The sequence below is a fragment of the Solanum dulcamara genome, chromosome 1 (assembly GCF_947179165.1).
Source record: "Solanum dulcamara chromosome 1, daSolDulc1.2, whole genome shotgun sequence".
NCBI lineage: Eukaryota > Viridiplantae > Streptophyta > Magnoliopsida > Solanales > Solanaceae > Solanum > Solanum dulcamara.
In genome coordinates this window covers 65,393,490-65,465,578 of record NC_077237.1, presented here as the reverse complement: position 1 = coordinate 65,465,578, position 72,089 = coordinate 65,393,490, and the positions used below count along the sequence as shown (strand labels likewise).

Sequence of the window (72,089 nt, the reverse complement as noted above, 5' to 3'; positions counted from 1 at the left end):
TGGTAATGCATTAAAATACATATCTTAAACAATCCACCATATACACTTTAAAACCACTTTTAAGCCTTCATATAGTCACTTTGTCAAATCATTCATTACATGCAACTGAGAGTCAATATACATCAATATAGGTAAATAAACTTAAAATATATTATAATCTATGCATTTAGAGTCATCATTTAAAAACCCATGAGAATTTATCATTTGGAAGTTGAAATATCAAGTTGGAAAATCATTTGGGCTCCATGGTGGAAGAACCCATGGATAAAAACCTACATACCTTAGGGAAAAAAATCCCTAATGAAGACTTGAGGAGGAAAGGAGTCTTGGAATTCCTTGAGTAGAAACCCTAGCTTGCCTTGAAGGTCCTGGGAGAGTTTAAGAAGAGTGGATTTGAGACTCTGAAGTCTAAGTGTGAAGAATGAGGTCTTGCAAGAGTTTAGGATCTTTAGATGGAAGAACTCAGCCCTCAAGATAACCTCATTTTGATTTAAAATGCAGGAAAAGACCAAATTATCCCTTTAAAAATCTTATCAGAACTGGTTTCATGGGGACCCTTCATGATCTGTGATGCTCACCACAGCCAAGGTGGGGTCCCATGGTAAGGGACATAGAAAATATTTTGGAAAAGGCCTGCAGGGTAGGTCTCTGAAATTTTACCACAGATCCTCTTCATGGTTCGTGAAGGGCTTTATAGTTAGTAAAATATTGTTGTTGTGCAGGTCCTGCAAGTGGACTTGCAGAGTGTCCACCATGAGGACATACCACGGTATGTGGAGGGTTCCACAATCCATGGAGGTCATCCGTGGACCCTACCTTGGGAAATATTTGGAGGATCTTGGGGAGGGGTCACCATGGAAGGTTTCAAGGCTCGTGGTGCTCACCAAGATCTATTATCCTCCATCATGATTCGTTCCTTGTAAGACTAAGTCTCTGAATCTACCACGGTATTTCACCATGGTCCTTTATGCTTACCACGGCCTGTGATGGCTTCTGTGGTAAACTTCTGGTGCCAATTTCTACAATTTTTTGAGATTTTCTCATTTTTTTCCTTCATTTAGGATCTTCTATATTACTAGGGTCTTACAGGTCACTGCAGAAAAGCTCTAAATACTACAAAGATCGAAGAATAAAAAAAATGACTTGAAGGCTCATTATACGTTAGTATATAGAATGCACTAAGTATTTGAGAAGTATGCATGAATAATAAAAATTGGACATAATCAATATGAAATGGGATGCATGATCAATATCTAAAAATATGAGTAAAATCTTAAAAACCTTAAAACATCATATTCATATGGTTAATGCATGATCATAATGAGAAATTTATACCTTTTCATATTCGTTGAGGTGGGATAGGATCTTTAACCGACATATAAGACCATGCGAGCTATAACATGGAATCCGATGTAACTTCTACATCGAGAAGGAAGAGGCTACTTTGCCAATGTAGACTTTGTGAGAACATCATAATAGCATGATATATACGTGGATTCACTAGTTAGGATATATTGGCATCATAAACCTACCAGGCAACGTAGTTAGGGAGTAAAAGTTGCTACTAGGATTCTCTTGGGTCGCTACTTGGCTAACAGACCGAACCCCACCTTAAAGTATTCTCGGTGGTTAGTCATTATCCCAACAAATTTATAAATCATAATCATTAAAACTATTAGGAAATACAATAAAAGATATCAATCCTCACCATAAAATAATCATAAAAGTAGCTCATTAACATGATTGATTCGTAAGAATCCATGAGCTGGTGAGAATGTCTTTTCACCTCTTTAACATGAGTGCATGAGAATTATCTTTCACACTATATAAACATCATTGAAACATAATTCATAACCTTTCATGAGTCATTCATAATCCTTGAGAATCATTCATAAAACATTCCTTGAAATTCATGATCATAATTCATTGAAAATATACTTGAAAATATCATATGGCATGGGTCAATGAAATTCAACTTGAAATCATGAAATGTAATGTAATTTATGCATAATTTAATTAATAATCATAAGATAAATTATAATTAAGAAGAACCAATACAATTTCATGAAAAATAGGGCTTAAAAGATGAATTCACAAAAGAGACTTGAAGAAAACCTTGGGACTCTATGGATGAAAGAATTCATTGATGAATTATTACATACCTTGATCAATTTGAAACCCTAAATGCAATGAATTGGATACTTGACTTTGAATTCTCTTGGAATTTGCTTGAGGAAGAAAGAGACCCTTGAGAGAGCTTTAGAGAGAAGATTTTGGGATTTGGGTGTTAGGGTGAGAATGTGAGAGTTAGGAGGGATATGAATTAGTTATATACTAGGAATTAATTCCTCAAAATGTTCAAATACTTTAATGAGATAATAGAAAAATACCTAAACACCCCTAACTTAACAGTACAAAGTCACCTGGAAGGAAAGGCCACCATGGCCCGTGAAGCTCACCACGGGCCGTGGTGATGATAGTGATCCGGAGGGCTTGGACTAATTTGGAGAGGTGTCTTTAATGGAGGCTACCACGGCTCATGGTGCTCACCATGGGTCTTGGTCCCTATCGTGGTCCTCGCCCAACTTAGGGGTCTTGGGGTGTCGAGTTCACAGATGGCTTCATAGTCTATTATATGAACCATGTGTCGTAGAGCCCTCTGTAGACCCTTCCCCTTAGTTCCCCCTATTTCTTAACACCTACACAAACCCCTTTCCACGAGTTGTGAAGTTGAGAATGGCTCCTGAAGGGTCCCGTGATCAGCATCTAGTGCAATTTTTCTGTGAAACTTCCTTTAAACTTTATTTCCAACTTTTCAACTTTTAGGGTCTTACAAAATTAATTTTGTATGTGTTTAGGGCTATTTAGATAACTCTCCAAAAGTTTTTATGACAAAAATACCACCAGAAAAAATAAATAATTAGAGTTGGAAGACAGAACTTAATTCGAACGGACTGTGAAGTCTACTTTGTCTCTGTCGCAGAGACATCATGCACTTGTGGAGTGTCTCTGGTAAATCGACCATAACTTTGTACTCCAAACTCATATTGACGCAAATTTGGTTGCGTTGGACTGAATACTCATAGAGTTTTCATTTGATAGGTTATTTGTCACCACTCTTCATATTCTAAGAGATATCATCATTTGAAGTTAACCCAAGTACAATCTTATACGAAAACTCAATCGGCAAAGAAACTTTCAAGTTTACTTTGAGCTAGAAGTTCCTTATGATCTTAATTCATATTCAAAGCTCTTCCTACAGTAATGGATTGTTTTCAATACCTATGCAACATTATAAATCATCGGGTTTGAGATCTATACTCATTTAAAGAACGATTGGATTATAGTTTGAAATTCCAGGGTGTTACACCTCTGAATTTAGTTTTAGTTCGAACTTCATATATATGGGTCTAAAGATTGGCCTATCCAAACTTCAGAAAAAAAATATTTGGGTTAAGTTCATAAATGACCTGAATAAGGGTTGGTCTTGATATTTTATCCCTTATAAGAACAATCTTACAAAATAGTCTTTTTTTCAATAAATTTTAATATGATGAAAAATAAATTGCAATCACAAATAAAATATAAAAAAATATCATTTTATTGATAAAATATGTAGGGTACAAATTTATTTATTCCCTTGATTCTTCTCACTGGATTTTTCCTTCATTCGAGGGCCATTGGTGGAGTATTTCTCGAATTATGATGATTTGAAATTGATTTCCGTCGTGATTCAAGGGCCATTAGTGGAGTATTTCTTGAACTACTAGGATGATTAGAAATTGATCTCCATGAAAGGATTTGTGGGTCTTCTTGAAGTATTTGATTATTAAAAAGAGTTTGGTATATTTTTATTTCTTATGAATATTCCATTAATTTATGGAATTTTTGAGATCCCTTTTCAAGGGAATATAATATTGTTACACCCCGAGAGGGTACCCTAAGCGTGACCAACTCTCAGAGAATATTGGTGGCCCCAAGCGAACCACTTGGTCTGATCACTCATTCAATTATTCAACGGAAGGCTCAACTCAATATAAATTTAACTCAAATGGGAATTTAAAACATATAGCCTGTGACCACATCGGGAGTCTCATAAACATCTTGCCTAGCATAAAGAGCATAGAACCGGTTGTTGCGTTGACCACCTTTTGGTTGAGTTTGGTCACCTTGTTGCACTAGGCCTCCTTGAACTACTTGTCCTTGAGGACGAACTTCTCTACCTTTATTGTTAATATGAGGGCACTCAGATTGCCTATGGCCTATATTGACACATCCATAGCAAGCACCCGTTCCAATCAAACATCTTCCTTCATGATTCTTCCCACATTTTTCACACTTGGGAAATGAAGGGCTACTAGAATTCACACCTCCTCCTTGAGCCTAAGGGTATGGCACCCTATCCTTATCAAACTTCTTTTTCAAACCTTGACCTTCTTGGGTACGACCATTTTCACCACCGGTCCTAACATTGGAGAATCCATCTTCATACCGAGCTCTCTTAGAATCCCTCAATTTAATCTCCTTGAGTTTCTCGCCCTCAATTTGTTTGGCAAAAGTCATGAGTTGAGATATATCCACTTCCTTAATAAGTACGGTGGTATGACATTTCTTGGCAACCAAGTTGGATAACCCCAATATGAATTGACTCATTCGGGCACGTGGATCGGCAACCAATGAAGAAGAATACTTGGAGAGCTTGGTAAACTTGAGGGCATAATCCTCGTTGAAATTTAAACTTTTGCTTGCCCATCATCTGTGCCAAACTCTTTTTCTTCTTATTTTTTATCAATTTTAAATGGAGGAAATATTGGTATTTGGAATATCACTTTTAAGAATATGGGAGTCCTATTCTTTTGGCTTCTACGATTATAGATACCATGTGTAAACAATAAAATTCATGTTGAGAAAATAATAATCAAGATCGAAAAATATCACAACAATTATAGTATTTTTTTTTTACTTTAATGACCCTTGAGGGGGTCAGGGCTGAGCAATGCCCCTATACTTTAACATAAATATAAATATCAACAAAATAAAAGGTCAAGGGGGACATAGAACCTTACCTCCATCCTAAGGAGGATCATGAGTCGGTTTTTCTACTAGGATAACCAATACTCATATCCTATACTAGAAAAGAAAACCTAGAAACTAAGCACCTAAGGGAGAACTCCTCTCAAATACAAAGATTCAAGGAAATGCGTAAATAAGGGAGACTCTCCCCTTACAATAGTAAGAAAAGAAATCCAAAAAACTAAACTAACCTATTCAAGAAATCTATAACTCCAACAAGCATAGCTGAATTGACAATGATAAGAAAAAAACAAACTGATATAGAGGAAATATACACCAAAATAAATACACAAGGACAGAAGCAACAGGGGGGTTTCTTAATCCTTTTCAATTTCCTTCTTCTAAAATTAACCATTCCCATTTTTTCTAATAAAAAGCTCCCTCTTGTTGCTGCTGGCAGTTGTTGCTAAGTATAGTAAAGTTGGGGAATGTCAAACTTGTGGCTCTATTTTGATAAAAAATCGGTTATTTCATTTGCTTCCCTGTATGTATGTTTACACTAGAAATACTCTAACTGCGTGATGAGTTCCTAGAGATATCTAATGTAGTGTTGAATTTGCTGAGAAGGATGAGATCTACTAGTAAGCCAGTGAGTAAGCAATTCAGAATCCACCTCTAAAATAACTTGTTTGTATCTATGTTGAACACACCAATCTATGCCAAAAATAGCTGCTTGAACTTCTGCTTGATTATTGGTGCCAATTCCAAGAGGGATTGTACAAGCAAATATCATACCACCCTGCTCATCTCTCAATATCCCACCACCTTCAATCTTTCCTGAATTTTCCAGAGCACTTCCATCCGTGTTCATCTTGTACATATTGGTAGGGGGTTTAGACACAGAGACATTGATGATCTTCATTTCATTCCTGCACCCCTAAACCATAGTCATCAGATTCAAATAAGGAAACACAGTGTGTAAAAGAAGGGTAGTGTCTTTGAGCACTAAGTATTTGATCCGTACAATGCTAGATTGTTTACTCCCATATTTTGATGCACACCTATTCTTCCATAAGTTCCAACATATGAATATTGGGAGGGAGTGTAGGATAAGTCTGTATACCTCATTTTTGTACTCCACAGTCCACCATCTCATAAGGAGGTTCCTTAAAGGAGTTAGATGATGAGTCTTACCAAGGTGATCAGAATGGAACATGCATATGTGGTTTTCAAAGTGTCCAGTAACCAGGATGTGATCAATATTATCAAGGCCATATCTGATGCAGCATGAGCAAGTAGCAGGTTCAACTCAAAACAGACTAATATTTTCATTTGTAGGCAACTTACCTCTCAAGGCCATCCATGAAAAAAAAAAATTAAAAGGAATATGCCTATTCCAAGTAAAAGTATTTAGCTTGCTCTTAGTACTCTTTTTCCTGATAATACCCCATGTTGAGAAGCAAGTAAATATCCTACTAATATTGGGCTTCTAGACTGCATAATCCAACACCCCTTCTTTGTATTGAAATCTGAAAGATGAAATCAGAGGAACCATTAGAGGAGGAGCAAAGTGTATTACCCTGGTTTCATTTCAATTTCCATTCAACAATAACTAAGGTATATCTAGTCCTTGAATTATTTATCACATCATTTATTCCATAGTGATGGAATAACTTATTATGAGATAACTTATCCCAAAATAATTAATTTCGGGATAACTTGTTCCCAACTTAACCACCCCTAAGATTATAAAAAGCAAAGAGAGTGATATTTTTGTCCCATATCATTGGAAGTTGAATTGAACGAATTTACATGTTTTTAGTATTTTGTCTTAAGCTTTTAATTTGTCATGCAAGGAAAAGAACCAATTAATAAGAATTAAAAGGGTGAATTTACTTATACCATCCCTCTAATTCAATGAAATTTAATGAGTCTTCCATCTACTTTGACAAATTATATGAAGAAAAGAAAAACTAAATCTTAAAAGAGTACAACTAGATGTTCAATTTTTATCTTTTTTTAAAATATTCCCCCCCAAACCATCAGGTGCAGCAGCTGAATGAGGATTCATAGAGAATAATTCTTTCTTTAACTCTTCCATAGTAAGAATACTTTGAAGAATCTGGTGAGTAACCATCCTGGAATACAAAAAAGGATTTGTTCATTGATATTGTTTTCATGCCCAATAAAAATGTACTGGAAATGATCATAGGTTGCCTGAGCTTTTCATCCCCTTGAACAAATTCTTCATTTTCTTTACAGATCTTGTGAATGTGTAATCTTCTTCTTCTTTCTCCCATAAGGGCATGGAAATATTTGAAATTGGCATTCCCTTCTCTAAACCATTTCAACTAAGTTTTTTGTTTGAGAATAGACTCTTCCAATCTCAAATATCTGATGTACTCTGCATTGACACAGTGATGGTTGGATATACTATGTTCTGAGTTGATATTGATGACTTCCTCTTCAACATTTCTCACTCTTTCTTCATAATCTTTAATAGTAGCAAAGACATTACCATATTCTTTCTTAGACCAAGGACTAAGTGTAGTGGAAAGCCTTTTCATTTTCTGATATAGGATCCACATGGGATTGCCAGTAGCTTTTTTGTTCCAGCAGTCTTTGAGAATATCCATGAAATGTTGATGTTCAGTCCAACAGTGAATATATTTAAAATACCTTATAGTACCTTCTTGTATAACCATCATTTTAAGGAGTAAGGGACTGTGGTCAAAACCAACAGAGAAAAGGTGAGTTATAGTGGTTTAGGGCATGATTTCAAGCAACTTGTCATTCACCATAGCCCTACCTAGTCTCTTCCAAACCCTTTTTTCAGCAGCTCTTTGGTTACACCAAGTAAAATGCTTACCAAGGTAACCTAATTCTAGTAAACCACAAGCTTCAATTACACTAATAAACTCAAAACTTTTGTTCATGTTGTAGAAAACACCCCCTTTTGTCTCTTCAATGGAAGTAATGACATTGAAATCCCCAAAGATGCACCATGGACAGTACAGATTGGAGAAATGTAATAGTCTATGCCACAGAGATAACCTAAGGTGATCTCTATATTTGGCATGTATGAAAGAAGTGATGAACCTTTCTATATACTTCACATGCTTGAGCTCACATGTTATGTGTTGATCATCACCTTCCACCACTTTGCAATCATAATCAATGCTCCAAAAAAATCCAGATTTTTCCATTAGGATTACAGTAGGCATGCTCCATATATAGAAGTATTCTGTATGTATTAATGTGAGAGTTATCAGCAAAAGGCTCTAAAATAGCTATCAGAGATAGGTTATAGAGTTTCTTGAGGTTTTGAATACTTTCCAAAGAACCCATAGTATTGATGTTTATTGCTTTCCAGCATATGGTCTTGATCATTATAAACCCCTACCCTTGGACCTAGTTTGGGTCTTCTAGAGTTAGCAGATGTACTTGTATAACTTGGTTTGGTGGTTTTCTTCTCTTTTCCTCTTCCTCTTATGGACATTCCTTGTTTGTCAGAAACTTCATGAATTTCCTGGTGAAGATCCCTTTCTACTGCAGACCCAAGTCCTTAATCAGGTGCTCACTAGTCTAGGTCATCATCATTTTCATTATATTCAATAGGTTGAGTTTCTTGTTCATATTCATCTTCTGAATTTAGGACCTCATATTCATCATTGATGTAAGGAAATATGATCATAATGTAGGGCTCCTTAGGACTATCAGAACCATGTTGTTGATCTGATGCAATATCCATCTAGTTACCTTGTTGTTCAACTTCTCTTTGTTGTCTTCTTTTGATAGAATCTCTCTTCTTCTTACTCAATTTTTCCTGGGACTTGTTATTAGGATATTTTAACTCCTCTTTACCTCTACCTTTGCTGACAGTAGTTTCTTGAAGCTTCTGAGTATCATGCATGTGTTGACCAGTAGCAGGAGTATTGAATCGTTGAATTGTAGTGGCCAGATGTAATTTAGTGTTGCCTATCTGAACCTCTGTTTGTTGCTTGTTGATCAAATCCCCTTTCAAACCTTCCTTATCAATTCTTATATCACTATTCCATTGATTTTCATTTATTTGTTGGTTGTCATTTTTGAATTTGAGTGTGTTGATTGGAAGAGAATTGTTGAGTGGTTGCAGGGGCTCTATCTTTGGTTAGATCAATCTACACCTTCACTTTAGCCAAATTTCCCCTGGTTATTTGGATTGAAGTAGTGTCCAAATATCAGACCTTACCAATAGGGAAAAGTAAGGGACTCACAAATTCTCTATTATAGTAGGTCGGGGTAATTCTGGGAGAGAAATCCACATTGATACAATAGATGTTTTCTCTTCAGGCCTGAAAGTTAGGGTCCATGTTTGTATTCTCATCAATTGACTCTCAATAGTCATTTTTTGTCTGGACCATATAGTAATATAATTAGCTTCATCATCCAAATCAATGTAAACATGCCTGGCATTGAAATGGGCTATTTTAACACCACCAGTTAGTTGAGTTTGGAGAATGAAATTCTTCCTGATAAACTCTACTTTAGGCAAAGTATTATTGAATTTCCCTACCAAACTGTACTTGAACCTTTCGGCCAATTTAACCACAAAATTCTCCTTTTTGAATATTACAGTTGGGACACCCTACTTAGTGGTGATTTTGGGATTAGACAATTCAATAGGAATTTCATTTTTGGTTTAGTTTATCCTAAGTCTAGTGGCAAAGGTTTGGATGATAGTATATAGAGATGGTAGAGGGAGTTGGGATTAGGCTGTGGATTCTAATTTTAATTGGACTTTGGAACTTGTTGGTTGGTGATGGTCCTGTTATTTTGATTGGTAGGTCAATCCCCCCGATCATTCCCTTGAATAGTTCTTTGGATAGTTGAACTTGGACTAGTCCCTAACTTGGTGGAATCCTTATCTTTTGCCTGCAATGGATGGGTTAGGACAATACCAATATGCTCCTTTGCATTATATTGCAAAGGAACATCCTTTGTATTAATAGCATAATTAATAGATTAAACAAGGCTAGAATTAGCAAACTTACCTGGTCCTCGCCCTCCTTCTTGCTGATGTGCTGCAATCTCATATCTATTTGTTATTTTTTCTTTTTCTTTTGCCTTATTAGTGTTAGCAACATGACCATTGTTTGGGTGCTCCTTAATTCCTTTAACATTGTTTCCTTGATTGTCATCTAAAGAACTCATCTGATCTTGCTCTTTTTGATCACACAACTGATCATTACCTTTTGACTCAGGCAATGAAACAGTAGCCTTAGCCTTCAACAAAAGTTCTATGGAATTTAATCAATCAACTAAGGGATTTTGATCAATATTAGTCTTAATTCGAACCTCTTGTTTCATTTGATCATTCAATTTCCCCCCAGAAGGATCATTTCTATCCTTAGCCAATTTTTCAGTTTCTAAATTACCAAGTGCAATGGAATGAATATTACTGTAACACCCCTCAAAAATTTTCCCTAAAATTCGGACCTTTCTTGTACACATGTAGGGTCAATCGTATTTATTTTGAAGTATGTTCTTGAGTTAAGATGAGTCCCTGAGAAAATAAAGGGTGTTGGAGGCGATGTGGGGTCATGGAGGACCCCTAGGACCAAGCTAAGTCCAAAAAAATCCATCGTGGCCAAGTTTTAGGATGAGTTCGTATAAGGGATCGACTTTTAACGACCCTATCTTTTGAAATACGTCAATTTGGGTGGCCCACGACCTATCAAATTAAAAGTCATCGAGTCTTCTTTCCAACGCCACCAAGAACATAAATTTTGGGGTTCGGAGTCGAAAGATATGACGATCCGAAGATGAACTAGCGCAGCAGGGATTTCAAGCCTGGGGTTCAACTACTGGATATCTGGGCTTGGCGCCGCAGTGGCGCGATGCGCCACTATCGCGCCAGGAACATGCCTCAGTAGTTTGGTCCCTGGCGCGGCGCGCCACTAAAAGGTGTGCAGGGTTTTCAAGCCAAATTTCCAGAACCCAGAAAATATTGGCCTTGGCGCCGTAAGGGCGCGATGCGCCACTATCGCACCAAGAATGTGCCTCAGTAGTTTGGTCCTTGGCGTGACGCGCCATTAATCGATACGCAGGTTTTTTGGCGTAATTGGCCTGGCGCTACAATGGCGCGATGCGCCACTATCGCGCCAGGTGCATTTTTTGCCTATTTTCAGGACTTTTGAGGAGGGGTAATTTGGGAACTTACCCAAATTATATATGTATTACCCTTGGTCTTTTGGGAACATATTTTTACAGCCTCACTCTCTCTCTAAAAGCCCTAGAAACCTCTCTCTCTCTCTCTTCTTCTTCTTCTCCATTTCCAACAAGAAGAGTTCCAAGAACTTCAAGATTTGAGTCCTACATTGAAGACCCAACCATAAGGTTTCTTCAAGAGTCTATTCTAAGGTATGTAAGGCTATCTAAAACATGGGTTGAGTCCACCCATGTGCCCTACTCTTGCTTTGAGGTTAGATGTTTATGAAAATAGAGTTTCTTGGTATGGTTTATGTTTGTATGAACTTTGTCCCCTATTTATTTGACTCTATATGTGTTGATGTTGTTGAGCCAAGAAGTTCCTAAAATAAGCCTTTATGTGAGTATGAGTTGATGAAGATGAGTTGGTAAATACGTCTTATTGACCTTCTTAACTATGTGGATTATGATAAAAGATATTATTTTCTTAAGAAGTGTAGCCTATTTTAAAGTGTGAATTAAAGTCTTGAGTTGTGATGAGTCTCAAGGATTTCTCAAATGGATAGAGTAAATGATTGGTTATGTCTATATGTTGCTATAAATGTGCTTTTAAATTTCTTTTGAAAGATATGATTGAGATTGATCGAATAGTATGATTGAAAGAGATTTGATCATGATAGAGTTGATGAGTTGACAAGGTTGTAATTAGACTTGTCGATATGATTTGATTGAGTTGATTGGATGGAGTTTTATGAGCATTGAGTCTTGGGAGGAGTATCGAGCACCGAATCGGGCAAGAGTATAGTCCATACTCGAACCCAATAACTACATCGCCAAATGTAGGGGGGGATAGAACCGTTAAAGTCAGATGTTTCCCCGAGATGTTTGTCTTGACATTGTAGGACTTGGTTGGATTAGATCCATGATTGGTTGATTCGTTCATACCCTGGCAAAGTATGAACAGATGCGGCAACAACGTCGGTTTGTTGTACTTTCACTGGCTCATAAGTGATGGTTGTCGAATAAGAGAAACTCCCAAATAGGTCTTGATAGTACTCTGAGTCATAGTTGAGTTGAATTGTATATGATTTGGTCCCGTCTAAATTATATTCTTGTTTAGGCTTAGGACACCTGATTGAGCTGTTATTTCCCTTGAGTTGAGAGTCCGAGATAATTTGATTCTTCCTTGATATTCATTTCATTCGTCCATTTTACATACTCGTACATTCCATGTACTGACGCCATTTGACCTGCATCGTTTAATGATGCAGAGACAGGTACTAGAGATCATCAACCGGCGCTCCATTGAAGATCCACATACATTCCCAGCTAGTTGGTGAGTCCTCCTAGTTTCTGGAGGATGTTGAACCTTATTGTATAGTTTTTTTGTAGCTTCCTTTACCTTGATTTCTTGGTAGCCATGGGCTTTTTATTGGCACTTTTTAGACTTTGATAGAAGCTTCATAGACTGGAGTGTGGGGAGGTTGAACGGTTATTTTAAGGAGTTTTATTATATTTGTTTGTTGAGTTGATGAACGTTTGGCCTTTGGGCCCCATATTGTGAATAGTATTTCATTAATTGAGTTTTCGCTAAGAGAATGTGATTGAATGAATGTGTGACTGGACCAGGTGGTTCGCTCGGAGGTCAGAAATGGCCTTTAGGTACCTGTTACGTCTAGGGTACCCTCTCGGGGCATGACAAACATGGTATCAGAGCCCAGAGTTCAAGTTTCCTAGGGAGTCTATGAAGCCGTGTCTAGTAGAGTCTTGCTTATGGGTGTGTTGTGCACCACACTTATAAGCAGGAGGCTATAGGACATTAGGAATTGTTTCACTTCTTTCATACTCTGGCATCGTGCGATAGAGTTAAACTCTATAAAACTCCTTTCTAATTCGTGCATTTGTACATTACAGATAATGCCTCCTAAACGTACGGCTAGCCAGAGAAACGTTGATAACGCCGAGATGCCCCAATCAGAGATGAGCCCAGCAAGGGCTAGAGGCCGACCTGTGAGGTATGCAGAGGCAACCCAGGTGCCTGCTACTCCGCCTGCACCTATGTCAGAGGCAGAATTTAGAGGGGCGATTGCAATGCTCACTCAGTTAATGGCTTCCCGGAATGGTAACTAGAGTTCGCCAACTCTCATTTCTAGTTCCCAAGAGCCATCTGCTGCCACTAGAATTAGAGACTTTCTGAGGATGAATCCGCCTGCATTCACGGGTTCTAAGGTTGATGAAGACCCCCAAAACTTTATTGATGAGATATTGAAAATCTTGAAAGCTATGCATACTACGGAGGTTGAGGGGGTTGAGTTGGTGTCTTACCAGCTCAAGGATGTGGCAAACATTTGGTATAACCAATGGGAACAAGGTAGAGGTGAGGATGTTGAACCTGCTAGGTGGGATGAATTTGAAGGAGTCTTTCTTGACCACTTCTTTCCCCGAGAATTGAGGGAAGCGAAAGTGGAGGAATTTGTAAATCTGAAATAAGAAGGCATGACTGTTAAGGAGTACAGCCTGAAGTTCATCCAGTTATCCAAGTATGCTCCAGAAATGATCCCAGATGTGAGGTCAAAGATGAGGAAGTTCATCTCCGGATTAGGGAGGCATGTGAAGAAGGAGTGCAAAGCAGCATTATTGATCTCGGACATGGATATTTCCAGATTGATGGTGTATGCTCAACAGGTAGAGGATGAGAAGAGGAAAGACAGAGAGGAGCATCTGAGCAAAAGGGCAAGATCAGCTGGGCATGAGAATGAGCAGAGGTAAAACAAGGGCAACAGGTCCTTCTTCCAGAAGAGGCCTCCCAATTATGCCTCATCGACCGCCAGTGCACCTATGCCGCAGAATAGGTATGATCGGTAGGGACAAGGTCGCCAGAATCTCAGACCCCAGGGTTCTCAATCCCAAACTAGCATGGGTTAAAGTTCACAAGGAAAGCCACCATGCGTCAAGTGTGGTAAGCTTCACTTGGGAGAGTGCAGAGCGGGAAGGATGGGTTGTTATAAATGCAGCCAAATAGACCATTTTCAGAAGGAGTGTCCAGTATGGAGGAACAGAGCCCAGTTCTCTACCACCGCACCACCAGCTAGGGGTAATCAGAGGGGCACTACTTCAGGTACAAATGGAGGTACAAACCGCCTATATGCCATGGGTAGTCGCCAAGATCAGGAGAACTCTCCAAATGTCGTGACGGGTATAATTCGAGTCTCTTCTCTTGAATGTTATATTTTGATGGATCCGGGTGCCACATTATCTTTTGTGACTCCTTATGTGGCTAGTAAATTCAATAAAACTCCCAAATGTTTTCTTGAGCCTTTCAGTGTAGCTACTCTGGTCGGTGATTCTGTCCTAGCTGAGAGAGTCTATAGAGATTGCACTGTGTCAATCCATCACAGGGATACCTTGACCGACCTAGTTGAGTTGGACATGGTTGATTTTGATGTGATCATTGGCATGGACTGGCTTTATGTCTGTTATGCCTCCATTGATTGTAGGACTCAGGTTGTCAAGTTCAATTTCCCAAACGAAGCTGTCATAGAGTGGAGGGGTAGCCCTGTTATGCCTAAGGGTAAGTTTATTTCTTACCTTAGGTCCAGGAAGCTAATCTCGAAAGGGTGTATCTATCACATTGTTCAAGTGAAAGATAGCCATGTTGAGTCTCCACCTCTCGAGTCGGTCCTAATTGTCAATGAGTTTCCTGATGTTTTCCCCGAGGATCTGCCTGGAGTCCCTCCCGATAGGGAGATCGACTTCGGGATTGATGTTCTTCCTGATACCCAGCCTATCTCAATTCCTCCATATAGAATGGCTCCAGCTGAGTTTTTTTTTTTTTTTTGGGAACAGACCCTACACGAGGCTCCCACCTCTCGTGCACAGTCAGGGGTTGAGCATCACCCCCAAGCCTTAGCATAAATAAATAAAGTAAAAATACATGGAGGGGGACATAAAACCTTACCTCCGATCCTATGGTGGTTCCCAAGTCGGCTAACCTATTAAGGTCGGCTAACTCATCCCCGATACAAAAAAGAGACTAACTATAACTAGAAAGCAATAAACCTATGAGAGGACTCCTCCCGGTACAAATCGACCAAGAAAGCATAAATGAGAGAAACTCTCCCCTTCCATGAGAAAAAATAAAAGTAGCCTACACTAGTCCTATTCAACTACGCTACGTACCAGACATAGCTACATTGAAGAAGAACAAGTATATGAAACTTCTATCTCACATGGGATGGGAAAATTCTTTTCATCTTTGCCCTTTTTAGTCTTGTCATACCAAGTAAGTCCCAATGGAGGGTGCATCCACTTCAGGATCGAGTATATATCAGCTAAGGAGGATGAAATGAGATGAAGTATATTGAGTTGTAGCAACCAGCAGCCTTGTAGTTGTTGTTGTTGTTGAGGAAGGCCTTGAAGAGATTTGTTGCATGCTGCAACTTGAAAGTGCAGCAGTTTTGAGTGTGGCAACTGTTATGGAGTTGAACTAGTGCTACCTTGCACATAGGAGGGATCCTGTGATGCTGTGGTTGTTCAGCCCATCCAGTAGAGAAGCTTCTTTTGTGCCTATATTCAAGCAAATAAACCAACAAGGGTCTCCAAAGAGTTTGTCTGAAGTATGGCTGCTGCAGTATGTGAGGAGTGTTGGATGGTGTTGATGTGGTCCTAGCCTGCCATGCTTTAGTTTCTCTTCGTTTGCATCTATGGACAAGCTTTTTTTGGTGAGCCCTCTTTGTGGTGAGAGTTGTCTCCTTGGGACACCTGCACAGACACACCAAACTAGAACAACATACAAAACAAACTTGCCAGCTATTGTACCTAGTACTATTGGAGTTGCAGCTTGGGTGCAGCATTGTTGCTGCAGTAACTGGTGCAGGTGTTGAGTTGCACCTCTGTAAGCATCCTCTTGGTGCCTCCAAAGGAGACTTGATCAGCTCCTTTGAAGTTGCCTTATATGCCTGCACATAACAAATGCAAGGAGCTCCAGGAGCTGTGAGATTCAATGGATTTGCTGCAGGTGTTGCAGTGAATGGATTGGCTTGAGTGTAGAGTTGATGTTTTGATGAAGTCCTAGCTTGGAAGATTGTTGTCTCTATGTTAATGCCTTTTATTTGCCAAGATGCCCCATTAGATGAAGAGGTACTTTGCTTGTTGTTGCTTGTTAGGTACAGCAGTAGGGGATTCCTCATTTGGATGGTGGTCAAATCCTTGGGATACCTTCTCAGACAAACAAAACCAACAAACCACACAACCAAACACATTTGCAAGCTGCTGTAACTAGTACTAGTAACTTGTAGCTGTTCCTTGTGTGCTGCAGGATGGTGGAGATGTTGATGTATGTATCTCCTTGTTGCTTCCAAAGAAGAATTAATTAGCTCCTTTGAGTAAATATGTGCCTGCACATACCAAATAAAAGAGCAAAGAGCTGCAGGGGTCTTGTGGTGCATGTTTGTTGCTGCATGTATTTCAGAAGATAAATTGTCCTTGTTGTAGGGATGCTGTATTGTTGAAGTCCTATCTTGGAAGGCTGTATTCTCTATGTCGATTCCTTTCATTTGCCAAGGTTCACCATCAGTTGTTGTACCTACACAAAAAACATCACAAAAAAACAGATAGCCAACCAGACAGAAAAACCAGGCTGGGTCTTGTGCATGGGTCTTGGAGATTCTATTTGATTTGATGGTTGTATCTGTGATGTCTTCTATGTATTTGTTGTCAGTGCATGTTGATGAATCAATCCAGCAACCTACAACAATACAACAAACAACCAAAGGCAAGAAAGAACTTGCACCAGCTAGCAAAAAGGAAAGGACCTCCAAAAGTGCTTTGGGGTCTATTAGGATTTTCAACGTCGCTCGACTAACGTCTCCAATTATCCGATTGAGTTGAAACTTCTTGAGATATCCCCAAACAGCCCTTTCTTTAGTTCTGCAAGATTTGGAGGCTTTTTGGACAAGTTGGAAAAAAGGCACCCTCTTTAGGCTTAAGGTAGCTGACTTTTTCAACATCGCTCGCCTAACGTCTCCAATTGTCCGTTTGTGATGAAACTTCTTGGGCCTTATCCCTATAGTATTTGCTGCAATCCTGCAAAGTTTGGAGGCCTTTGGACAGGTCCACAAGGTGCAACTCACCCTGCACATGTTGCCCTGCTGAAGCTTAGATATAGATGTTGTAGTTGTAGTGTTATTGCTGTATCTTCTGAACTCCAAGATGCTGTTAGTGATTGCAACTCCTCTTGTGGATGATGTTTGTATCTACTGAATTCCCTGCTTTACTTCTAGCATTGTGTTATTATTTCTACTGAAGCAATAAACAAGGGAGACTCTCCCCTTACAATAGGAAATAACTAGGTGGAATAAGAAGAAGTAAAACAAATTACAGGTAAGTAGTCTATTATACATTGGGAATGAGATCAGTCAAGAGGGTAGTTTGATTCTTTTCAGAGTTTTCCTTCTGAAACTTGCCATTCCTAGCTTGTCCATCTTGATGTAACCTTTTGTTTCCTGTGGTAGCTGCTGGATGTTGTAGAAGTGTTGTGTATCATTGAACCTGTGGCTGCATTTTGATAAGGTATCTACAGGATGGTTTTGCTTCTCTGAATATATGTTTACACTGAAAGAATTCCAATTGTTGGACCAGGGATTGTAACTTTGTAACATATCTGTGAATGCTCCAAGGTGGCTTAAGGTCTTGTTTCATCCACTTAGTCAATAATTGAGAATCAACTTCCAATATCACTCTATTATGTCCATGTTGAATACACCAAGTGAGGCCAATAGTTGCTGCCTGTACCTCTGCTTGGTTATTAGTACCCATTCCCAATGGAGTTGCAAAGGCATATATTAAGTTACCATTGTGGTCTCTTAGTATTCCCCCTGCTCCAGCTGAGTTAAGAGAGTTGAAGGAGCAGTTGAAGGACTTGTTAGATAAGGGATTTATTAGGCCAAGCGTCTCACCATGGGGAGCTCCGGTCCTATTTGTGCAGAAGAAGGATGGGTCCCTTAGAATGTGTATTGACTACAAGCAGCTGAATAAGGTCACTGTAAAGAACAAATACCCTCTTCCCAGAATAGATGATTTATTTGATCAACTTCAGGGTGCCACGTGTTTCTCAAAGATAGACTTGAGATCCGGCTACCATCAGTTGAAGGTGAGGGAATGTGATATTTCGAAGACTGATTTTCGGACTCGTTATGGCCACTTTGAATTTTTGTTCATGTCCTTTGGGTTGACAAATGCCCCCGCAGCTTTTATGGATCTCATGAACCGAGTGTTTAAACCATATCTTGATATGTTTGTGATTGTATTCATAGATAATAACCTGGTCTACTCCAAGAATGAAGAGGAGCACGCCTATCACCTTAGAGTCGTTTTACAAACTTTGAGAGACCAGGTACTGTATGCAAAGTTCTCTAAATGTGAATTTTGGCTTGCATCAGTGGCCTTCCTAGGCCATATTGTATCTGGAGATGGTATTCGGGTTGACTCCCAGAAGATTGAAGCTTTGAAGAATTGGCCCAGACCTACATCCCCGACAGAGATAAGAAGCTTCTTGGGTTTGGCCGGCTATTATCGAAGGTTTGTAGAGGGATTCTCATCCATATCATCACCATTGACTAAGCTAACCCAAAAGAAGGCTAAGTTCCAATGGTCTGATGCTTGTGAGGAGAGTTTCTAGAAATTGAACACCAAGCTAACCAATGCTCCTATCCTAACTCTGCCCGATGGAACAGAGGGCTTTGTGATCTATTGTGATACATCTAGAATAGGGTTGGGCTGTGTACTGATGCATAGGGGAAAGGTGATAGCCTATGCTTCAAGATAGCTTAAAGTTCATGAGAGGAATTACCCAACTCATGACCTTGAGCTGGCAGCTGTGGTGTTTGCGCTTAAAATTTGGCGCCACTACTTGTATAGAGTGCATGTTGATGTATTCACTGATCACAAGAGCCTGCAATATGTCTTTAGCCAGAGGGAACTCAACCTGAGTCAAAGGAGATGGCTTGAGCTACTCAAAGACTACGACATGAGCATCCTCTACCATCCAAGTAAAGCTAATGTTGTTGTTGATGCTCTTAGCAGGTTGTCTATGGGTAGCACTGCCTATGTGGAGGAGGGAAGGAGGGAGTTGGCGAGGGAGGTACATCGATTAGCCCAATTTGGAGTTCGACTCGAAGAGAACAATGAAGGTGGAGTAAACGTTTGAGATGGGGCTATGTCCTCACTTGTAGCAGAGGTAAAGGAGAAACAAGATCAGGATCCCATTCTCTTCTGGTTGAAAGAAGTTGTTCACAAACAAGGGTGATGGTTTTCACCAAAGGGGGAGATGGTGTGTTGAGGTAGCAAAATAGATTATGTGTACCTGATGTCTATAAGGTTCGAGAGAGGATTATGGCCGAAGCGCATAGTTCCAGATACTCCATTCATCCAGGCTCCACAAAAATGTATCAAGACTTGAGGGAAATATATTAGTGGACTGGGATGAAGAGAGATATTGCGGAATTCGTTTCCAAGTGCCCGAATTGCCAATAGGTGAAGGTTGAGCATCAAAGGCCATGTGGTTTATCCCAAGACATAGAAATTCCAGAATGGAAGTGGGAGATGATCAACATGGACTTTATTACAGGTTTGCCGAGGTCCTGAAAGCAACACGATTCCATTTGGGTGATTGTGGATAAAATGACGAAATCAACTCACTTCTTGGCGGTTAAGACTACTGACACCGCAGAAGATTATGTAAAGTTTTACATACAGGAGATTATCAGGTTGCATAGGATCCCTTTGTCTATCATCTCAGACAGAGGAGCCCAATTCACTTCCCAATTTTGGAAATCCTTTCAGAAGGGATTAGGTTCGAAGGTGAACTTGAGTACAGCCTTTCATCCCCAGACAGATGGCCAAGCAGAGCGCACCATCCAGACATTGAAAGATATGTTGAGGGCATGTGTGCTTGACTTCAAGGGAAATTGGGATGATCACTTACCTCTCATAGAGTTTGCATATAACAATAGATATCATGCAAGCATTCAAATGGCTCCTTATGAAGCCTTGTATGGGAGGAGGTGTAGATCGCCCATTGGGTGGTTTGAAGTTGGCGAAGTTGAGTTGATTGGGCTCGATTTTGTTCATCAAGCCATAGAGAAGGTGTGAGTTATTCAAGAGAGGCTAAAGACAGCCCAAAGCCGCCAAAAATCTTACACTAATGTGAGGAGGAGGGACTTAGAGTTTGAGGTGGGTGATTAGGTGTATTTGAAAGTGTCACCCATGAAGGGTGTCATGAGGTTTGGAAGGAAAGAAAAGCTCAGTCCTCGATATATTGGTCCTTACCAGATTTCGAGGCGGATTGGGAGTGTTGCCTATGAATTAGAGTTACCCTCAGAGCTAGCCTCTATTCATCCGGTATTCCACATTTCAATGTTAAAGAAGTGCTTGGGCGATCCCTCATTGGTAGTCCCCATTGATGGTGTTGGAATTAAGGATAGCTTGTCTTATGAAGAGGTTCCGGTCCAAATTCTTGATCGCCAAGCTCGCAAGTTGAGGAACAAAGAGGTCGCCTCAGTCAAAGTCCTGTGGAGGAACCAATTTGTTGAGAAAGCCACATGGGAAGCGGAGGAAGACATGAAATCTAAATATCCACATTTATTCGTGCCTACCAAAGAGAATGTTGAAGGTAATGTCTATTTCCTTGACTAGAATTCATTTGTACATTTTGAGAATTTGATTGATTGAATGACTGAATGTTGATTGTGATCTGTACCCTGAGTCCATTCCTGATTTCTTGTCATTCGAGGACGAATGATCCCAAGGGGGAGATAATGTAACACCCCTCAAAAATTTTCCCTAAGATTCGGACCTTTCTTGTACACGTGTAGGGTCAATCGTATTTATTTCGTAGTATGTGTTTGAGTTAAGATGAGTCCCTGAGAAAATGAAGGGTGTTGGAGGCGATGTGGGGTCATAGAGGACCCCTAGGACTAAGCTAAGTCTAAAAAGATCCGTTGTGGCTAAGTTTTAGGATGCATTCGTATAAGGGATCGACTTTTAATGACCCTATCTTTTGAAAGACGTCAATCTGGGTGGCCCACAACCTATCAAATTAAAGGTCGTTGAGTCTTCTTTCCAATGCCACCAAGAACGTAAATTTTAGGGTTCGGAGTCGAAAGATATGACGATCCGAAGATGAACTAGCGCAGCGGGAATTTCAGGCCTGGGTTCAACTATTGGAAATCTGGACTTGGCGCCTCAGTGGCGCGAAGCGCCACTATCGCGCCAGGAACATGCCTCAGTAGTTTGGTCCCTGGCGTGGCGCGCCACTAAAAGGTGTGCAGGGTTTTTCAAGCCAAATTTCCAGAACCCAGAAAATATTGGCCTTGGCGTCGTAAGGGCGCGATGCGCCACTATCGCACCGAGAATGTGCCTCAGTAGTTTGGTCCTTGGCACGACGCGCCACTAACCGATGTGCAGGTTTTTAGGCGTAATTGGCCTGGCGCTGCAATGGCGCGACGCGCCACTATCGCGCCAGGTGCATTTTTTGCCTATTTTCAGGACTTTTGAGGAGGGGTAATTTGGGAACTTACCCAAATTATATATGTATTACCCTTGGTCTTTTGGGAACACATTTTTACAGCCTCACTCTCTCTCTAAAAGCCCTAGAAACCTCTCTCTCTCTCTCTCTTCTTCTTCTTCTCTATTTCCAACAAGAAGAGTTCCAAGAACTTCAAGATTTGAGTCCTCCATTGAAGACCCTACCACAAGGTTTCTTCAAGAGTCTATTCTAAGGTATGTAAGTCTATCTAAAACATGGGTTGAGTCCACCCATGTGCCCTACTCTTGCTTTGAGGTTAGATGTTTATGAAAATAGAGTTTCTTGGTATGGTTTATATTTGTATGAACTTTATCCCCTATTTATTTGACTCTATATGTGTTGATATTGTTGAGCCAAGAAGTTCCTAAAATGAGCCTTTATGTGAGTATGAGTTGATGAAGATGAGTTGTTAAATACATCTTATTGACCTTCTTAACTATGTGGATTATGATAAAAGATGCTATTTCCTTAAGAAGTGTTGCCTATTTTAAAGTGTGAATTAAAGTCTTGAGTTGTGATGAGTCTCAAGGATTTCTCAAATGGATAGAGTAAATGATTGGTTATATCTATATGTTGCTATAAATGTGCTTTTAAATTTCTTTTGAAAGATATGATTGAGATTGATCGGATAGTATGATTGAAAGAGATTTGATCATGATAGAGTTGATGAGTTGACAAGGTTGTAATGAGACTTGTCGATGTGATTTGATTGAGTTGATTGGATGGAGTTTTATGAGCATTGAGTCTTGGGAGGAGTATCAAGCACTGAATCGGGCAAGAGTATAGTCCATACTCGAACCCAATAACTACGTCACCAAACGTAGGGGGAATTGAACCGTTAAAGTCGGATGTTTCCCTGAGATGTTTGTCCTGACATTATAGGACTTGGTTGGATTGGATCCGTGATTGGTTGATTCGTTCATACCCTGGCAAAGTATGAACGGACGCGGCAATAACGTCGGTTTGTTGTACTTTCACTGGCTCATAAGTGATGGTTGTCGGATAAGAGAAACTCCCAAATAGGTCTTGATAGTACTCTGAGTCGTAGTTGAGTTGAATTGTATATGATTTGGTCCCGTCTAAATTATATTCTTGTTTAGGCTTAGGACACCTGATTGAGTTGTTATTTCCCTTGAGTTGAGAGTCCGAGATAATTTGATTCTTCCTTGATATTCATTTCATTCGGCCATTTTACATACTCGTACATTCCATGTACTGATGCCATTTGGCCTACATTGTTTAATGATGCAGAGACAGGTACTAGAGATCATCAACCGGCGCTCCGTTGAAGATCCACATACATTCCCAGCTAGTTGGTGAGTCCTCCTAGTTTCCGGAGGATATTGAACCTTATTGTATAGTTTTGTTGTAGCTTTCTTTACCTTGATTTCTTGGTAGCCATGGGCTTGTCATTGGCACCTTTTAGACTTTGATAGAGGCTTCATGGACTGGAGTGTGGGGAGGTTGAACGGTTATTTTGAGGAGTTTTATTATATTTGTTTGTTGAGTTGATGAACGTTTGGCCTTCGGCCCCCATATTGTGAATAGTATTTCATTAATTGAGTTTCCGCTAAGAGAATGTGATTGAATGAATGTGTCACTAGACCAGGTGGTTCGCTCGGAGGTCAAAAATGGCCTTCGGGTGCTGGTTACGTCTAGGGTACCCTCTCAGAGCATGACAATTACCCGAATGAATTTGATCATAGGAGTATCAGGTTCACTAAGGAGCTCTTTTTGACTATCTCCCTTGTCTGAGAAGATCGTTGGAGCTCCAACGCCGGAGCTGGAATTTGCCACATTAGAAATTCCTTCATTATTTCAAGAATTGAAGACATTGGCAGCTGGATTAAGGCATGGGGAGGATTCCCTAGTGGTGGAAACACTTCGAATCACCTTAGAAATAGTCCTAATTTGTAGACGATTAAAATGCGATTTTTCCACATATTCCTCTAAAAATTCGCCTAAGAAGAACTTGGAATTAGCTCAATGGAATGGTCTGAATTTTTCTTTGTAAGAGTCTCTTGTGATGAGGAATCATCTCCCATAATTATTTTGACCTGAATCAAACCACTTCAATCCAGGGAAATAATTTTGCGAGCATAGACGAGTTCTTCATATGAAACTGCTAGAGTGATCGCGATTTTCTTTTGCAAATTCGAAGAGCTATGCAATGACTCGAAGGATGATTCTTGTTGGATTTTGTTAACCTCTTCATTTTTTTTAGAATGGGACTGGTCCGGTGGTCATAGGAGTCCCACCGGTGGCGTAGCAGCCATTCCGGCAGAACTGCCTTAGTGTAGTCGCGCGTCCTTAGAGAGAAGTGAGAGGATTTTTTAGAGAGAAAAATTACCATTAGTCGTAGTATTTCTTTCTTTCAATTGTAGTACTCATTTTTAAATATGAGTGTTGCAATCTGTATGAATCCTTTAATTCGTCTTTTCAAATATAAATTCAAGTAGTTGTAATCTTGATTTTGAATTTAATTGAACTTAATGGATTTGATTTTGACTTATACTTGAATTCAAGGCTTTTTAGGGTTGATCTTGAATCTGGCGGTCTTGATCTTGATTTGTGGATTTGATGAACTTGATTGATGAAATTGATCTTAAGTTTTTCTTGAACTTGATCTTGATCTTGACTTGTAATTGAATTCAAAAACTTTTGAGTTTGTTCTTGAATCTGGTGGTCTTGATCTTGAGTAATTCTTGAACTTGAATGCTTGTGTGCTTGAATTCTTGAACTTGTAGCTTGTAGAAAAATCTGTGGCGTTTGATCCACAAGCTCTTTGTGGTTTCTTGTTAAAATTCTAGTGTAATTTCTGAATTATGAGGACTCCTATTTATAGTTATAGAATAGAAGAGTTATGACGTGAACAGGTTTTCTTCGGCCAATAGGATTTAAGTGACATGGTGATATTTGATTGGTTAGAACACGTCACTTGTACACGTGGCACACGACATGTCATTTTGACACACAACATGATTCTATTGGCTTCTTCATTTGACTTGGCATGCCATATCATTTACATGTGGCACCAAACTGGACCTCTAGGATGAGATGACACTGAGTTAGCGAAGTGGACTCATCATTTTAGCTTATATTACTGAAATTGGACTTTAATTAAATGCATATTTATTGGACTCAAATAATTAACCCATTTACATTAATTCATAGTATTTATTTTGGACTAATATATCTTGATTTTAATATAATTTGAATCATTTTATAAATTTACATTTAATAAATTTTAAAATGATTATACCATGATCTCTGACTGAATCAATTTTGAAAAGGATTAAAGTTGCAATCTCTTCTGATTTTAGGATTAGTTCAAACTTCATATATATGGGTCTAAAGTTTGGCCTATCCAAACTTCAGAAAGAAATATTTGGGTTAAGTTCATAAATGACCCTATAAGGCAAGTCTTGATATTTTATCCTTATAAAAAAAATCTTATAAAAATAATATTCATTCATTTAATAAAAAATTCTTTAGACAAAATTGTCCTTCAAATCTAACAACATAAATAAAACTTGTATTTTGATAATTAAATGAAACTAATAAAGTAATATTTCTTTCTTCTTCTTTTTTCCCTTTTCTCTCTTTCTTCTCTCGTTCTTGTTTTTTTTGTTTTCCTTACATTTTTTTCTTTTCCTTCTTTTTCTTTCTTTCTTATTTTTTTCTTTTCTTCCTATTTTTTATTTCTTTCTTTTTTGTCTTATTTTTTTGGCTTATCTTTATTTTTTCTTTCTTTCTGTTCTTTCTTCCAATTATGGAACTAAATTTTTTAGTCTATTTTATGCAACATTAAAAGATATATTATACATATTTTAAATTTAAAACCTTAAAAATCTTTTTTTTACATCCAGTCAATTAAAATACGGAAAGGGATAAATATACCTTCAAACTATCGTAAATGGTATGTGTATACTGTTCGTTATACTTTTAGAACATCATTTTCTTTATCGTTCAAATTTTAAAGCAAATATACCCGTTATACAAACGGTGAGACACGTGTTTTAATCCTATCCGTCGATCCGATATTTATTAAATTTTTATCAAAAATTATAAGTTCCAACTGGTTTAATTAAAAAGACGGCCTAAATAATACCTACACCAAATACATAATACCCAAAACCCTCAAATATCTTATGGACGACTACTGATCACTGGTAGGTTGCAGTTTCTCAACATCAATATCAGCATCATCTGAATTAATTATTGTTGATTTTAAAATTCAATTGGTCTTAAAACACAAATTGATATTCCTTGTGTTTTCTATCTTTTGATCCAAAATTAAATTTTGAATTGTGGATTTGATTTTCTTCCCATGCTTTTTGTGGATGAATCTCCTATTTTTCCTTCCTATACTCATCGGCATCGTCACACTACTTCTTCTTACTAAGTAATTCAATAATATTTTACATGTATAAATGTTCACGTTTCTCTTCTTGGATCAATTTTTTGACTTTTTCAAATAAAAATTGCTCATCTTCCCTATCATCTCTGAGTTGATTTAATTTCTTCATTTCCCTATTCTTCAAATACTCCTTCCTTGAAACTTTCCTCAATTTTTCAATCATAAACTTGTCTTCTTCAATACGTCTCCCTAAAAGTGCATTAATTACAAAATCCTAGAAGTGTAATTTTTGGGGGGGTAATTTAATTAAATTTTCTGTATGTTACGCCGGCAAAGATCAGTCGGAGAAGATTGGAGAAGAAACTAGGGTTTTGGGGGTGTAAGTCACAATTGAAACTAAGTGAATTAATTTGGGGGTTATGAATATTATGTATTTGGTGTATGGGTATTATTAGGGGGGTATTTTAATTAATTCGGGTGGGGCTTTTAATTTTTGGTAGAAATTTAATACACATCGGATCGACGGATAGGATTAAGACACGTGTCTCACTATTAGTATATAGGGTATATTTTCTCCAAAATTTGGACGATAAGAACATTGATGTTCTAAAAGCGTAACGAAGAGTATACACATACCATTTATGATAATTCGAGGGTATATTTGTCCTTTTTGCTGATTAAAATGAATAAATTGAAATTAAGGGAGTAATGGAAAAGCTAAGTTGCAAAATTTTAAATGAAACCAACAGGATCAAAACATATATGTCAATGGAAACATAAATTAAATTTTTTTTATCTATTTTATAGCTCTTTCCTTAGAGGCAATACTTATCCAAAGACTTTCAAAGAACAAGTTATGTCCCATGAGCAAGAGTAGACATTATCTTATTGTGTCTTGATTTATGAGATGCTCGATAATTCTTGTGTTAGAGGCAAAATATAGACCAAAAACTTCACAAGTTATGCCACATAGACAAGACTTGACACTATTACATTGTGTCTTGTTTTATCATATGTTCTATAACTCTTGCCTCTTAGCCTAAGGACTTCCAAACAAGAAGTTAAGCTCCATGGACAAGATTTGACAATACCTCATCGTGTCTTGATTTATGCGATACTAACTATTGCCCTAGAGATAATACTTGTTAACCCAAGGACTTCCAAACAACAAGTTAAGTCTCATTGACAAGACCTGACACTACCACATTATGTCTTGATTTATTAGATGTACTATAACTCTTGCCTTTGTAGCAAGACTTAGTCAGAGGATTTTAAAGAACACATTGTGCCTCATGGGAAATATTTTACACCATTGTTTTTTAAGTCTAACTTATACGGAATGAAATCACTTTTGCTTTAGAGGCAAAACATAGCTCAGAGGTTACAAAAATAAATAAAAAAGAAAAGAAAAATAAAGAAAGAGAAAAAAGAAAAGGTATAAGAATTTTCTTTTAAAAAAAAGAGAAAAGAAAAAATAATAAATAAAAGAAAAGGAAAGAAAACGAAAAATGATAAAAAATAAATAAATTGAAAGGCAATTGAACATACAGAATTGTTTAAGAACATATGAGGTGCAGGGCAATAATGTACATTTAGTCTAATTAAAGTGGAAGAAAGCTCATCATTTAAAATGATATATAATCAAGATCATTATATTTGAGGAATATTGTGTAATTTCCTAAAAAAAATTAATTGCTTGCTTTTAAAATGTTTGATCCTTATTTTCCACATACCTACCAAGTGCTTGTCACTCTCTTCTACATTTTACCTCTCTAGATTCCTACACAATAATCACAATCGCACCAAATTGTCTAGTTTCTATCTGTGACTGTCTTGACTATAAGGTATGGAAGGGAAATTTAGCTACCAAATTCAAAGTTTCGTACAAATTCCTCCATGTCAACCAAGTCAAATATAAGAAATATAATACATTATTTTGGTAGTACAAACTACATGTAAACCACAATCAATTTTCAATTCTTCAAACATCAACTCCTAACAATGTGTCCAAGTCAATTATTCTTCATTGTCTCTCTCCTTCTTCTTCTCTTCATCATCAACTCCAGTAGAGCTAATAATAATACGTCATCTGCGTATTGCCCTTCATCTGTCTGCAATAATGGACTTAATATTTCATATCCTTTTTGGAGACTTGACAGTTACTACAACTCCACCTCTCACCAATACTGTGGTTATCCAGGATTTGGGATCTATTGCTCTCAAACTGATTCTATTTTAAACATTTCTGATGAACTTTTCAACGTTACAAATATTAATTACAGTAGCTACTCCCTTACCCTGGTGGATATTGATGCTGTTGATAATAGAGGATGCCCGAGAGCACATCAAAATCTTAGTCTAGGACACTTGCCATTGAAATATTCGGAGGTTGATTTGTACCTTGGTTTCTATTATAACTGTACCCGTTCCCCTTCATATGTTGCCCGTCAATTTGATTGCATAAACCCAGGTGGAAACAAATCATATTATGTTGAGGATCATGAGACGGAAGATTTAGATTGGTTTGAGATTTGTGAGAAGAAAGTGGTGGTGCCAGTGACGGAGGGTTGGTTGACTAGAGGACTTGGTGCGGTGATGGGTGAGGGATTCATATTGCATTGGGAGAACGTATCAGATTGCGCTCAGTGTGAGGCCACAGACGGGCGTTGCGGTTACGACAATTCAATCCAGGAATACTTGTGCTTCTTCAAAGATGGCAACACCAAAGGTACGCCATTTTAATAAAAAAAAATTTAACTCATATACATCACTAAAACTAATTTAATTCTTTTTATACCATTAGTAGATTTAATTTATCAGAATATATACCTTATTTTCAGATATCTTTTTATATATTATAAACATTTAAGTAATGTAAATTATTTTAAGTTATTAGCGTATAAAAGTTAAAATATTATTTATGGTGAGAACTTTAGTGTGGCTATTGTCCTTCAGTGTCAAAGTTAAAGTTTTGGTTGGTGTATTAGTATTATTTACTTATGATCAAATGGTTGACGCAACCCGTAGACTTCTTCCTCTCATTCCCTTTCAGGCTTTAGGTGTTAACTAGGACAGTCATTAACTGAGATCTATTAGGTTCATTGACTAGCAGGCTTTAGAATTTTGACCTCGTCATAAAATATCAGCATTTGGAGAGAATTTTTATTTTGTACCTCAATAGACTACTTTTTATCTTATAAGTTGGTTTTACACTTTTGAGTCCACATAATTTTGGTCTCATCTATTTGTGAGATAAAAAAAAGTCGTGTACAACTATTACCCAATTTATACGAGACAGAAAATAAAAATTATCATCTCAACATTAGTGCCTCATCTAAAGTCATTACACAGAGTTTTTGGCCAAAAACATCCTTAAACTATACTATAATTTAAATTACATTCTTAAAATATATTTTTTGACAGAAAACAACCTCCAAGTGTTTGAAAGTTGACAATTTTCATCCTTCAGTTAGATATTGTCAAAAAATTAAAGGTTCCTACAAAAATATGTGCAATTCATGTGAATAAAAAGTTTTTCTGCATAATTCATTACCTGCTATAAAAAGTTCTTAAAAAAAAATATTAAAAATCGTGGACAATATTGCTTGCTGAAACAATAAATGTTAGGAAGGTGTGAGGATACATGATCTGCTCTTCTTCTCTTTTACCAAGGGAAAGAAGCTGAAGTTTAATTATCTTCACCTTTTTAAAGTCAAATTATAGTTAGATCAATAATTTTTCGGCGCAATCTGATATCAAGGTGATCAAAATTCTAAGTATGTTTCGCATTCGAGTTTTTAATCAAAATTATGATCATGTCTCACATTTGAGTTTCATTCTCTATTATTAGAAGTGGAAGTCTCCTACAAACATCGCTTAAGTAGATTCAGTTGAGAAGAAACATATTTTAACTAGTAATTTTTTAATATTAAATCACATAAAAATGAATGAAAAAAACTGTTAATTAAAAGACTTTGCATAATGTTAAACTCAATTGCCCAAAAAGTTCATGATAATATTTTTAGCGTATGTTAGAATAATAAATACAAATGGGTGACTTGATTTTTGTAGGATCGGTTAGTTTTTGAAAAAATTCTAACATAAGGATGATAATTATTAAATTTTAAATACTCGGGGGATGTTTTTTGCTAAGAATAGTATTTTAAGGATGTAATCTAAGCTTGAAGTATAATTTAATGATGATTTTGGCCAAAAACTCTCATAATATAGCTCGCGAAGTTTCACAGCAAGTCATGTTTGTTTTTAAGAAAATTTAATAAATTACGTATTTAAGAGTGAATATTACTAGTTCTAACAAAAAAAATTATTTTTTAATGTATAACATTAGATTTCTAACAAAATCTAACAAATAATGATTTAATTAAAAATAAAAACAAAAAATGAAATTAAAATAATTCTTAATCAATTAATTAACATTATTTTTTCCTTAAATATGTCAATCCCATGATTTTCTCTTAATTAGTTGGTTGTTATCATTCTCCTATTTTGGTTCTTCCTTCATCCTACTATTTATTTTTTTTAAAAAAATAATAAATCATTAGGTAGTTGGGATTCTACAGGAAAAATATTTACTACTTAAAAATGTTGGGAAAAAGGCACTGACTGTTTTTCCACCCCTTCTGAACCGCATTCAAGCAGAAAATAACAGAAAAATTTAAAGAGAATAACAACACAAAGATTTAACGTGAAAAACTCCCAAATTGGAGAAAAATCACAGACCACCTAGAAAAATATTCACTATATGAAAATTATTACAACCATATAATACACAATATTTTTCACACACACACAAACACATAAAATATTACACCCAAGATATCTCCAAGAGAAAATTCTCTAAATCTCACTTGTTTCTCTAGAATTTTGTTGCTATGTGTTCATGGTGGAGATGCCTATTTATAGGCAATTTAGAGCCATTTATGCCACCATATTTGATAAAATGTGTGAAAATCATTAGCCTTCTTTCTTGACTTTCACCAACCAAATGCCCATAATTTTGATATTTTTCTTCTTTATTCAAATAAATACAACAAATCTCCACCTTCGAAAAAGAAGAAAAATATAACTCTTTGACTTCTGCAGTTGTCCAGCTACACATAACAGAATCAGTTCTCCACCCGATTCTAAACTCGGCCAACCATGTGCAGCTGCAACCTTCACATTGTCTGCTATCGACAATCATAATTCTAATATCAAGAATTATTATACCCCCATCATAAAGAGTACATCCACTCAAATTGAAAAATCAATCCAATAATTTTTAATTGAAATCACTTCACAATTTTAATAATTTCAATTTTGGCTCATGTCGAAAAACATGCTAATAATTTATGGTTCAACCCTCTTGTTGATTTCTTGAAAATTCATTTGTCATCAATATTTTTTCTACCACGCACCTTGCATCACATATCAACCAACGCCCATATGCAAACTTGTGGACCAGCTATCAATTAAATATCCCCTTCTATGGCAATTCTAAAGGTAGCATTCATGTCATAAGAATTTTCATCTTTCTTACAAAAGAATATCATCCCCCTCTTCTAGGGAGACAATATTGGCAGGATTTTCTTTAGAGCTTCCAGCCTTACTAGTCCCATTATTTGAATATTTACTCTTAACATGTCCCGATTGATCACAATTCCAGCAAAGGATCTTCTTCTTTGAGCTTTTATTTTGCTTCCACTTCCACTTTCTTTTAACAACAAGAACTGATTTTTTTTGAGATTTTTCATTTCCATTCTTCAATCTTTTTTCCTCAGAAATCAATTTGATTGTCACTTTCAAGAAAATCACAATTTCCTTCTCATACATTAAAATGAGTTGCATGTGCTTATAGGAAGATGGAAGAGACCAGATGAGTCGAAGTGCCTTGTCTTCATCATCAATTTTCTCTCCAATAAATTCTAATTCAAATACAATCTCATTCAAGACACTCAGATAATCAGAAATAGGTGTACCTTCATCTATTCACAATTTATGAAATTGCTTCTTCAAATATAGCCTATTTGAAATACTTTTGGTTTGGTACAATTCTTTAAGTTTCTCCCACAACTCCTTTGTTGTAGACAATCCAATCACATTAGCAAGAACATTTTTAGCTAAACACAAGTGAATCTGACTTACCGCTTTCATGTCTAGCTCTTTCCATTCTTCATCACTAATTTTGGATTTTTTGAGTCTCCACTGCTTTCAGATTTTTCTGAACCATTGTCATCTTTTCCGCTAGTTGGTCTCCCTTTCAACACCTTGTGTAATCCAGATTGGATTGACACATCCTTGACTTGCACTTGCCACAAGTCAAAATTAATTTTTCCATCAAATTTCTCAATCTCAAATTTTGTCCTCATCTTGCTTATCAGTACTAATAAATGGACAATAGCAATCATGAAAAGTACCTACTAAATTAGTTTCCAGGAAAGAGAGGTAGATCACAATTGATACACTTAGGTAACAAGTCTTACCTTAGCTAGAACCTCTTTAGATTATACCTATTCCCAATATTACCAAATATACAAGCATCCCAAAGCAGCTCCACCAGAATAGCAAATTCCACCGGAATCAGACTCCAATTGCTACTTCACTTGAAAATAATAATCTAATTTAGAAATTTTTCTGATGTGCAAGATTAGACAAAGTTGTAACCACATAACATACTAAAATTTCAAAAGAATTATTCCACACCAAAAGTTCTGATACCACTTGTTGGGAAAAAGGCACCGACTGTTTTTCCATCCCTTCCGAACCGCTTTCAAACAGAAAATAACAGAAAAATTTAAAGAAAATAACAACACAAAGATTTAACGTAAAACCTCTCCAATTGGAGAAAAATCACGGATCACCCAGAAAAATATTCACTATATGAAAATTGTTACAGCCATATAATATACCATATCTTTCTTACACACCCAAATACGTAAAATACTACACCCAAGAGATCTCCAACAGAAAATTCTCTAAATCTCACATGTATTTCTCTAGATTTTTTGTTGTTATGTGTTCATGGTAGAGATGTCTATTTATAGGCAATTTAGAGCCATGTTGGTATTTATGAACATATTTATGCCACCATATTTGATAAAATGTGTGAAAACCATTAGCCTTTTTTCTTGACTTCTACCAACCAAATGCCCACAATTTTGACAATTTTTCTTCTTTATTCAAACAAATGCAATAAAAAATGATAGCTCTTTTAGGTTTTTTTTAATTCGAAAATCAATTTTTAAGAAAATAAGAATTTTATTTCTAAAATCTGGTTTGTTTTTGAAATATTTATTTTCTTGTAATCGTTCTTTTAGACAAATGAATTTTGGTATGAATATGCATAAATTGACAATAAATTTCTATTTGAAAATATTGCATAATTTAACATTAGCATCTTATATATATAAATTTTATAAATTAAAAATTTTAAGAAAATCGTTAAAATAAATCAAATTTGCTAGTTTGTATATAATTTTTATACTGAATGAAATGAGTATATCTTGTTAAATATTGATTCACAAGTGTCATTTACTGTATGTAATGAGTATATAATCTTTTTTTAGGATTAACTTTAACTAATACTATTGAAATCAGTTTATATATCAACATTAAATAACAATTTTTTTATAACAAATTGACTTCAAGTTAGATGATCATTAAAATATTTGAAACGTGTAAATAAAGTAGATGGAATGGGCAAATTAACTTTATATAAACTTACTAATGTATATCAACTGTTATACATTTTCTAAACACTTATTAAAAGTCTGATAGTTCACAAATTTATTGGAGCATCAAATTTCATAAATAGTAAAATGCTTATACTTACAAATGGATATCAATTTTTATATACTTTCTAAACACTAATAAAAGAATATAACAGACCGCAAAATTATTGGGACATTAAATTTCATACCTATTTCACTTAATAAAATTCTTATACATACCAAACTAAATATACTAATTGATACCAACTTTTATACATTTTCTAAAAATCAATATTAGTACAAATTGATATCTAGAGTTGACTACTAAATATTTTGTACACAAAAAATATAACTGCATAACTAATGTAAATATATAAATATAAATTGCATACCATATTCATATCAATATATTTTGTGTGTATAATCTGTATTCAATTAGTATATAAATAAAATTTCAATGTGTAACTAAAAGAAAAAGAATGGAAAAAAGCAAGGAGCCAATATCTGTAATTGATATTGAATCATTGCACGGAAAGAAAAATGTTGGAACAAAACCACTATATTTCGAATTTGGCTCCTCTATGAAATTTAGACCAAAATCGACGGATTGTGTATGTTGTATTTGCAGCGGAATCATTGATTTTGCTACTGAAATGGATTGCTCCAAATCCCTCTTTGAATAACTAGGAAACAAAGTTTGGTTCACAAAATAATTGTCTATATTGAGTTGATGTTAATCTGAAGACAGAGGTTTTTTTTTCTTCTCGTATTTTTCCTCTTGTTGCTTTTGTCTGCTTTTTCTTAAACAAAAGGAAAACAGTATTTTTAAAAAGGGATCGTTTGTTGCGGTTATGTAATTATTCCCATCCCTTTTTAAGATCATGTTTATCTTATTTTCAAAAAATACATTGGGTCGGGTTGGATTGAATTGGGTTATTTCACATGGGCAACTTATGATCCATAACCCAGAAAACTTACATCTCTCACTTCGCACATGATGGACAATACCCAAGCCAATACGACATCAACTAGACACACAATTCATACGATAAATAGTTTGTACGACCTGTGATCATCAAAGGCTTACCTTTAAGGTTTTACAAGCCCCAGATAGGAATTAATCACATGCGAAAGAAATTCACTACTTATATGAGAATACTATTACTCACAATACCCCAGACTTCATTCACTACTTTTCAGTAGTTACTGATACTACTTCAATAGTTACTGATTCGATCCCTCATCCTCTTAAAGAGGTGAATTCGAGTTCATCTTTAGCTTTATATACACAATTATAGTCGAGTGTAATAGTAGGCTTGTGTATACAAGTTAAATTATTCAGTTTAATCATCTTCGCTTTCTACTCGAATTTATCTATTCCAGATCAACTGCATTTCTAGACATGCACTGCATTGTCAAATCAATCACGGCTATTAGTAACATGCTAAAGTAGCAACACCAATTGAAACTTCAAGAAACACTAAAAGCTCAAAGGTTATTTTAATGAAAAGTTAACTTAACTTTTTGGAGTCTCACACAATGAAGAAGCAGGGAACGATGTTTTCACTTTATATTGGTGCATATGTCTCATTCTTTTAATTATCCAACATTGTACAGACCTTGGTCTAAACACCTCTAGATGTTTAATCCGAGTTTCTCTTTTTAATGGTCCTTAAAATCATCTTCTTAGAGAGACTCTTATTTGATTTATAAAATAAGTCATAACATGATAGTGGAAATCATCTCTTCATGTTCTTCGACATAAGAGATAATTGCTTGTGTGAGAGAGTCAATCTTGTGAATTGTTCAACACTCTTTATTTCTAAAACATTATCACATTCATATGAGATGTGAATATAAATTCAATAGTCTTATATTGATGAGAATATTATACCAACAAAGTTATTTTACAATTCATATATATCATCATATCCTACACAAACCTAGAGCCTTAACATGTTTTTTAAACAAGTCTCTAGATATCGCTTTTGTAAAAGGATGAACTACATTTCACGAGTAAGAATGTATTGTAAATTTATTTCTCCACTTGCTACTATGTCTCTCACAAAATTATACTTGATATCAATGTGTTTGGTTTTCATGTGATAATTAGGATCCTTTGTATATGTGATAGCCGCCTGACTATCGCAATATAAAATCATGGGACCATTAGAATTCCTTGCAATATTCAAATGTTCAAAAAATCTGTTTAACCAAACCGTTTCTTATACTACATATGCACAAGCTATGAATTTAGATACCATGATTGAAAGAGTTGTGCAAGTTTGTTTCTTACTTTTTCATGAAATAACAACACCATTAAGTAAGAAGGCATAGTTGGAGGTTGATTTTCTATCATTCCGGCCACCAGCCCGATCAACATCTGTGTAACCTCTCCGGAGTAAATTAGATCCACTATGGCATAGTGAATAATCTGTGGTTCCCTTCAAATATCAAAATATTCTCTTCACTGCTCTCCAATGATCTCTTTCGAGATTAGATTGATACTTGCTAACCAGACCTACGACATAACAAATGTCTTGACGAGTACACATCATAGCGTACATCAGACTCCTGGTAGCACTAGAATATGGAATTCGAGACATGTCTTCCTTTTCTTTTTCAGTCTTTGAACACATTTCAAGCCTTAAAGTTTCTCCTATGATCCATGACCCAGAAAGCATTTCATTTTTCTTTATGTATGTTTCTTATGATAGACTCAAAAACTTCTTAGAATGTTCTCTTTGAATTTTAACACCCAATATATAGTCTGCTTTATCCATGTCTTTCCTATCAAATGACTTTGAAAGTAATGATTTAATAGTTTTTACATACTCCAAATTGTTTTCGGCTAATAAAATATCATCCATATAAAGAAAAGGAATTACAAACTTTCCATTGGACTTTTTTCACATAGATGCAATGGTATTCATCGATCATTGTGAAATCAAATGAAATCATCTCCTTATGAAATTTCAGGTACCACTGCTTTGAAGATTTCTTTAGTTCATAAATTGATTTTTTAATTTAAAAACTTTCTATTCTTTGCCTTTAACAACGAAACCTACATGTTGTTCCATGTAGATTTCCTCATTTAGTTCTCCATTGAGAAAAGCAATCTTCACATCCATTTGGTGTAATGCTAGATCTAAATGTGCAATAATACCCAAAAGTAATCATAGAGAGGTAAACTTCACAACTGGTGAAAAAATTTCCTCATAATCTATTCCAGCTTCTTTGAGTAAAATATTTTTCTACTAATTGTGCTTTGTGTCATATTATTGATCCATCCGATTTGCGTTTAACTTTGAGAATCCATTTATTCCCAATAGATCTATGTCCCTAAGGAAGGTCAACTAGATCCTACACTTTTTTTTATTTTCATGGACTTTAATTCTTCTTTCATTGCTTTTAACCATTCATCCTTTTTAGGACTCGATAAAGCATTAGTCACAAATTAGGTTCATCCAATTCTGTGGGAGATACCAAGAAAACATAATCCTTAATCTTGTAAGATCGTTTAGATACACCTTGTTTTATACTCTTACATGATTGAAGTTCATATTTCTCAATAGGATTTTGAGCTTCAAAACTCCCACTTGGATCAGGAATCATTTCTTGATCCATTGATCTCTCAAGTATGTACGACGACATTATCTGATCTTCTGAATTCAATATTTTGTAGAGAGGCTCACCTTCATTTATTTTACCCTTTTTGGGAAAATTATTTTCCAAAATTTGACATCTTGTAATACCATTTTAGTAGTACTTTCATCCTCCAATTCATCAATAAACGCATAGTCTTTGGAGCATTCTGGGTATCTTATAAAGATACATTTTTTTCTCTTAGACTTAATTTACCAAACTCACCAAAATGATCTTTAATATATGCAACACAACTCCAAGATCATAGATCGTTCAGATTTGTTTTATGACCAGTCAAAAATTTATAAAGAGTAGAAGATACTGATTTAGAAACCACTTTATTCAATATGTAGGCCACAGTCAATAATATAGCTCCCATAAAGAGATAAACAAAATTGCAAATTTGTCTGTGCTATTATTTATCTTGCCATGTCCAACAATATTTTGTTCCTTCTTTCAGCTACACAATTTTGTTGAGGTGTATAAGAAGTAGTTAATTGTCTGATAATGCTCTTTTCAGTATATAATTCTTCAATTTTTTTGACAAATATTCACGTTCTCGGTTGGTTCTTAAAGCTTTTATACTTTTATCTAATTGATTTTCGACTTCATTCATATATCTTTTAAGTACTCAAGTGATTCAGATTTATGAGAAATCAAATAGACAAAATCAAAGTGCGTGAAATCATCAATAAATATAATGAATTATGTGGCACCAAACCTTGCCCTCATATTCATTGGACCAAAATATCATAATGGATTAATTGAAGTGGGAACTCAGCTCTTTTAGCCTTCCCTAATGATTTACGTGTAAACTTTTCTGCAAGACAATTTTCACAAGTTGGCATATCAATTTTGAAAAAAGAACCTAAATATCATTCATTTGCCAATCTATTCATCCGATCTTGCCTATGTGACCTAATCTTATATTCCATGTAATAACATCAATATCATTGTTATTAGAATAACATGCCATTACACAATGATCAATATAATAGTCATAAGTTCAAGATTACAATCTAAAACGATCATAACAAAGTTCAAAACCATATAAAACATTGTCTAAAGTTATTTTAACACTATTGCGACTAAAAAACAAATCAAAACCAATATCTAGAAGAACAAGTGTTATTCTAACACTATTGCAACTAAAAAATAAATCAAAATCAATATCTAGAAGAACAAACACATATACTAAGTTCGTCGAATCTCTGGAGCATATAGGATGTCATGCAACATTAAAGATCGGTCACCACACAAGTCCACTCTGGAAGTACCTATTTCTTTGATTTCAAGTCTAGCATGAGTTCCTACATTTTCTATTTATTTTCTCCCTCAAGCACTGTTTCTTCTTTCTATTTGTTGATTTTGAGATGACTTTTATCAGATACATAAAATAAACTATATAAGATACATAGAAAAATAGTTCAGATATATTGAATGAACAGATCATATACATCTAATTATTAAGTACATATCACATACATAAAAAGAACTATATGGATTTATAGAGGAACTATTCTGATACACAAAATGACCAATTAGATATATCTAATCATTAAGTACATTTTGAATACATAGAAAAAACTATATCAAATACATAGAATAAATTATACCAGATACATAGAAAAATAATTCAAATACATAAATGAGATTGTCATGACCTGATTACTCGATTCATGATGATTCCTACAGTAATCTCCCAGTAGGCAAGCCAATCCGTATCCCGAAACTACAAGTGATGGGATGTAAGGGCAGAAAACTAACATTCAAATAAAACAATAATATAAATAACAAGAATCACAAATGAAAAAGGAGAAGCAAGCCAAAAATATATACTAATAAAGATCCCTCCCAAAATATGGAAGTCACATATACAGAGCTACTAACAAACTGAGCACAAGACCCAAAAGTGGACTATAGAAACATGACTATCTCAAAATGCAAAAGATATGTCTATATATATATATATATATATATATATATATATATATATATATATATAAGCAGAAGGGTAACTCCTGGACGCTGTGTGCTCACCCTCACCTCCGAATTTGACTGCAGCTGGCTTGAGGTCAATGCTTATAGCTGGTGCTCGGACCTGCATCATGAAATAGATGGAGAATATAGTATGAGTATCAAAATAGCAGGTAGCCAGTAGACATCATAGACCGACTGAGCAAGAAAAGAAAAAGTAGTTAAAATGCAAAATCTAAACCATAAACAAAAACAAGAATAAAAAATCTAATTGAGATGAACACGAGTGTGCTAACACAGAAAGAGAGAATAACTAACTAAATCCAACTTAGCTTCCATAAACCTGGTGGTACACTCGTGCACAAGTTAAAAGTAACATCCGAGCGGACTCCCATAAGCCTAATAGTTACAAGAAAAAGTTTAAAATGAAATAGGGGAATCTGACAAAATTTCTAAGATTTCCACATCGTTCCGCGAACTTGAACTGAACCAATCTGAATGACTGAAACTTTATCCAAAACTGATAGGGGTAAAGGACTTGAACCAAAATGAAGATGAAGGAGCCAGGGACTTGAACCGAAATTTAGAGTAACCGAGGACTTGAACCAAGGCTAAAGATAATCGCGGACTTGAACAACGTATAAATATGACCAAGGACTTGAACTAAGGTGAAGGTAGCTATGGACTTGAACCAAGACTAAGGATAATCGTGGACTTGAACCACATATAAATATGACCAAGGACTTAAAACTAGGTGGAAGTAGCTATGGACTTGAACCAAACAGTAAGGAAAGGTGGACTTGAACTACGACTGCAAATGGCGGTAGACTTGAACCATGGCTGAAGAAGGTCAGGGACTTGAACCGAGGCTACAATACCAAGGCAACCACGGCTGAAGAAGGCTAGGGACTTGAACTGAGGCTACAATACCAAGGCAAGGACTTGAACCACGCTCGGTGGAGTGAATTGGGGAATTGAACCACAAATAAAGGCAAATCGGCTAGAAATAGGACCAGCGGCCAATCGAGGTACCCCCAATTCGAGTGCCATCAATAAATCACTCCAGCACAAACCATATCCAACCAGAATTGATGAGTAGCTTTCAAAATCCAGAATCAAGTAAATTGGAGCCGATGGAAGAAGGAAATTATGGATATGACGTTCAAAGAGAGGGGTTACGGCCTAGCAAAGGCCCAAACTATCAGACTCAAGTATGATGCATCATCCTACAGGGGGCTAGGCCGTTCAAAGCAACATCGAAGAAGTTTCAAAGCCTAATAGTTCTTAAAGTGCCTAAGTCTATGACAATCACTAGTCTAAGCCTAGACTAAGTCCAAACATATTTCCAACAATAAACAAGCTATACAAAGGCACACCACAAGGTATGAATGACCAACAAGTACAATAGACATGCTTCAACCGCTCGAAATACCTGAAATATAGCCAAGGCATGGATTCTAGAAATTTAATATGGTCAACTATCAAACACCTACGAATCCACACAATTCAATATACAAATACTTGGTCGTAATCAGTCTAAGGAGAGGGAAGTGGTAGCCTACATGTAGGCTGACTGCGTGCGCTTTAAATCACGTAGTCGAAGCTTTCTCCTTCCGTATGGCCTACGAATACTGCACTGCTATGAGAAATAGAACAACGTCAATATGGTCATTTTAACACCAAAATTATCAAAATTAGAGACGGATTAATTTTGAAGTCAAAAATAAAAATGTGGGACCCACTCCGATAATTTCGAAATTGACTCCATAAAAAGGTTCAAATTACCACCCAAACTTATGTTCCAAAATAGAACACATTTATGGGCTCGAAACAACGAAAAAACAAGACATGCAATAATCCACCATTAAAACCACCATAAAAGAACTAGGACATTAGCTATTTATGAAAATATACCTCCAACATCGCCTCTATGACACTTTATGATACCTAACCCACATAGCTACAACTTTTCCGAACCCATAGGACTTGGAATCACCCAATTTGTAGTTGTATCTAGAGAGAAAACATTAACTGAAAATGGGAAATGAGGGCTGATTGAGGTCTGGTCTTAATTTAAAAGACTAAACCAAAATCTTCATCGTGATTGCGGGGGAGAGGGTCGCGTTCGCGATACCCTAGAAAAATGACCATCAGGATTGCGGTGTTCAAACCTCGCGATCGCGATGACCAACCTAGTCAACCCCATTAGAGTACTTATCGCGATCATGGCCACGGGCCTCGCAAATGCTATGAAGGAAACCATTGGCACCAGTAAAGTGCTGCACAAACAATTTTTAGCATGTTCAAAATCTCTGACGGGGTGCTCGAAATTCGTTTAGAATCCCGTGCGCACAAACGAGATATGTTACCCCACCAAATTTGAGAATTTGGACTCAATGACATATTCAAAATTTCCGTACAAGGTCATTTTGAAGAAAAGTGGGTTCCACACCAAATGTCATTTTAGTCAAATTTCACAACGGGCCAAACTTAGATCGGGAGCCTCGGAAAGCGCACGAAGATTCATTATAGACCAAATTCGACATTCCAGAACTAACCGCGCTGATGGAATTTTCATCCGAGCATGTTTTCTAAGAATGTTGACAAAAATCAAACTTAGGCCATATATCAAAGGTAAAAATGCCAAATGATCCAAACTCTCATCAAAAGCCTCGATACTCATGCCACTATTAGCCTAATTTGATTATTTCGGAGCTGATGAAATTGTCAGAATTTTATTCTGAAGTCGTTTACCTGATGTTATGACCGAAATCGTTTTTTCAAATTTTAAAAGTTCCAAAATAGAGAAACGAGGCTAAAATCTAAAGGAACGACCGGGCAACCGAACAATCAGTGCCAAGAAGCCATAAATGACTTGGGGTTGCTATAGGAACGCTCTAAATGACAAAATGAATGCATTGATTCAAAAATGACCTGGAGGGTCATTACACAGATACATCTAATCATTAATTATATATCGTATACATAGAAGAAATTATATCAGATTCATAAAATAGTTTAAATATATAGAATAACCATATAAATCCACATTCCGAAAGAAGAGGTTTAATGTTTGCTAATGCTTGAAAAAATTTGGAAAGATTTTGATTTTTTCTGAATTATTTTAGAAGTTGTGATACAACAGATATTCTAAAATTGTTATATGCGTGTTTTCCTTCTTAATTTATAACTTTCAGTTACATTTCTTAATTAGATACACTTAATTATACGTATCTGGTTAACATGTATCTGGACGCACTAGATACATGTATCCGAAATGTGAATTATGATAAGACTGATAATATTGCAAACTCATGATGGAAAAATATAATTAACTCCTAAATTAATAAGATTTGTATTGTTTATCCAAAATAAATGGATCAGATTTGTTACACTAGTTTATCATTCTCTCTTCTTTCTTTTTCCTCTCCAACTACAATTAGTTTCTCTCTCTTTCATCTACTTCTTTCTTAAATCCATTTGTCAATCTTCATAAATAGTGGTTAAAGAACTTCTATAGGTACCAAAGATGATATTTTTATGCGTCTATTATCAATCTTCCTCGTGTGAATTTTCAGAATATGTCCAAACTATACTTCTCAAACGTACGATCTTAGAATTAAAGGTAGAAAGTTCTTATCACTCGAGCAACATTTACTTATCTGATCCTAATTTGTTTGACATTTTTCACTTACCAAAGACGATTTGATTAACTCTCAAATCCAATCACACTAAACTAGTTCAATTAAATTTAAATATTTAAAATAAAAAATATTAATGTTCTCTCTCAGTTTGCATTAAAAATTAAACATGTCTTCAATTTTGAATAATTGATATTCTTAGAGTGTATTTAAGGACGAGAGATTTTAGCCCGACCCAAGTAAGAGCTTGTTTGAATGGGCTTTTGGCTTATAACTTATAGGGAAAACTAAGCTCAGGTCTCATAAAAGTAAAATAATTACAAATAAATACCCCTTTACAATTCATACCCCCAAAGCATGAGACTCATAACCAAGATACCATCACAATATCAATATACTGACATGGTATCATTGAGGTTTGCTTCAGTCCTTAATGATACCACCACAGTATATCTATATACTGTCATGGTATCATTGATGTCTGTTTCAATCCTTCAGCGACATCTCCATGATAACATCATATACTGATGGTATCATTAAGATTTGTTTCATATAATCAGTAACACTCCTCAAATCATATATGATACCATCGCGGTATGTGAACATCAATGATGCCATCACATAATATCATATATAATAGAATGATATCATTCACTAATGAGCTTTTCTTCAAGTTTATATTATATACTAACATGATACCATCACAAATGTTGAATGATACTATCATAGTATATATATACTGTGATAGTATCATAAAGGTTTCTCTAAGTCATTCAATATTACATGAATGATACTACTACAATATATTCATAGATTATCATGATATTGAAAATTATTAATGAGACACTTTTAAAATCCTCAATGATACCATAACAATATATTGCATATATTATGGTATCATTAAGAAATCAAAAATTTAGAGAAAATTGCACAAATATTGAATGATACCATCATAGTATATATATATATATATATATATATATATATATATATATATATATATATATATATTTAATGGTATCATAAATGCGAATTAGACCTAGACTAAAGGGGATTAGTTTGGCCGAATGGTACTGGAAGGACTTATTTAGGGGTGGGGTATGGGGTGGTAAATAGTTTCCTAATTTGGTCCATTTTGTCTAGTTTTCCCTAACTTATAAGAGCCCGTTTGGATAAACCTTTTTAAGCTGCTTTTTTAAAGTTGAAAATCTCATTCTTTCACTTTTAGCTTTTTTAAAGTTGTTTTTCTTTAAAATGAGTGTTCAAAAGCATTTTTTCATTACTCAAACACCATAAAAGAGCTTAAAAGTTAGTTTAACTTAAAAAGTACTTAAAATAAGTCCATCCAAACAGGTGCTTATAAGCCCTTTGTTATGACTTATGACTTTTGGCTTAAAAACAAGTGCGTATAAGTACTTTGTTATTTTACTCAAACACTACAAAATTATTTAAAAGTTATTCTGATTTAAAAGCACCTAAAATAAGTCAAACCAAACATGTTATAATTAAGTCTATTGGTCCGTGAGGCTTGAGCGAAGCTAGGCAAGCCCGTGGGCCAAATAAAAAATATATAAATAAAAGGAAGGATAATACAAATCTCATAGTGTTAAGAGTTAATTACATTTTATCCCTACTCTTTTCTAAATTAAAAAAATTCCTTAAATTTGGTGGAATTCGAATACATTCCAAAACATCGTGATGTATCCGATCGATACACCGCGTAAAGTGATGTATCTGACTGATACATCACGTAAAGTGATGTATTTGAGAATAGAAGATAGTTGAAATTTTTATACTTTTTTCAAATAAAAGAAAATTTTAGAAAATATGATAAAATAAATTGTGTATTTAGATATTTTTTCGAAAATAAAATAAAATAGAGTACTAAGAAGCACAAGAAGAAGAATCAAACTCAAAGTCTATATAACTGATCATATGTTCATATTGCAAAAATTTTAAGATCAATGTAGAAAATGCAAACGCAAAGTTATATTATAAATGTAAAATATGGAAATTACAATTTTCTAAGTTTCTATTTATTTATTTATTTATTCTTTTTTCTTTATGGTATATATATATATAATTTTTTTTTCTTTCATATTTGAAACTGTCACTTTCGAGTCAAAAGTCTTTGAAAAACAGCAAGTTTTTAAAAGGAATGTGAACATGGTGACTAAATATAATCTAGACTACTCCCTCCCCCCCCCCTCATTTCTTCACTTTCGGTTCAACCAACTCAACTTAGAAACCTAAGGTCCTACACTCAATCTAACCTCAATCATTTTATCCACACATTGCTCAAATCTCAAATTTTCCAAACTCTCTTTTCCTTGTACGTATATTTAATTGTGTGTGTTTGATACGGAGAAAAATATTTTCTTATTTTTTTATATTTGATTGGACAAAATTTTTAGAAAATATTTTCTCTAAAAAAATAAATTTGTTAAATATGAGAACAATAATTTTTTTAATGAAAGTAGAAAAAATTAGTTTCATAAGTGACATTCACCCCAAGGCCCTCTCCCCACCCCCTTCCATTCTATAGTGTTTTACAAGATTATATATAAATGCTGATATTTTTTTTTTTTGCTTATTTATTAAATACTTAAAAATAAGTAAGAAATCAACTTATTTTTGAAGATCCGTGAAAAATGTTCCCCTTCAACCCAAACAAACCCTATATCTCGACTTACTTTAAAGGTAGTTGTTGGTTTTGACGTCATCTTTCGATAAGACTAGCATCTTTTCTCGTTTTTGCCTCTACAGAATGCAATTGTATTCTACTTTTCACACCTGAATTTCTGTATTTTCTATCATTTTAACCTGACTTCACGACTCGGACTTTTCTATTCCTGGTATTAATACGTAAGTTTTCGATTATAACACAAATATATTTTTGGTATGTTTGCCTACAAAGACTCAAGCTTTCTTCCATTTCATTCAGTACAAAGTATAGGTGACTTAAAAGGATAAATTAGATAATTAAATGGAGCTGAATGAATATAATTATTCATATAGTCGAACCCAACCAATGTATTGATATATGACAAAAAGGGCTTGATTAATGTGGGTACAAATTCCACTTTGAAAGTAATCTAAAAAATGAAAGAGGTTCCGAAAAATCAATTTTCAGGAATATTTACCATACCACCATAATTGTTGGTAATTCTACAATATCTTCATAACTTGACAAAAACATTTAGACATGTCCCAATTTGATGGATTACTTGGCCGTAAAGACTCAACTTAAAAAACGAGTGTAACGACAACTCAAATGGTCATAGAAAGAAATCTAACAATGATCATTCTATTGGAGGACCAGGAGCAAGTCAATGATCCAAAGTCGTCTGATTCACCTATAAGCCAGTGGATGGGTACCACTTTTTCTTATAGTTGCTTCAAGTTTTGAAACTTAACTTGTCTTTCCTTTGGCAACTTTGTCAAACTCTGTTTGGAATATATAAACAGCTGTATGGAATGAATTACCCCAATTGCGTACAACTATGATCCCAAAGCTTTCCTCTATACCAATTCTCCCTTTGTCTTTTCTTCTTGTTTTAGATATCATATGAATCTTCAAAGCCTATTCATGGTCGAGAAATCTGTTTCTCTTCTTGTCATTGCCATTCTTTTCTTTACTTTAGCAGATGACACTCTTTCTATATACCTCAATTCTAGTGCTTGCGTTACGCAGAATTGTGGTAATGGAATAAAGATATCATACCCCTTTTGGATTCCTGAGAAACAACCATCCTACTGTGGCTTACCAGCTTATAATGTTACCTGCAACAAACGTAAGCCATTTCTTCATATATCTGAAGAGGAATTTATCATTAAGGAAGTATTTTACACAAACAACTCGATTCTACTAGCCAAAGCAGACGTGTTTGATGAAGACAACATATGTCCAGTACCAAGACATAATTTTAGCACAAGGGGTACTCCATTTTCCTTGGGGCCTAACACTGCAAATCTCTTCTTTTTCTATGACTGCACTCAACCTTATGAAAGGGAGAGATATGATGTCAATTGTGCCCGTAATGCCACTCACCATTCTTTTGCGGTTTTTCATACTGAGCTTGTGGAGCACTATAACTATTCAGTCGAATCGTGTCAGGATCCTGTTTATACCCTTGTTGAGACTGACTCCATTGATAGATTGCTAAAAATGAATTACACACAAGTTCTACAAAAGGGATTCTTTCTGCAGTGGAGTGGGACTAATTGTAGAGATTGCCAGAATAGTGGAGGACGTTGTGGTGCTCAAAGTAATGAATTTCTTTGCATTTGCAAAAATCAAACCCAACCAAGAACATGTCTCAATGGTAAAATCTAGAAGCTGTGATAAGTTTAAATCCATGTTTGACCAGATTTCCATTTATTGAGTAGAGAATATCTCCTTAATTCCTAGATAAAAAAGGCAAACCATTCTGTTATCTATTGATCATGTTAAGCGAAAAACATTTCTAATTTAGGTTATATCAGCTGATTAGTTATGTTTTACTGAGATACATTACAATTGTTTGGTATCAGTTGATCACCTGTCATGTTTTCATTTCAGGAAGAAAGAAAATCGGATTAAAGGTTGGCATAGGTGATTGTCCTTTGAATTTGTTCTCCTTGATTTGTCTTATTATCCTCTTTTTCTCAAGAACACTGAAATTCCAATACACATTTCTTCTTGCAGCTTTTGGTGCAGCTGCATTTACCGCTTTGGTGTTAGGTGTAATATTCCTTATCTATCGTCATAGACAGAACAAAAGTTATGCTGGTTCATCCTTGATCACCAGAAGCATTCTTTCCTATCCCTCCTCCACGAAGGATCCTGAAAAGTCTAATATAGCTATAGGAGTTCACCTCTTTGACTACAATGAACTGGAAGAAGCCACTAACAATTTTGATTCCAAGAAAGAGCTTGGAGATGGTGGATATGGCACAGTATACAAAGGTAAGAAAATTGATCCAAAATTTAAATTCTTACTGATAACGTGTTACTCAACTTACACACCTGATAGATTCATCAAACATTTGGTTGAATATGGTATGCTTATAGGTAAACTTCGAGATGGACGTGTCGTTGCTGTAAAACGTTTGTATGAAAACAACTGCAAGAGAGTAGAGCAATTCATGAATGAAATTGATATCCTAACCCGATTGCATCATCCAAATCTTGTCACTCTTTACGGATGCACATCTCGCCATTCCCGTGAGCTTCTACTTGTTTATGAATACATTCCCAATGGTACAGTTGCTGATCATCTACACGGTGGAGATTCACAGCGTGGATTGCCTTCATGGAATACACGAATGAAAATTGCCATAGAAACAGCAAACGCACTTGCCTATCTCCATGCTTCAGATGTCATCCACCGAGATGTAAAAACTAATAATATCCTTCTGGACAACAATTTCTGTGTTAAAGTAGCAGATTTTGGCTTGTCTCGGCTTTTTCCAAACGACGTTACTCATGTCTCAACAGCTCCACAGGGTACTCCTGGATATGTTGATCCTGAGTATCATGAGTGCTATCAGCTCACTAACAAAAGTGATGTTTATAGTTTTGGAGTGGTATTAATTGAGCTTATATCATCACTGCCTGCTGTTGATATCTGTAGGCACCGACATGAAATTAATTTGTCAAATATGGCCATCAACAAGATTCAGAGCAATGCATTACATGAGTTGGTGGATTCATATATCGGGTTTGACACTGATGATAAAGTAAGGTCAATGATAGCTGCAGTGGCAGAGTTAGCATTCCAGTGTCTACAGAACGATGGGGATATGAGGCCGTCTATGCAGGAAGTTGTGGAGGCTCTGCTGAGAATTCAGGGAATGAATAAAACAGGGAAAACAGACAAGGGTCGTCCTGATGATGATGATGCAGGTCCAGGCTTGTCGAAGAATAACACATCATTAGTCTCACCTGATTCGGTCGTTACTGCAAAATGGAGTAGCAGTTCAACAACACCCAATGGAAGTACCTAGCTTTTGGTTCTCTAAGGTGGTGCACTCGAATACCTTCCATGTTGGTTTCCAAAACCTGAATTACATATAATTTGATTACCTTGGTTTTCTCTGTAAAAGAGGATGTACATATGTCAGTGCAGCTCGTTTAACCACTCTGATTCTATTTGAACGTCTCAAGTCTTCTTTTTTTTTCTTTATGATCTTCTCAAGTCTGCTGATATATTTTTGTAGCAGTACATGTTTAATCTAATACGTTGCAATAGAAGAATAGGATTAATTTCAAGAGTACATTATCTGTATAGTGTAGTATGATAACTGACTGATTTTGAATGTAAAATAAAAGTTCAGTGCTCTTAAGCAAGACACAGATTTTTCATTTTAGAATCAAGATTCTACATTCTCAATCCTTTCTACTGATTTGCCTTTAATTTTCTTTACCCAAGAGTTGCTTTTTCAGCACAATGTTCCTTCATCAAGAGCTATGCAGCTCGAACTCTTCAATAATATTGATGGATGCATTTCAGATCCTCTAAAAGTAGTATATATTTGGAGGATCCGACACGGGTGCGTCAAGATTTTTGGAGAGTCCAACGACATAGATCAAGAGTACATCTGAACGATATCTTCCACTTTTTTTTTCCTATTAGGGGTGTAGGGTGCGTGATGTGGTGATAAATCTGAGACCACTGTTGATCTGATAAACTGAAGAAGTAGAGCAGCTCATTCATCTCATTATCCATACAACCTAGTTTTGTGCTTTTGTGGCATGTACAAGAATTGAGAGCCTGTTCTAAATATTCTAATGAAACTCTCCAAATTACACATATATAATAAGTGTCTTTTCTTGATGGAGAAGCAGTTAAAATTATGAAGATGATTAAAGATTAGTCTTCATAAATCATATAAAGGACAGCCCGGTGCACTAAAGCTCCCGCTATGCGCGGGGTCCGGGGAAGGGACCGACCACAAAGGTCTATTGTACGCAGCCTTACCTTGCATTTCTGCCAGAGACTGTTTTCAAGGCTTGAACCCGTGACCTCCTGGTCACATGCCAGCAACTTTACCAGTTATTCTAAGGCTCCTTTCCTTATGTCAGCCCATGTACTATATACACTGAAATACTATCCTTCACGGGATATTATTCCAATCAAAGTCATAATTAAAGACTCAAATTCAAGTTCATTACTTCTGGAAAGTTCCGTCTTTGGCAGCAGTCCTATGACATTGCTGATTCTTCAGTAGAACAAAGTGATGAACTGGATGGAGAAATTACGGAGGAGTTCAGTGGCATTGCCTGTGTGGTCAAAGAATGTCTTCCTGAACAATACGGAGTACATAATAAAGGTTTTGGTGGGATTTCTAAGATTAGTCTTCCTTCTAAAATGTCAATAACCTTACTCATTGATGGTCTTTGTGCTGGATCAGTTTGGATGCACCACAGACCTACTACTATCATCTTCCTAGCAGTTTCTTCTTCTTCTTTGTTCATAATTCCATGTAGCTTCAGGTCGCTGATATGCCCAGTAAGGAAAATATATCTCACTTGTATGGCTCACTACTTCCTTGACATTTTTTCTTCCTCCGACCATTTCTAGGACCATCATTCCATAACTATAGACATCAGACTTATGTGACACTCCTCCAAAACTCCTACTGATTATTTCAGGAGCAATATAACCAATCGTCCCTCGTGCTCCTAACATGGAAACAGTGCTTTCATTCCTGGTGCATAGTTTTGCCAAACCAAAATCTGATATCTTAGGACAGAGTTCTATATCAAGGAGTATGTTATGAGGCATTATGTCAAAATGCAAAATTCTTGTGTTGCATCCACGGTGAAGATACTCCAATCCTTTAGCAATCCCAATTGCAATTTGATTTGTGCAGTCCCAAGAGAGAACCATCACCATATATGTATGTCTCTAAGGATCCATTTGGCATGAAGTCATAAATTAGAGCTCTTTTTCTCCCATCAAGACAATATCCTAAAAGTGACACAACATTGACATGAGAAGTTTGGCTGATGCTTGCTACTTCATTGATAAATTCTTCTCCATCACCTTTAGATGCTTTTAAAATCTTCACTGCAACTGCACGACCATCAGGAAGGTCACTAGACCCCTCCATAACCTCCTTCACCAAGCTTATCTTTGAATCCATGTGTCATTTTCTTGATTTCCCAATAGCTGTATCTCCTTGGTGCCAGACATCCATATTGCTTAAGTAACGCCTCTAGACTCTGATCTTCTGTTTTGCCTTTAATTAATCGTATGCACTTGTAGAATGATTCTCTATACTGTATGTACCAGATTCCAAAGAAGATTAATGTCCCAATTCCAGCAATTGATATTCCTATACTACATTACCGAAGGAATTATGGGAACTTTTTTGTGGGGGTGAGGGAATACTGAATCTCATGTAGCTAGCCTGCAAATTGTTTTATTAAAAATGAGCATACCTGTTGTTAAATGAATCTTATTGGTGTTTGGTTGAGTCCCATCCGAGGCATCACTGTAATCCACTTCAAACCCCTCATCCACAGCCTCCTGCAGCGTAAGAGTTGCGTCCCACAATTTCTTATAAGCAGTGGAAACAAGAGGAGCCTGTATGCTGAAGGAACATCCTTGAACATTTGTAACAATTTCATCGGCGAAGAACACACCAGTGTTGATTGTTCCTATTATAGAATAACTAATATTGCTAGGCAGTTGTACGCTGGACAGGACCTCACCACTACAGCCATAATGTATGTTTATAAATGTAGTTTCTTTGGTGTACCTGCAATTAATTAAGGATTCAAAATGTAGATATTCTGAAAAATATACCCCTAAGGTGTACTTGATTTTATTACACAAATACATATAATTACTTGATTTGCCACTGTCTACCTAAGACCATTGATTAAGGTAGTATTGTACTTGTAGAGATTGTACAAAGAAGAAAATTCTGGACAAACATTATTCCAAAGATATCGTGAACGATTCTCATCTGGAGTGAGGACTGGTTAATTGCCGGAACATGAAATTCTGAAGGTTTATAGCCAATGGAATTTCCATAGACATAAAGAACAGACAAAGTGGTCTGATTATCTTTGCAATAGAGATTAAAATTGTCGTTGCCACATAATCTTGATCTCGAACCACCTCCTCAGAACGGGTACTTAACACCATGTATGCTTCCACAGTTGTAAGCAACTTCACAGTTTACACTCTTGCCTTCAAAAAAATAGCGTAACATGATGGAATGGTGCGGGTGATCACTAAGATTAGGAGGAACAAACTTGTAAGGTCATATAAGAATAACATGATAACCATTGCAACTATATATGATCTTTCAAAGTTACATATCAAATTACATATTCCCCATATCGTTAAAGAGATGAATCCAAATCCAAATCCAAGTCAATGAAAATAGGTGAATCAAGTAAGAAAGCACTCTCTGAAAATATATTTCATTAATGCGCCCATCGTTATCAACACCTAACAGCTCTCTTAACCAAGACTTTGACGTGGTTTTTCATTAAAACAGATTACAAATGTGGATTTTCTTTTTCCCTCTTCTGAAATTGGGAATTGAGATCAAAGTACATATTAATGAACTATATGAGTAAATGACAGTTTATGTGATTGTTGGGTGTATTTGAAAAAAGTCTTGTAAGGTGTTTGATACTACTACAACAACAACAGCAGCAACAACAACAACATCATGATAACGAGAGAATTATAAAGTATAACTTTTGAAAAGTTATGGACAAAAATGTATCATTAGTAGCCCTCAATTATGACTAGGTCATGCTACCCCACTTTGAGGGTGAAGAACTTCTGCCATGATCACCGTATATACCAAGTATAAGCTTCATTTAAGTCATTTAGGTACTTGAATTGGATAGACCGAAGTCTTTCTTATCCATCCGAAAAGCCTTTTACAGACTCGGCTCTTTTAGGCATCAGCGAGGGTATATGGGAGGAAATCAGTCTGCAGTAATTCAAATTGCTCCCACAACAAGGGGGTCATTAGACCATAGCTTGCATGAAGGTGCTAACTACATCAGATTCTTTGGATAAAAGAATGTTTGTTCATCGGTCATTGAAGGAAAGCGTTTATGGCTAGCGTAATGTATTCTGCATATCTGTATTCTATGAATGTTCTCTTGCCCCCAGGTGTTCATCATGGTCGCGGTAAAGGTTTGTTGGAGCCTGGTCCTATGGAACCAGCTTTCCCAATCAGTCAATTTAAATTAATATGTAGGAACCTGTCCTCATCGAACTGAATGCCTACCTTTCCTGCATTTGAAGACAGACTAATGTTTAAAACCTCCTGCTTTCATGGAGATCCTTTCTTCTCCGACCGCCGGAGATTGCTGAATTGCATGTGTTAAGCTATAGCCAGCGTTCCTTCTAAGCCAGGATCAAACTCTTCTTGTGAGTATGATTGGGCCCTGCAGTGGTAGAACCTGGTGAACCGTGCGTACTATTTTCCAACCTTCTGTGAACTTTTATTCTCTTATGATTTTTGCTTAAGTAGAGGTTTGTTATCGGTGACCCAGTTGATTCGTCCCCTCGAGGGTAGAAGTAATTCCGCTCGAGTAAAGGGTGAAAGGATGTGGATTTGACCAACACCCTCTTTCTTTTTCTTTAAATAGAGAAAGTGATGGCAGAGCGAGTTTGCATATTAAGTAAATAGAAAGAGAGAAACCTGCTTCCGCTTGGTTGCCTATGACAAACCAAAGAAAGGCACTAATAGAGTATAGCAAGCTGCTCGTAAGATAGCAATAACTTGATTGCAAGATTACTGAGAAGAATCTCCATTCTATGCAAAAGTCAAAAGGACCCAAGCAGAGCATTTTTAGGGTTTTTAAAACTAAAGCACCAAGCCCAATTGAAAATGCACCCCTTGAAATTATTGTGAGTTTACTTTCAGTATTTACTTTTAAGTCCCTTAAGTCTTTTGCCTTATTAGTAGCAAAATCAATGACATGGCGTGGCTCCTTTTTTATGACTATTGTATAGTTTTATCGATCATTTATAAAATATCAAATTATTCTTGTTGGTGTAATGTACCAGAAGTTCAATAAATTACAGTTGAAAATAAAATAACAAAAACGAATAAAAAATATATTCATGCTAAGGCGCGGATATCTCGCTCTCTTTAAGGAGATTCAAGCCCACTGCGGCATTGTCATGCCCCAAGTCTGCACTCTAGGCATGGCCGGTACTCAGAAATCATTGTTGGTTTCCAAGCAAGCCCCTGGCCTGGCTAACTAAAAAGAGCCTATTAACTCATAAATGTGCTTAGATGGGCACAATAAAAGATGCAACTTAATACTCCTGGTATAAATCATAAAACTCAAATATAAAATAATATAATAGACATAACTCAATGTTTTTTAAAAAATACTCAAAACAATAATCTGGACATTGTCTGACTAGCCTATGAAATCTCTAAAATACTGACTCTAACATAGGTACCGGGACGATCTTATTCTACGTTGGCTACATAGTTTATGGAGTTCGAGTTGTTCTATAGTCTTACCCAAATCGGTACTCAATACTAATCCCAAAATATAGTTTATTATGCTCATAACTCAAGCGAGTATGTTTACTTAATTTAACTTATTTAGTCTCTTTTAGACTTAGCTCAACTCAACTCTTCTCGACTCATCTTTTTTCTTTAAAGGATATGATGTCAACTCAATGAATGCCTTAAAGTATGAATTTACTTCTCAACTCAATCTCAAAAATAAATGTTTAAAGGTATTTATACTCATTTTCAAAATATGATTAAGAGACTTCTCAACTTGACTCATGCTCAACTCTTTTTCAAGTGATTGATGATAATAATCATTCTTAAACTCAAAGCAATGCATACAATAATTAAACACAAGACAACTAGGGTTTATGTGAGTGCAAACATGAATTCATAATCTCAAAACTCAACTCAATAAAGTATAATAAAATATATACCATAATTCAAGTAGAAGTTATATATATATTTTAAGAACTTACTTTATTGGAATTGCGACTCAAAATCATGGCTTCAATTGACTGTAGAAACATGTAGGACATGAGGATGAACTTAGTCCAATGTTCTGGTAGCCTTACATACCTGGAATGAAGATAACTGAGCGAAAATCTAAGTCTTGGGTTGGAACTCTTAAGCCCTAACTCTCCTTTTTCTCTCCAATGTGTGCTCTCAAAATTTCTAAGTGTGAATGAGAGAAAATACATATTGAATATTGATAAGAGGCTAAATTTAGTCCCAAAAAGGGTAGGTTAAGTTTGGAGAAGGTGGAGAAAAGATCGGATTACCCCTCATTAAAATGAAATGGGTCGTCTATTGACCCCTTCCTATGGACCGTAGGAACTCTTGCAGACCATAGGGTCCTCCTCGTAGGACCTGGGTTCCAAATCATGACTCACTAGAATTTACATAAGGGGTCTACGACCAAGCTCCTACGGGTGGTAGACCTATTGACGGTGTAACACCCCCCAAATTTTTTCCATAAGATTCAGACCTTTTTTGTATTCGTATAGAGTCGAACTCTATTATTGTGAAGTATATGCATGAGTTAAGATGAGTCCCTGAGAAATTAAAAAGTGTTAGAGGTGATGTGGGGTCACAAAGGACCCCTAAGACCAAGCTAAGTCCAAAAGATTCGTTGTGGCTAAGTTTTAGGATAAGTTCGTATAAGGGGTCGACTTCTAATGACCCTATCTTTTGAAAGATGAAAATCTAGGTGGCCCATGGCCTATTAAATTAAAGGTCGTTGAGTCTTCTTTCCAACGCCACCAAGAATGTAATTTTTGGAGTTTGGAGTCAAAAGATATGATGATCCTAAGACGAACTAGCACGACAGGAATTTCAGACCTGGGTTGCAACTGCTGGAAATCTGGGCTTGGTGCCGCAGTGGCGCGATGCGCCACTATCACGCCAGGAACAAGCCTCAGTAGTTTGGTCCCTGGCACGGTGCGCCACTATGAGATGTGCAGGGTTTTCAAGCCTATTTTCCACAACCCAAAAAACTTGGGCTTGGCGCTGTAAGGGCGCGATACGCCACTATCGCGCCACAAAACAGCCTCAGTAATTTGGTCCCTGGCGCGATGTGCCACTATTGGCTTGCAGGTTTTTAAGCCTATTCGACTTGGCGCTGCAGTGGCGCGATGCACCACTATCGCTCCAAGAGTGTTTTTGGCCTATTTCCTAGATTTTGGAGAAAAGGGCAATTTAGGTATTTCTCCAAATTATATATACACAGCCTTGGGAGATTTTTGGGACTATTTTCAGCCCTCTCTCTCTCTAAAAGCCCTAGAAAATTTCCCTCTCCTCTTCTTCTTCTCCAAATCCTTCTCCAACAAGAAGTGCCTCCAAGAGCTTCAAGATTCAAGTTTCCTATTGAAGATCCAACAACAAGGTTTTCTTCAAGTTTTTACTAAGGTATGTAAGGCTACTCAAAACATGGGTTGAGTCCACCCATGTTCCCTACACTTTCTTTGAGGTTAAATGTTCATAAGAATGGAGTTTCTTGATAGGCCTATGTCTAAATGAGTCTTGTCATCCATTAATGTGATTCTTGTTATGTTGATGTTGTTGAGACAAGAAATTTCTAGAAAGAACCTTCATGTGAGTATGAGTTCATGAAGATGAGTTGTTAAATATGTTTTATTGATTTGCTTAACTATATGGATTATGATAAAAATGCTAATTCTCTTAAATATGTTATTCATTTTAAATTGTTGGTCTAAAACCTTGGAGTTGTGATGAGTTCCAAAGATGTGTTAAATGAATAGAGAAATGGTTGGATATGTTTGTATGATGCTATAAATATACATTTAAATTTACTCTTGAAAGATATGATTGGAATCGATCGGATAGTATGATTGGGAGATGTTTGATGGTGATAGAGTTGATGAGTTAACAATGTTCCAAATGAGACTTGTCGATATGATTTGATTGAGTTGATTGGATGGAGTTTTATGAGCATTGAGTCATGGGAAGAGTATCGAGCACAGAATTAGGTAAGAGTATAGTCCATACTCGAACCCAATAACTATCGCTAAACATAGGAGGGGATTGAACCGTTAAAGTCGGATGCTTCCCCAGAATTATTGTCCTGACATTATAGGACTTGGTTGGATTGGATCCATGATTGGTTGATTCGTTCATACCCTGGCAAAGTATGAACGGATGCGACAACAACGTCTGTTTGTTGTACTGTCATTGGCTCATAAGTGATGGTTGTCGGATAAGAAAAACTCCCATATAGGTCTTGATAGTACTCTGAGTCGGATCGAGTTGAATGATATGTGATTGGTCCCGTCTAAACCATATTCTTGTTTAGACTTAGGGCACTTGATTGAGTTGTTATTTCTCTTGAGTTGAGATTCCGAGTTGATTTGATTCTTCCTTGAGGTTTGTTTAATTCAGCCATTTTACATACTCGTACATTCCATGTACTGACGCTATTTGGCCTGCATCATTTCATGATGCAGAGACAGGTACTATAGATCCTCAATCGGCGCACCGTTGAAGATCTACACACTCTCAGCTAGTTGGTGAGTCCTCTTAGTTTCCGGAGGATGTTGAGTTCCCTGTATAGTTTTGTGTTGTTTCCTTTATTTTGATTGATGATAGAGGTTTCATAGATCGGAGCGTAAAAATGTTGGATTGTTCTTTTGAGTAGTTCTTCTATAACTGTTGGTTGATTTGATAGTTATTTTGCCTTTGTCCCTAAATTATGAATAATACTTCATTGACTCAGTCTTCCGCTGAGAGAATGTGATCGAATGAATGTATGACTGGACCAGGTGGTTCGCTTGGAGGCCAGAAATGGCTTCTGAGTGCCGGCCATGCCTAGGGTACCCTCCCAGGGTGTGTCAAACATGCTATCAGAGCATAGAGTTCAAGAGTCCTAGGGAGTCTAGGAAGCCGTGTCTAGTAGAGTCTTGCTTATGGGTGTGTTGTGCACCACACTTATAATCAGGAGGCTATAAGACATTAAAAATTGTTTCACTTCTTTCATACTCTGAATTCGTGCGATAGAGTTAAAATCTATAAACTTCCTTTCTAATTCGTGCATTTATACGTTACAGATAATGCCTCCTAAATGTACTACTAGCCAGAGGAATGTTGATAACGCAGAGATGCCACAGTCAGAGGTACACCCATCGAGGGCTAGAGGCCGACCGGCAAGGTATACAGAGACACCTCAAATGCCTACTACTTCACCTGCACCAACTTCGGAGGTAGACTTTTAAGGGGCGATTGCTATGCTCACTTAATTAGCGGCTGCCCGAAATGGTAACCAGAGTTCGCCAACTCTTACCACTAGTCCCCAAGAGCCGTCTGCCGCTTCCAGAATTTGAGACTTTCTGAGGATGAATCCTCCGACGTTCACGGGGTCTAAGGTTGATGGAGATCCCCAAAATTTTATTGATGAGATGTGGAAAATCCTGAAAGCTATGCATGCTATGGAGATTGAGGGGGTTGAGTTGGTGTCCTACCAGCTCAAGGATGTGACAAACATCTGGTATAACCAATGGGAATAAGGTAGAGGTGAGGATGCTGAACCTGCTATGTGGGATGAATTTGAGAGAGCCTTTCTTGACCACTTCGTTCCCCGAGAATTGAGGGAAGCGAAAGTGGAGGAGTTTGTGAATCTGAAACAAGAAGGCATGACTGTTAAGGAGTACAACCTGAAGTTCTTCCAGCTGTCCAGGTATGCTCCAGAGATGATCCTAGATGTGAGGTCAAAGATGAGGAAATTTGTCTCTGGTTTGGGAAGACATCTGAAGAAGGAGTGCAAAGCGGCATTGTTAATCTCCGATATGGATATTTAAAGATTAATGGTGTACGCTCAATAGGTGGAGGATGAGAAGAGAAAAGACAAAGAGGAGCATCTGAGCAAGAAGGAAAGATTAGCTGGGCATGAGAATGAACAGAAGCAGAACAAGGGCGACAGGTCCTTCTTCTAAAAGAGGCCTTCCAACTATGCCTCGTCCACCGCAAGTGCACCTATGCCGCAGAACTGGTATGATCAGTAGGGACAGAGTCGCCATGATTTCAGACCCCAGGTTTCTCAATCCCTGGCTAGCGTGGGTCAAGGTTCGAAAGGGAAGCCACCATGCGGCAAATGCGGTAAACTCCACTTGGGAGAGTGCAGAGCGGGGAGGGTTGGTTGTTATAAGTGTGGCCAAATGGACCACTTTTAGAAGGAGTGTCCAATATGGGGAGATAGAGCCTAATTTTCTACTACCACACTGCTAGCTAGAGGTAATCAGAGGAGCACTACTTTAGGTACGAGGAGAGGTACAAACCGCCTATATGCCATGGGTAGTCGCCAAGATCAGGAGAACTCTCCAAATGTCGTAATGGGTATGATTTGAGTCTCTTCTCTTGACTGTTATGTTTTGATGGATCCGGGTGCCACCCTATCTTTTGTGACTCCTTACGTGGCTAGTAAATTCAATAAAATTCCTGAATGTCTTCGTGAGCCTTTTTGCGTAGCTACTCCTGTTGGTGATTCTGTCTTAGCTGAAAGAGTCTATAGAGATTGCACTGTGTCAATTCATCATAGGGATACCTTGGCTGACTTAGTTGAGTTAGACATGGTTGATTTTGATGTGATCCTTGGCATGGACTGGCTTTATATCTATTATGCCTCTATTGATTGTAGAACTCAGATTGTCAAGTTCAAATTCCCGAATGAGGCTGTCATAGAGTGGAAGGGTAGTCCTGTCGTGCCTAAGGGTAAGTTTATTTCCTACCTTAGGGCCAGGAAGCTAATCTCAAAAGGGTGTATTTATCACCTTGTCCGAGTGAAAGATGACAGTATTGAGTCTCCATCCCTTGAGTCGGTTCCGATTGTCAACGAGTTTCCTGATGTCTTTCCTAAAGATCTGCCTAGAGTCCCTCCTGATAGGGAGATCGGCTTTGGGATTGATGTCCTTCCTGATACCCAGCCTATCTCAATCCCTCCATATAGAATGGCTCCGGCTGAGTTGAAAGAACAGTTGAAAGACTTGTTAGATAAAGGATTCATTAGGCCGAGTATCTCACCATGGGGTGCTTCCATCCTATTTGTGTGAAAAAAAGATGGGTCCCTTAGAATGTGTATTGACTACAGGCAGCTGAATAAGGTCACCATAAAGAACAAATACCCTCTCCCCAGAATAGACGACTTGTTTGATCAACTTCATGGCGCCACTTGTTTTTCAAAGATAGACCTAAGATTGGGCTACCATCAGTTGAAGGTGAGGGAGTGTGATATCCCAAAGACAGCTTTTCGGCCCCACTATAGCCACTTTGAGTTCTTGGTGATGTCCTTCGGGTTGACTAATACCCCTGCAGCTTTTATGAATCTTATGAACCGAGTATTTAAACCATATCTTGATATGTTTGTGATTGTATTCATAGATGATATTTTGGTTTACTCCAAGAATGAGGAGCAGCACGCCCATCATCTTAGAGTCATCTTGCAAACTTTGAAGGACCAGGTATTGTATCCAAAGTTCTCAAAATGTGAATTTTGGCTTATATCAGTGGCCTTTTTAGGCCACATTGTATCTGGAGATGGTATTCAGGTTGATGCTCAGAAGATTGAGGCAGTGAAAAGTTGGCCCAGACCCACGTCCCTAATAGAGATAAGAAGCTTCTTGGGTTTGGCCGGCTATTATCGAAGGTTTGTAGAGGGATTCTCATCCATATCATCACCATTGACCAAGCTGACCCAAAAAAAGGCTAAGTACCAATGGTCCAATGCTTGTGAGGAGAGTTTCCAGAAATTGAAGACCAAGCTAACCACTGCTCCTGTTCTAACTTTGCCCGATGGAATAGAGGGTTTTGTGATCTATTGTGATGCATCTAGAGTTGGTTTGGGCTGTGTGCTGATGCAGAAGGTAAAGGTGATAGCCAATGCTTCAAGATAGCTTAAGGTTCACGAGAGGAATTACCCAACTCATGACCTTGAACTGGCAGCTGTGGTATTTGCCCTTAAAATTTGGCACCACTACTTGTATGGAGTGCATGTTGATGTGTTCACCGATCACAAGAGTTTAGAATACGTCTTCATCCAGAAGGAACTCAACCTGAGATAAAGGAGATGGCTCAAACTACTCAAAGACTATGATATGAGCATTCTTTACCATCCAGGTAAAGCTAATGTTGTTGCTGATGCTCTTAGCAGGTTGTCTATGGGTAGCACTGCCCATATGGAGGAGAGAAGGAAAGAATTGGCTAGAGAGGGGCACAGATTAGCCCGATTAGGAGTTCATCTTGAAGAGAACAATGGAGGTGGAGTTAATGTTCAGGATGGGGCTACATTCTCACTCATGGCAGAGGTAAAAGAAAAGTAAGACCAAGATCCCATCCTTGTCCAGTTGAAGGAAGTTGTTCACAAATAGGAGGTGATGGTTTTTACCAAAGGGGGAGATGGGGTGTTGAGGTACCAAAACAGATTGTGCGTACCAGATGTCGATGATATTCAAGGAAGGATTATGGCCGAAGCGCATAGTTCCAGATACTCTATTCATCCTGGCTCTACAAAGATGTATCACGACTTGAGGGAAATCTATTGGTGGAGTGGGATGAAGAGAGATATTGCAGATTTTATTTCCAAGTGCCCGAATTGTCAATAGGTTAAAGTTGAGCATCAAAGGCCATGTGGGTTAGCTCAAAATATAGAAATCCCAGAATGGAAGTGGGAGATAATATGGACTTTATCACAGGTATGCCAAAGTTCCGGAAGCAACATGATTCGATTTGGGTGATTGTGGATAGAATGACGAAATCAGCTCACTCCTTGGCAGTTAAGACTACTGACACCGCAGAAGATTATGCAAAGTTATACATCCAGGAGATTGTCAGGTTGCATGGGGTTCATGTGTCTATTATTTCAGATAGAGGAGCTCAATTCACCTCCCAATTCTGGAAATCCTTTCAGAAGGGACTGGGTTCGAAGGTGAACTTGAGTATGGCCTTTCATCCCCAGACGGATAGCCAAGCGGAGCGCACCATCCAGACATTGGAGGATATGTTGAGAGCTTGTGTTCTTGACTTCAAAAGAAATTGGAATGATCACTTACCTCTCATAGAGTTTGCATATAATAATAGCTATCATGCAAGCATTCAAATGGCTCCTTATGAAGCTTTGAATGGGAGGAGGTGTAGATCACCCATTGGGTAGTTTGAGGTTGGTGAAGTTGAGTTGATTGGGCCTGATTTTGTTCACCAAGCCATGGAGAAGGTGAGAGTTATTCAAGATAGGCTAAACACAGATCAAAGCCGCCAAAAATCTTACACCGATATGAGGAGGAGAGACTTAGAGTTTGAGGTGGGTGATTAGGTATACTTGGAAGTGTCACCCATGAAGGGCTTCATAAGGTTTGGAAGGAAGGGGAAACTTAGTCCTCAATATATTGGCCCTTACCAAATTTCGAGGCGGATTGGGAGTGTTGCCTATGAGTTGGAGTTACCCTAGAGCTCACCTCTATCCATCTGGTATTTCATGTTTCGATGTTGAAGAAGTGCTTAGGCGATCCCTCGTTGGTAGTCCCTATTGATAGTATTGGAGTTAAGGATAGCTTATCCTATGAAGAGGTTTTGGTCCAAATTCTTGATCGCCAAATTCACAAATTAAGGAACAAAGAAATCGCCTAAGTCAAAGTCCTGTGGAGAAATCAGTTTGGTAAGGAAGCCACATGGGAAGCGGAGGAAGATATGAAATCTAAATATCCCCATCTATTCGTGCCTACTAATGAGAATGTTGAAGGTAATGCTCATTCCCTTGACTTGAATTCATTTGTGCATTTTGAGTTTGGATAGTAATTTTTTTTATTTGAGAAATTGATTGGTTGATTGACTGAATTCTGATTGTGATTTGTACCCTAAATTTCCATTCTTGGTTTACTCATCATTTGAGGACGAATGATCCCAAGGGAGAGATATTGTAACACCCCCTAAAATTTTTTCCTAAGATTTGGACCTTTCTTGTATTCGTGTAGGGTCGAACTCTATTATTGTGAAGTATATGCATGAGTTAAGATGAGTCCCTAAGAAATTGAAAAGTGTTAGAGGTGATGTGGGGTCACAAAGGACCCCTAGGACCAAGCTAAGTCCAAAAGATTCGTTGTGGTTAAGTTTTAGGGTGAGTTCGTATAAGGGGTCAACTTCTAACAACCCTATCTTTTGAAAGATGACAATCTGGGTGGCCCATAACCTATTAAATTAAAGTTCATCGAGTCTTCTTTCCAACGCCACCAAGAATGTAATTTTTAGAGTTTGGAGTCAAACGATATGACGATCCTAAGACGAACTAGCACGGTAGGAATTTCAGGCCTGGATTGCAACTGCTAGAAATCTGGGCTTGGCACTACAGTGGCGCGACGCGCCACTATCGCACCAGGAACAAGCCTCAGTAGTTTGGTCCCTGGCGCGGCACGCCACTACGAGATGTGCAGAGTTTTTAAGCCTATTTTCCAAAACCCAGAAAACTTGGGCTTGGCGCTGTAATGGCGCGATGCGCCACTATCGCGCTACAAAACAGCCTCAGTAGTTTGGTCCTTGGCGCGATGCGCCACTATTGGGTTGCAGGGTTTTTAAGCCTATTCGACTTGGAGCTGCAGTGGCGCGATGCGCCACTATCGCGCCAAAAATGTTTTTGGCCTATTTCCCAAATTTTGGAGAAAAGGGCAATTTGGGTTTTTCCTCAAATTATATATACACAGCCTTGGGACGTTTTTGGGACTATTTTCAGTGCTCTCTCTCTCTAAAAGCCTTAGAAAATTTCCCTCTCCTCTTTTTCTTCTCCAAATCCTTCTCCAACAAGAAGTGCCTCCAAGAGCTTCAAGATTCAAGTTTCCCATTGAAGATCCAACAACAAGGTTTTCTTCAAGTCTTTACTAAGGTATGTAAGGTTACTCAAAACATGGGTTGAGTCCACCCATGTTCCCTACACTTTCTTTGAGGTTAAATGTTCATAAGAATGGAGTTTCTTGATAGGCCTATGTCTAAATGAGTCTTGTCATCCATTAATGTGATTCTTGTTACGTTGATGTTGTTGAGACAAGAAATTTCTAGAAAGAACCTTCATGTGAGTATGAGTTCATGAAGATGAGTTGTTAAATATGTTTTATTGATTTGCTTAACTATATGGATTATGATAAAAATGCTAATTCTCTTAAATATGTTATTCATTTTAAATTGTTGGTCTAAAACCTTGGAGTTGTGATGAGTTCCAAAGATGTGTTAAATGAATAGAGAAATGGTTGGATATGTTTGTATGATGCTATAAATATACATTTAAATTTACTCTTGAAAGATATGATTGGAATCGATCAGATAGTATGATTGGGAGATGTTTGATGGTGATAGAGTTGATGAGTTGACAAGGTTCTAAATGAGACTTGTCGATATGATTTGATTGAGTTGATTGGATGGAGTTTTATGAGCTTTGAGTCTTGGAAGGAGTATCGAGCACAGAATTAGGTAAGAGTATAGTCCATACTCGAATCCAATAACTATCGCTAAACATAGGAGGGGATTGAATCGTTAAAGTTGGATGCTTCCCCAGAATTATTGTCCTGACATTATAGGACTTGGTTAGATTGGATCCATGATTGGTTGATTCGTTCATACCCTGGCAAAGTATGAACGGATGCGGCAACAACGTCGGTTTGTTGTACTGTCACTAGCTCATAAGTGATGGTTGTCGGATAAGAAAAACTCCCATATAGGTCTTGATAGTACTCTGAGTCGGATCGAGTTGAATGATATGTGATTGGTCCCGTCTAAACCATATTCTTGTTTAGACTTAGGGCACTTGATTGAGTTGTTATTTCTCTTGAGTTGAGATTCTGAGTTGATTTGATTCTTCCTTGAGGTTTGTTTAATTCGGCCATTTTACATACTCGTATATTCCATGTACTGACGCCATTTGGCCTGCATCATTTCATGATGCAGAGACAGGTACTAGAGATCATCAACTGGCGCACCATTGAAGATCTACACACTCCTAGCTAGTTGGTGAGTCCTCCTAGTTTCCAGAGGATGTTGAGTTCCATGTATAGTTTTGTGTTGTTTCCTTTATTTTGATTGATGGTAGCCATGGGCTTGTCATTGACACCTCCTAGATTGTTGATAGAGGCTTCATAGACCGGAGCGTAGAAATATTGGATTGTTCTTTTAAGTAGTTCTTCTATAACTGTTGGTTGATTTGATAGTTATTTGGCCTTTGGCCCTAAATTATGAATAATACTTCATTGACTGAATCTTCTGCTGAGAGAATATGATTGAATTAATGTGTGAGTGGACCAGGTGGTTCGCTTGGAGGCCAGAAATAGCTTTCGAGTGCTGGGAACGCCTAGGGTACCCTCCCGAGTCATGACAGACAGATCATAGGGATGGGCTCGTAGGAACTCTATCACTTTGCCTGGGTTTATGAAGATGGACCTAAGAAACCCTTCCTATGGGTCGTAGGACTGTCTATAGATTATGGGGCTAACTCGTAGGTAGGGGTCATATAACTCAAGAGATGATGAATCTCTGAGCCTTACCCACAAGCCTCTCCTATGGGCCTTTGCTGGATAATATTTACCTTCTCCATCACTTGATGAATCAAGTCTAGCCCTATCAACTCAGCTTCACCAACCTCAAATAAACCAATCGGTGATCTATATCTCCTTTCATAAATAGCCTTATATGGAGCTATTTGAATGCTCGAATGAAAGCTATTATTAGAATAGAACTCAATAAGTAAAAAATGGTCATCCCAATTGCCTTTGAAGTCAATGAAACAGGTTCGCAACATATCCTCAAGAGTCTGGATTATATGCGTTGCCTAACCATCTGTCCTTGGATGGAAAGCAGTGCTAAGATTCACCTTTGAATCCAAACCTATATGAAACAACTTCTAAAACTGAGTAGTAGATTGAGTACCTCTATCTGAGATGATAGATAAGGAAATCCCATGCAATCTGACTATCTCTCAAATGTACAACCTTGCATAATCCTCGGCTGAATCTGTAGTCTTAATGGGCAAGAAATGGATTGATTTGGCCATTCTATCCACAATTACCCAAATCAAACCATGTTGTCTATGAGATTGGGGTAAACCTATAATGAAATCCATGTTGATCATCTCCCACTTTCATTCTGGCAACTTTATATTCTGAGCTACACCACAAGGCCTTTGATGCTTAAATTTGACTTATTGGCAATTTAGGCACTTGGTTACAAACTCTGCTATGTATCTCTTCATACCATTCCACTAGTAGACCTTTCTCAAGACATGGTACATCTTGATAGAGCCCGGATAAATTAAATATTTGGAGTTATGGGCCTTTTCCATAATTCTATCTCGAAGACCATCAACACTCCGAACACATAGTCTATCTTGTACCTCAACACTCCATTTCCCCCTTTAGCAAAAACCATCACTTTTTGTTTATGAATATGTTCTTTCAGTTGGAGGAGGGTGGGATCTTGATCTTGCTTTTCCTTTACTTCAACAACCAACAAAGACTCTATCTCATTTTGAAAAATTACACCTCCCTTATCAGAATCCACAAGATGAACTCCCAAACGTGCAAGCCTATGCACCTCATTTTCTAACTCTTTCTTCTCTTGCTCAACATGAGTGATACTCTCCATGGATAACCTACTAAGAGAATTAGCAACAACATTAGCTTTACATGGATGGTAGAGGATGCTCATGTCGTAGTTCTTAAGAAACTCAAGCCATCTTATTTGTCTCATGTTCTGCTCTTTCTGACTGAATACGTATTTCAGGCTCATGTGATCTGTGAACACATCTACATGCATGCCATAAAGATAATGATGCCAAATCTTGAGAGCAAATACTACTGCTGCCAACTCTAGATCATGAGTTAGATAATTTCTCTCGTGGATCTTAAGTTGCATGGAAGCATAAACTATAACCTTGCCTTTCTGGATCAACATGCAACCTAAACCAACTAGAGACACATCACAATAAATGATGAAGTCATTTGTTCCCTCAGGTAAGGATAAGACTGGAGCAGTAGTCAATTTTGTTTTCAACTCTTGAAAACTTTTCTCATAAGCATCGGACCATAGAAACTTAGTGTTCTTCTGAGTCAACTTAGTCAATGCCAATGATATGGATGTATATACCTTAAAAACCTCCTATAGTAACCAGCCAAACCCAAGAAACTTTTTATATAAGTCGAGGATGTGGGTCTGGGTTAGTTCTTAACAACTTCAATTTTTCTGCAAATCAACTCAAATACCATCACCAGAAATAATGTGTCCTAAGAATGCCATGGATGCAAGACAAAAATCACACTTTAAAACTTAGCATATAACTCCTTTTCATTGAGCGTTTGGAGAACAATTCTGAGATGGTTGGCATGCTCCTCCTCACTTCTTGAATAGATCAGAACATAATCCATAAACACGATAACAAACATATATAAATACTACTTGAAGACTTTATTCATGAGGTCCATAAATGTTGTAGGAGCATTACTCAAACCGAAAGACATAACTAGGAACTTATAGTGACCATATCTGGTTTTGAAGGTTGTCTTTAGGATGTCACTTTCCCTTACTTTCAACTGATGATAGCCTAATCTGAGATCTATCTTAAAGAAATAAGTAGCACCCTGAAGTTGGTCGAAAAGATCATCGATTCTAGGAAGAAGATACTTATTTTTAATGGTAACCTTGTTCAACTAACGATAGTTAATACATATCCTTAAAGAACCATATTTCTTTCGTACAAATAGCATAGGAGCGCCCCAAGATGAGACACTCGGCCTAATTAACCCTTTATCTAAGATATCTTTCAACTGCTATTTCAACTCTTTTAACTTTGTAGGAGCCATTCTATATGGAGAAATAGAAATCGGCTGAGTATCAGGAAGAATATCTATTTCAAAGTTTAACTCCCTATTAGGAGGGACTCTAGGTAAATCCTCAGGAAAGACTTCAGGACGACTGGAACTGACCGAAGGGATAGTGTCTCCATACTATCATCTGTAACTCAAATAATGTGGTAGATACACTCCTTGGAGACTAACTTTCTAGCCTTAAGGTATGAAATGAATCGAGCCTTAAGCAAGGCTGGACTACGTTTCCACTCTATAACTGGCTCATTTGGAAACTGGAACTTCACAATTTGGGTTCTACAATCAATTGAGGCATAACAAGCATATAGCCAGTCCATGCCAAGAATGACATAAAAGTCAACTATGTCTAACTCAACCTAGTCTTCAGAAGTGTCCTTATGATAGACAGAGACTATACAATCATGATAGACTCTCTTAGCTAGAATGGACTCACTAATGGGAGTAGAAACATTGAATGGTTCTAATAGTAGTTCAGGAAGAATTCCAAACTTAACGGCTACATAAAGAGTTTCAAATGACAAAATAGCACCTGAATCGAGTAAAGCATAAACATCATAAATAAAGACTCGAAGCATATCAGTAACAACATCTGGTAAGTTCTCTTGGTCCTGACGATTAGTCATAGCATAAAGATGGTTTGGACCTCCGCCTCTTCTTAAAGTAGAACCTCTCTGATTACCTCTATTTGGCAGTGCTGCCAAAGAAGACTACGCTCTATTTCTCCCATTAACCTATCCTTCTGTTAGATAATCTCTCATAAAGTGGCCCATCAGGTCACACTTGTAATAACTGTTGGTTCCATCTCAACACTCTCCTAAGTAAAGTCTTCCACACTTACCACAAGGCGATTTGCATGAAGAACTCCGAACCATACTTCCTTGAGACTACATGCCTTGTGCTCTAAGATTCTGCGACCTCTGATCATTCATTGTATTCGAAGTTTGTGCACTTGCTGTAGATGGTGCATAACTAGAATACCCATTCTAGAAGAAGGAATGATTTCCATTACCACCATTTTGATGGTTGCCCCCATTACCTGTGGACTTGGCCCTCTTACTTTGGTGCTCCTCTCCGTCCTTCTTCTTATTCTCCTGTACTTGTTAGGCATACACCATGAGTCTGGAGGTATCCATATCTGATATCAATAATGCTGCTTGAAACTCCTTCTTCACATGTTTTCCCAAACCTAAAACAAACTTTCTCATTTTGGCTCTCACACCGGGAACCATCTTTCCAGCATATCTAGACAACTGAAAGAACTTAAGGCTATATTTCTTGATAGTCATGCCCTCCTACATTAGATTTACAAACTCCTATACCTTTTCCAACCTCAGCTCTCGCGAAAAAAAGTGGTCAAGGAATATTTTCTCGAACTCGTCCTAGACCGCAGGCTCAACATCCTCACCTCTACTTTCCTCCCATTGGTTATACAAGACATTGACAATATCTTTCAGCTTGTAGGAGACAAGTTCAACTCCCTCTACCTCTGTGGCATGCATTACCTTCAAGATGTTCCACATGTCATCAATGAAGTTTTGATGATCTTCCTCAACCTTGGACCCAATGAAGACTGGTGGGTTCATCCTCAAAAAATCACAAATCCTATTAGGAATAGATGACTCTTACAACTTTTCTGGATGGTGGTTTTCCGTGGTATGGTATGGTTAGTAAGAGAATCATATTTATTTTGATTGTTTCTTTAATTGCATGGTATGGTTTGGTTTCATGATTTTGTAACCATGAAAACCCTCACTTTTTGAAACCACCAATTTGGTGCTATCCCATTGTTTACTTATTTTTTTTCAATTATACCCTTACTTAATTTTAAATAATTTTAATTTATTGTTTATTCTTTATTAAACAAATTGAAACATCTCTACAAACTATTAGCGACATCCATTTGAATTGGATTAACTTTCACAAGAGCAATATGCATTGTCAACATATGAAGGATAACAATTTAATGACTTACTGCAAAGGCAAAAGTGCAAGCACTGAAATGAGTCCCTTTCAGTTAAACTTGTACCTTTAAAAGTCAGCTTTACAACATCATAAATGGTCGTACAGAACACCAAACTAGGCAAATATTTTCATCAATTTATTATAAATTTAATATTTATAATAATTAAGGGCATTTTCATAAATTTATTAGTTATGATACAATACCATACACTCAAACCAAACAACAAAACAATCATTAAATAATAACAAACCATACAGTCTATCCAAATATAGTATTATACTGTACAGTACATTACCATACCATACTATACTGTAAGACCCCGAAAGTTGAAAAATTATAACAAAAGAAAATCTCCCAAGGTGTGATAGTCTCCGAGTCTACAACTGCCCATATGACTCATAGATACTCCTACGAATCATAGGGACGAGTTGTAGAGGGAGTTCTTGAGCCTGTCCAAGACCAAATCTTAGAAAGACCCTATGACTCAACAAGATAAGTCATAGGCCTATTGACGAGTCATAATACTGACTCGTAGTAAAACTTCGGAGACTTAGGATAAGTTCAGGTTTTCAGACCTGTAGGTTGACAAGGGTCTATGACCCGTAAAAGTTTTGAAGAGTCATAACCACAACTCGTAGAGATGAATCAGAGGCCTAAATTTCAGAGTTATCAGAGACCTGCAGGATGAGTCATTACCCTAATTTCAAGTATGAATTATGATGATGAATTACAATTATGTTCAAGGTATGAATTTTATGGAAGTTTTGAAAAAGGTGATTTATGATCCTTAATTGGTGACCTAGGAACCTAATGACATGTATTATGCAAGTATGATATTGTGATGTTGAAAGGCTTTTACTCACATTGCAAGTATGATATGAAATGAGCTATTCTATGAATTATGGAACTTATGGACAAGTTTATGATATATGTTGAGTATGATTACTATGTTATATATTCATTGGGATTTGATTTAGCACCGAATGAGGCTTGTGGTAGGGGCTCGACCTACGGGGCCCTTATATAAAGTCTCCAGTCTCAAAACTATATGCCACCGTAGAATTTTCATTTATGACCTAGCTAGTGGATCGACATATAGCACATGTACATGAAACGTGTAGCGGGGTAGACTCTACTTTGGCAAGTAGATTCTCCTTTCTTCCGTTGTAATGGGAGACATCGAGATTTTATGTTATAGCTCGCATGGTATTATTGTCGGTTATGGTTCTATTCCATATATGTATACTCCCTTTTTATATACCTTTATAATCTCATTTATGTCTCTTCATGCTTCGATCAATCATATTTTCTCATGACTTTACTTATCCTCTTTCATATAATATATGTTATTTGATCATCGCACTTTATGTCTTATATCGCATGGCATGCCCACATATTTAGTACATTCAAATGTACTAACACATATTTGTTGCCTACATTGTCTCATAATGTAGGGGTCGAGGATCACATTTCTTCCACACGTGGCTAGTTGAGTTCCCATCCAGCAGAGTTTGGTGAGTGCTCATCTATCGAGGGAGAGTTATGAGTTTGTTCCATTTTAAAGAATTTTTTTATATTCATGTTGAGGGTAAGCTAGGGACATGTCTTAGCTCCCGTTCTTCTTAATTAGTAGAGGCATTTGTTGGATAAATTATGTAGAGTCTATATTGTTGAACTCATATACTTTTATGATTCATATTCTGAGACTCTTTCCTATGTTATTTCTTCTTTACTTTACTTTATGTATGCTTACGATACGTCAAGAGGCTTGGTTGGAGCCCCTTCGGGATTTTGATCACCGCAAGACTCACACAACTAGCAAAATTGTGTTTCAATATTTTTTTTTAAAAAAACATAATGTGACTTGACAAGCTAGGAAAATTTCATCACATGTTTTGTGGTATTTTTCATTCTTATCTAACAAAATATTTCATATCAAATACCTACTCGATATATTTTTTTCACAGTTTCTTTGATAGAACTCATGTTAGAGCCAATAATCACCAAATCATATGCGAATAATAACATGTGATTTTTTCAAGATTAATATATGCACTTGTAATACTCTTTTTAAGAGCATTTCTCAAAGATGCAAAAATCACACTTTTACACTGATTATTTTCTCATTTCATGAACCCCACTATTTTTAGAATTTT

At 36.9% G+C, this 72,089-nt stretch overlaps 1 protein-coding gene and 1 pseudogene across 3 annotated transcripts; one reads left to right on the top strand and one right to left on the bottom strand.

Annotated features, from left to right (window-relative positions):
- Window positions 1–28,075: 28,075 nt before the first annotated feature.
- On the top strand, window positions 28,076–49,286 carry LOC129891858 (LEAF RUST 10 DISEASE-RESISTANCE LOCUS RECEPTOR-LIKE PROTEIN KINASE-like 1.2). Of its 3 annotated transcripts, none has more exons than XM_055967423.1 (4): window positions 28,076–28,875; window positions 47,681–47,713; window positions 47,807–48,067; window positions 48,173–49,286. In XM_055967423.1, exons 1-4 carry the CDS (start codon window positions 28,149–28,151, stop codon window positions 49,105–49,107), a joined length of 1,956 nt encoding a protein of 651 aa, XP_055823398.1. In that variant the 5' UTR covers window positions 28,076–28,148; the 3' UTR covers window positions 49,108–49,286. The 3 variants fall into 3 exon arrangements, with proteins under 3 accessions (XP_055823398.1, XP_055823473.1, XP_055823330.1); XM_055967355.1 differs by lacking the exon at window positions 28,076–28,875 and adding an exon at window positions 46,328–47,444; XM_055967498.1 differs by lacking the exon at window positions 47,681–47,713.
- Window positions 49,287–50,301: 1,015 nt separating this feature from the next.
- On the bottom strand, window positions 50,302–51,321 carry LOC129892040 (LEAF RUST 10 DISEASE-RESISTANCE LOCUS RECEPTOR-LIKE PROTEIN KINASE-like 2.5; annotated as a pseudogene).
- Window positions 51,322–72,089: the final 20,768 nt, after the last annotated feature.

Coding starts and splice junctions, on each gene's coding strand:
- LOC129891858 (XM_055967355.1), top strand. CDS start 46,688: ATGAATCTTCAAAGCCTATTCATGGTCGAGAAATCTGTTTCTCTTCTT. Junction 47,445..47,680: donor ACCAAGAACATGTCTCAATG/GTAAAATCTAGA, acceptor TTTTCATTTCAG/GAAGAAAGAAAATCGGATTA. Junction 48,068..48,172: donor ATATGGCACAGTATACAAAG/GTAAGAAAATTG, acceptor GTATGCTTATAG/GTAAACTTCGAGATGGACGT.